Source organism: Symphalangus syndactylus, chromosome 5, assembly GCF_028878055.3.
Source record: "Symphalangus syndactylus isolate Jambi chromosome 5, NHGRI_mSymSyn1-v2.1_pri, whole genome shotgun sequence".
Classification (NCBI taxonomy): domain Eukaryota; kingdom Metazoa; phylum Chordata; class Mammalia; order Primates; family Hylobatidae; genus Symphalangus; species Symphalangus syndactylus.
In genome coordinates, this window is record NC_072427.2 from 133,399,307 (window position 1) to 133,471,395 (window position 72,089).

Sequence of the window (72,089 nt, forward strand, 5' to 3'; positions counted from 1 at the left end):
CTAAATCCAGAACTTACTCTAAAGCTACAGTAATCAATTGTGTGATACTGGCATAAGAATAGATATATAGAGCCGGGCGCGGTGGCTCACGCTTGTAATCCCAGCATTTTGGGAGGCCGAGGCGGGTGGATCACGAGGTCAGGAGATCGAGACCACGATGAAGCCCCGTCTCTACGAAAAATACAAAAAATTAGCCGGGCGTGGTGGCGGGCGCCTGTAGTCCCAGCTACTCGGAGAGGCTGAGACAGGAGAATGGCGTGAACCCGGGAGGCGGAGCTTGCAGTGAGCCGAGATTGTGCCACTGCACTCCAGCCTGGGCGACAGAGCGAGACTCCGTCTCAAAAAAAAAAAAAAAAAAAAAAAAAAAAAGAATAGAGAATAGATATATAGTTAAATGGTAGAGAACTGAAAATCCAAAAGTAAATCCTCATATTTATGGTCAACTGATTTTCAACAAAAGCACCAAGACTACTCAATGGGAAAAAAAATAGTCTTTTCAAATAATGGGACTGAGACTATGGGATATCTACATGCTAAAGAGTTAAATTGGATCCTTACCTCCCACCATACCCAAAAATTAACTCCATATAGATTACAAACCTAAAAGTAAGATCTAAAACTATAAAACTCTTAAAGATATATAGGGTTAAATCTTTGTAACATTGAATTGGTCAATGGTCTTTTAGATATAATACCAAAAGTTTTGAAATTATACCAATTTTCTAAAATTTCTTTCAGGATAGAAGGAGAGGAAATATTAGTAGTTCCTAACTCATTCTATGAAGCCAGAATTACTCTAATACCAAAACCAAGACAGTGCAGGAAAATAAGACTATAAAACAATATCTGTTATGAACATAGATACAAAAGTCTTCAACAAAACATTGGCAAATCAAATCCAACAATATATAAAACAAATTAAACACCACAACCAAGTTTTATTTATCCCAGGTATGCAAAATGTTTGACATTCAAAAATTAATGTAATCCATCGTATCAACAGGCTAAGAAAAAAACTCACATGATCTTATCAATAGATGCAGAAAAATCATTTGACAAAATCCAACACCCATTTATAATTAAAATTCTCAATAATTTAGAGATTAGAAGAAATGCCTCAACTTCAAAAAATCTACAGAAACCTACAACTAACATCATACTTAATGGTAAGAAATTTTCCCACTAAGATCAGAAGTAAGGCAAGGATGTCCCTGGTTACCACTTTATTTCAACATTTTACTGTAGTTCCTAACTAATGCAGCAAGACAGGAAAAAAAATAGAAGGCAGACAGATTGGGAAGGAAGAAATAAAACTTTGTTCACAGGTGACTTGATTACTATGTCGAAAATTTGAAAGAATTGACCCCCCCCACCAAAAAAAAAAAAAAAAACCCTGCTGGAACTAATAAGCAATTATAGCAAGATTGCAAGATACATGAAAAAATACAAAAGTCCATTGCTTTCCTAAATGCCAGCAATGAACAAGTAAATTTGAAATTAAAAGCACAATACTGTTTATGTCAGCACTTCCAAAAATGTAATATTTAGATATAAATCTAACAAAATATCTACAATATCGATGTAGGGAAAACTACAAAATTCTGATTAATGGAATTGAAGAACTAAGTAAATGGAGAGATGTTCTATGTTCATGGATAAGAAGATTCAATATTGTCAAGATATAAGTTCTTCCCAATTTGATCTATAGATTCAATAAAATCCTGATCAAAATCCCAGAAAGTTATTTTGTAGATATCAACAAATTGATTCTAAAGTTTGTATGGAGAATCAGAGAACTCAGAAAAGCCAACATAATACTAGAGAAGTACAAAGTCAGAGAATCAACACTACCTGAGTTCAAGACTTACTCTAAAGCTGCAGTAGTTAAGACAGTGTGGTACTAGTAAAGGAACAGACAAATAAATCAATGGAACAGAATAAAGAGTACAGAAAGAGGCCCACATAAATAAGGCCAACTGTTCTTTGACAAAGGAGAAAAGGCAATGAAATGGAAAAAAAAAAGTGATCTTTTCAACAAGTGATGCTGGAACAACTGGACATCCACATGCAAAGAAATGGATCTAGACAGAACTTACACCCTTCACAAAAATGAATCATGGACTTAAACGTAAAATTCAAAGCTATAAAACTCCTAGAAAGAAACGTAGGAGAAAACCTAGATGTCCTTGGGTATGGTGATGACTTTTTAGAAACAACACCAAAAGGCATAATCTATAAAAGAATTAATTGACAAGCTGGACTTCATGGAAATTAAATTTTCTGCTCTATGAAAGAAAATGTCTAGAGAACAAGACAAACCACGCAATGGGAGAAAATATTTGCAAAAGATACTTCTGACAAAGGACTGTTAACCAAAATATATGAGGAACTCTTAAAACTCAACAATAAGAAAACAAACAAACCACTTGAAAAATCGGACAAATGCCTTAACAGATACCTTAAGGGTACAGAGTTTCTTTTTGGAGTTCTCAAGTTAGATAATGTTAATAGTCGCACAACTTTATAAATACACTAAAAAATGTTGAATTGTACACTATGAAAATGTAAATTTATGGTATGTGAATTACACTTCAGTAAAGCCACTATTTTAAAAGATCCATTAGACAAAAAGGTATGGAACCTGGATTCTAACTAAGCAAGTGCTATCATATTTCTATAACATGACTTCAGACAAGTTTTTACACTTTCTGGCCTTGGTCTCCTCACCTGTACAATAAAAAGCCCTTTCATTTTGGAAATTTATGGTTATATACCTCTAGCACTTTCTTCATGAAACAGTCCTTTGCTGATCTGAAAGTGACCACTCCCTGCTTTGAACTCTAATGCCATTAACTGGCTTATATGACTATTACTTGTGCTTCACCTTATCTCCTCTCCTAGAAATGTGAGCCAGTTGAGGAAAGACATGAAACTGTCTTGTACATGATGGGGATTCAGTGAGTTTTTACATGACTAGATACATGAAATTATTTATATTTAGTACACATTATATGGAATTAAACAGAGAAATCAACAATTTTTAAAAATTTTCATTCCACCAATATAAATTTCCCTAAATTTGCCAAGATTTTATGTTAATTTTTGGCATAATAAAATTGTAAACTTTGTAGAGTTTGAACCACCATATTAACTCACGTTATACAGATGAGCTTCTAGGCTATTCCAAAATAAATTGTGTATTATGCCATGGCAGCTTCACTGATGTTGCTATTAAACATGATGAAAATAATCCAAAATGAAAAGAAATAAAATATTTGAACCAGTGTGACTTAATTGTAAATAATCAAGGTTTTAGTATTCTAGTAGGTGTCCTGAACTACATTGTTTTTAAGCAATAAAATCTTCCAAAAAGAGACCTCAGTAAAGTACACTATTATTAAATCTGCATTGAGAGTTTAGGCTACTGTTTTCCTGCAATTATTGAGTTTGCAAATTCCTTTTTTTTTTTTTTTTTTTTTTTTTTTTGAGACAGAGTCTTGCTCTGTCACCCAGGCTGGAGTGCAGTGGTGCGATCTCGGCTCACTGCAAGCTCCGCCTCCCGGGTACACGCCATTCTCCTGCCTCAGCCTCTCCGAGTAGCTGGGACTACAGGCGCCCGCCACCACGCCCGGCTAATTTTTTGTATTTTTGGTACAGACGGGGTTTCAATGTGACCTCGTGATCCGCCCGCCTCGGCCTCCCAAAGTGCTGGGATTACAAGCGTGAGCCACCGCGCCCGGCCTGCAAATTCTTAAAAAACAGAAAATTATACAGGCCTTGTTGCCATATATATAACTTTCCATAGTGTGTGTTTGACAAGCTGAAATTTTTAGACAAAGAAGAAAGTTGTGTATAAATGTAATCAACTGCTTTCTCTTTTTTCTTTAAATATAAAAGATAATTATCTGAAAACTAATCTTCAATTTTGAGTTCCTTCCTCCACTGATGAACTACATAATTTAACCAAAAACATTTATCTCTCATTAATAACAATACAAAGGGAAAAATTATGAAAAATTAGTCCTAACTTGCTATTATTCAACTATAACCTCATAATCCTACTACATTCCCGTTTATTGTGCATAATTACCAGTTCAGAACAAATGAATCAATTCCTAATTGTACAGTTTAGAAAAATTATTTGTAATTGATAACAAATTAAGGCAGCATCAAAATACTTAAGAAACTATGCAAATTAAATTCTGGGTAGGTAACTGGTAACATCTGAGAACATTTTTTATTCTACACTACATTTTGCACAGAATGTACTTGAAAATCATGTTTTACATTATTAGAGGTGCATTCAGTTAAGTACCTACATGTCTCAAGTGTATTGAGGTAAAGTTTCTATATAGAATTATTCTTCTTCATTTTGGACATGATGCCTTCTATATTGTGTTATTATAATTTTCAATTTAATGAATATTAACTATTCTGCTGGTGTAGATGATAACACACACACACAAATAAGATTTACTGAGTGCTTACTATAGCACTAAGCACTATACTAAATTCTTTATAGTCTTATCTTAACCTTGAGAGCAATTCTATGAAGTGGTAGTTTACTCCTTTACATGAGAATATTGGCCAGGCATTGTGGCTCATGCCTGTAATCCCAGCACTTTGAGAGGCCAAGGTTGGCAGATTACTTGAGGCTAAGAGTTCGAGACCAGCCTGGCCAACATGGCAAAACCCCGTCTCTACTAAAAATACAAAAATTAGCCAGGCATGGTGGTGTGCGCCTGTAATCCCAGCTACTTGGGAGGCTGAGGCACAAGAATCACTTGAACCCAGGAGGTGGAGGGTGCAGTGAGCCAAGATTGCACCACTGCACTCCAGCCTGGGCAACAGAGGGAGACTCTGTTTCAAAAAAAAAAAAAAAAGAGAAAAATTAAGACTTAATGACATGAAGTAATTTGCCTAAAATCACACAGTTAATAAGTGATTCATTTCCATAATAGACAGTTTGTAGTTATACAGATTTTTAAAAACACCCAGATATCCTCAAAGAACTTGCCATGTAGGGAAACTGTCAGAGAAGGACCGAGTAACAAACATGAACTATAAGTGAAGATTCACAGTTGAATACGGAACTAATTAAAGGCTGCAATTTAAAATATTAGTGTTACAGTATGGGCTGTGTATGAGAGTGTTCTCCAGAGAAACAAAATGAATAGAATGCATATATACATATTTGTTTATAGAGAGATTCATTTTAAGAATTGGCCCATACTACTACAGAGACCCAGGGAAGAATTGATTTAGTACAAGTCCGGAAGCCGTCTGCTGGCAGAATTCCTTCTTGCACAGAAGATGTTAGTCATGTAGTCTTGACTCTGTTATAGACCTTTAACTGATTGGATGAGGCCCACCCACATTATGAAGGACAACCTGCTTTACTCAAAGGTCACTGCTTTAAATATTAATCTTATCCAAAAACACCCTCACAGAAACTTCCAGAATAAGGTCTGACCAAATATCTGGCAATAGTGATCCAGCCAAGTTGACACATAAAATTAACCATAAGGGGGTGCTTTAAAAATATACAAAAACTCATATCCTAAACATCCTGCCCTGTGGTGGTAAGTCCTAGAGATTTGTCTTCCCCAACAGAGCTAACTCCCTTGAGTTGAGGACTGCATTATATTTAGGTTTTTTTTGCAGGGTCTGTCACAATGGGGCAGGGTTGGCAGGGGAATATAGAAAGTTTTCAGGAACTCTTGTTGAATGGAATTAAATAGGCTTGGCTTGAATTGAATTTAATTGAATCTAGTTTCTGGTCTTTTAAAATCTCTATAAAAAAGTACGTCCAGAATAATTTAATGCCATAGGTCCAGAGGTTTAGGAACTCATAACTCTTGTCGACTTCCTTGGTTGCTCAATTTGTGGCAAAAGTTATGTATTAATTTTACATTGCTACATAACAAATTATTACAAATTTAGCAGCTTATTATCTCACAGCTTCTGCAAATCAGGATTCCAAGTAGCAGTGTAGGGTGCTCTGCGTCAGTGTCTCTCACAAGCCTGGAATTTCAACAGAGGATTGACTGGAGAAGAATCTTCCTCTAAGTTCATGTAGCTTCTAGCAGATTCACTTCCCTGCAGGCTGTGAGACTAACAGCCTCAGCTCTTTCCTGGCCATTGGTCAGGGCTGCCTTTAGCTCCTTACCAGGTAGGTCTCTTCCCATGGTGGTTTTCTTTATGAAAGGTAGTAAGAGAAACTCAATATGGAAGCACTACTAGCAATATACATGTTACAATCTTATAGAATCATGGAAATGACATCACATCACCTTTGCCTTATTCTGTTGGTTAGCAGCAAGTCATACGTCCCACTGATAGCAACAGAAAACAGCCAAATGCCTGGGCAGATAGGGGCAGGTACCTGGTGAAACCCCACCTCCAAGCCAAAGACACTTTAAAGCCTGAAAACCAAATTACCAAGTTAAATACTTGGACTGGATTGAGAACTTGTCCTCCTGTTTGGCACAATTTTCTCTAATTGATCCCCACCCTTCACCTATTTTACACATATCTACCCTTTCCTAATTGGTTTTCTGCACCATCATGCCCAGCTTTGAGTGGTGTCGTCACTTTAACCTTTTTTGCATACTCACAAACCAATCAGCACACACTCCCCATCCTGTACCTATAAAGACCCCAGACTCAGTTGGTGGAGTAGGGGAGACAGCCTGACTTCGCGAGAGAGACAACCTAACTTCAGGGAAGACGACTTGCCCTTCCCATCCCCTTTCCAGTTCCCCTCTGTGCTAAGAGCCATTTTCATCACTCAGTACAGTTCTCTGCCTTCACCATCCTTCAATCGTCCACATGACCTTATGCTTCTTGGATGCTGGACAAGAGCTCGGGGCTCACCAAATGTAGGTACCCAGAAAAGGCTGTCACACTGACCCTTTGCCCTCGCCAACAGAGGGCAGCCACCCCACATGATAAGGCAAGGGGCCAACTGAGCTAACACACTGCTGTCCACTGGAGTGCAGGTAGCAGAACTGAAAGAGCACTATAACACCCCCTCTGGGGCTTCCGGGTCATAGGCACCCTGTGAGGCCTCAGGGTCACAGGCACCCTAGGGTCTGCTGCGTTCCCCTCAAGGCAACATGTCTGGTCTGGTCATGGGCCCCACACAGAGCTTGCTCCTGTGTCAATGCCTGGAGCAGCCGGCTGGATCCCGTACTCACTCGCTCACTCGCTCCCTCCTGCAAGAGGCTAAGCACGGTGGGCCAAGTAGATGGGGTGCCCCTGCCGTGAGTTCGGTGAATGGGGGCGAGAAAAATACTGCATCACCACTAACATTCAAAGGGAGAGGACTACACAACAGCATGAATACTAGGAGGTGGGAATAACTAGGGCTTTCTGGGAGTCTGTTCACCACAAGTCATTTCTCAGGATTAGACTTTGAGTTGGTTTTTCAGCAATCTCAGGGCTGTCACAAAAGGAGATTATGATTACTTCTTAGGGCAGACATAAAAGCTTTCAGATCCTTCAAGGGCACCTAAATGAATCACTTCCCAGAGGTTGTCAGTCCAGAGATGAGACCAGATGAGCAGGAGAAAAACAGAGCACAATCCAGCTACCTCATTCCTATTGTCAGGTGGAGTCCTGAGCTTTTCCCCACACTCAGACACCATCTGGCAAAGATAGATCAGCCTCAATCAAGAATTCAACACTCAATTTTCTGAAGATTTAATTGAAAGAAATTGTGTAAACTAGACAAAAATTATTTAGTTTAGCAAGTTAAAGGTTTGAGTGATCACTTAACATGTTTTTTTTTTATTTTTTATTTTTATTTTTTATTTTTTTTTTATTATTTTTTTTTTATTATACTTTAGGGTTTTAGGGTACATGTGCACAATGTGCAGGTTTGTTACATATGTATCCATGTGCCATGTTGATTTCCTGCACCCATTAACTCGTCATTTAGCATTAGGTGTATCTCCTAATGCTGTCCCTCCCCCCTACCCCCACCCCACAACAGTCCCCGGAGTGTGATGTTCCCCTTCCTGTGTCCATGAGTTCTCATTGTTCAATTCCCACCTATGAGTGAGAACATGCGGTGTTTGGTTTTTTGTCCTTGCGATAGTTTACTGAGAATGATGCTTTCCAGTTTCATCCATGTCCCTACAAAGGACACGAACTCATCATTTTTTATGGCTGCATAGTATTCCATGGTGTATATGTGCCACATTTTCTTAATCCAGTCTATCATTGTTGGACATTTGGGTTGGTTCCAACTCTTTGCTATTGTGAATAGTGCCGCAATAAACATACGTGTGCATGTGTCTTTATAGCAGCATGATTTATAGTCCTTTGGGTATATACCCAGTAATGGGATGGCTGGGTCAAATGGTATCTCTAGTTCGAGATCCCTGAGGAATCGCCACACTGACTTCCACAATGGTTGAACTAGTTTACAGTCCCACCAACAGTGTAAAAGTGTTCCTATTTCTCCACATCCTCTCCAGCACCTGTTGTTTCCTGATTTTTTAATGATGGCCATTCTAACTGGTGTGAGATGGTATCTCACTGTGGTTTTGATTTGCATTTCTCTGATGGCCAGTGATGACGAGCATTTCTTCATGTGTTTTTTGGCTGCATAAATGTCTTCTTTTGAGAAGTGTCTGTTCATGTCCTCTGCCCACTTTTTGATGGGGTTGTTTGTTTTTTTCTTGTAAATTTGTTTGAGTTCATTGTAGATTCTGGATATTAGCCCTTTGTCAGATGAGTAGGTTGCAAAAATTTTCTCCTATTCTGTAGGTTGCTTGTTCACTCTGATGGTAGTTTCTTTTGCTGTGCAGAAGCTCTTTAGTTTAATGAGATCCCATTTGTCGATTTTGGCTTTTGTTGCCATTGCTTTTGGTGTTTTAGACATGAAGTCCTTGCCCACGCCTATGTCCTGAATGGTATTGCCTAGGTTTTCTTGTAGGATTTTAATGGTTTTAGGTCTAACATATAAGTCTTTAATCCATCTTGAATTAATTTTTGTATAAGGTGTAAGGAAGGGATCCAGTTTCAGCTTTCTACATATGGCTAGCCAGTTTTCCCAGCACCATTTATTAAATAGGGAATCCTTTCCCCATTGCTTGTTTTTGTCAGGTTTGTCAAAGATCAGATAGTTGTAGATATGCGGCATCATTTCTGAGGGCTCTGTTCTGTTCCATTGATCTATGTCTCTGTTGTGGTACCCGTACCATGCTGTTTTGGTTACTGTAGCCTTGTAGCATAGTTTAAAGTCAGGTAGCATGATACCTCCAGCTTTGTTCTTTTGGCTTAGGATTGACTTGGCAATGCAGGCTCTTTTTTGGTTCCATATGAACTTTAAAGTAGTTTTTTTCAATTCTGTGAAGAAAGTCATTGGTAGCTTGATGGGGATGGCATTGAATCTATAAATTACCTTGGGCAGTATGGCCATTTTCACGGTATTGATTCTTCCAACCCATGAGCACGGAATGTTCTTCCATTTGTTTGTATCCTCTTTTATTTCATTGAGCAGTGGTTTGTAGTTCTCCTTGAAGAGGTCCTTCACATCCCTTGTAAGTTGGATTCCTAGGTATTTTATTCTCTTTGAAGCAATTGTGAATGGGAGTTCACTCATGATTTGGCTCTCTGTTTGTCTGTTATTGGTGTACAAGAATGCTTGTGATTTTTGTACATTAATTTTGTATCCTGAGACTTTGCTGAAGTTGCTAATCAGCTTAAGGAGATTTTGGGCTGAGACAATGGGGTTTTCTAGATATACAATCATGTCATCTGCAAACAGGGACAATTTGACCTCCTCTTTTCCTAATTGAATACCCTTTATTTCCTTCTCCTGCCTGATTGCTCTGGCCAGAACTTCCAGCACTATGTTGAATAGGAGCAGTAAGAGAGGGCATCCCTGTCTTGTGCCAGTTTTCAGAGGGAATGCTTCCAGTTTTTGCCCATTCAGTATGATATTGGCTGTGGGTTTGTCGTAGATAGCTCTTATTATTTTGAGATACGTCCCATCAATACCTAATTTATTGAGAGTTTTTAGCATGAAGGGTTGTTGAATTTTGTCAAAGGCCTTTTCTGCATCTATTGAGATAATCATGTGGTTTTTGTCTTTGGTTCTGTTTATATGCTGGATTACATTTATTGATTTGCGTATGTTGAACCAGCCTTGCATCCCAGGGATGAAGCCCACTTGATCATGGTGGATAAGCTTTTTGATGTGCTGCTGGATTCGGTTTGCCAGTATTTTATTGAGGATTTTTGCATCAATGTTCATCAAGGATATTGGTCTGAAATTCTCTTTTGATTATGTCTCTGCCAGGCTTTGGTATCAGGACGATGCTGGCTTCATAAAATGTGTTAGGGAGGATTCCCTCTTTTTCTATCGATTGGAATAGTTTCAGAAGGAGTGGTACCAGTTCCTCCTTGTACCTCTGGTAGAATTCAGCTGTGAATCCATCAGGTCCTGGACTCTTTTTGGTTGGTAGGCTATTGATTATTGCCACAATTTCAGAACCTGTTATTGGTCTATTCAGAGATTCAACTTCTTCCTGGTTTAGTCTTGGGAGGGTGTATTTGTCGAGGAATTTATCCATTTCTTCTAGATTTTCTAGTTTATTTGCATAGAGGTGTTTGTAGTATTCTCTGATGGTAGATTGTATTTCTGTGGGATCGGTGGTGATATCCCCTTTTTCGTTTTTTATTGCATCTATTTGATTCTTCTCTCTTTTCTTCTTTATTAGTCTTGCTAGTGGTCCATCAATTTTGTTGATCTTTTCAAAAAACCAGCTCCTGGATTCATTAATTTTTTGAAGGGTTTTTTGTGTCTCTATTTCCTTCAGTTCTGCTCTGATTTTAGTTATTTCTAGCCTTCTGCTAGCTTTTGAATGTGTTTGCTCTTGCTTTTCTAGTTCTTTTAATTGTGATGTTAAGGTGTCAGTTTTGGATCTTTCCTGCTTTCTCTTGTGGGCATTTAGTGCTATAAATTTCCCTCTACACACTGCTTTGAACGTGTCCCAGAGATTCTGGTATGTTGTGTCTTTGTTCTCATTGGTTTCAAAGAACATCTTTATTTCTGCCTTCATTTCATTATGTACCCAATAGTCATTCAGGAGCAGGTTGTTCAGTTTCCATGTAGTTGAGCGGTTTTGACTGAGTTTCTTAATCCTGAGTTCTAGTTTGATTGCACTGTGGTCTGAGAGACAGTTTGTTATAATTTCTGTTCTTTTACATTTGCTGAGGAGAGCTTTACTTCCAACTATGTGGTCAATTTTGGAATAGGTGTGGTGTGGTGCTGAAAAAAATGTATATTCTGTTGACTTGGGGTGGAGAGTTCTGTAGATGTCTATTAGGTCCACTTTATGTAGAACTGAGTTCAATTCCTGGATATCCTTGTTAACTTTCTGTCTCATTGATCTGTCTAATGTTGACAGTGGGGTGTTAAAATCTCCCATTATTATTGTGTGGGAGTTTAAGTCCCTTTGTAGGTCACTGAGGACTTGCTTTATGAATCTGGGTGCTCCTGTGTTGGGTGCATATATATTTAGGATAGTTAGCTCTTCTTGTTGAATTGATCCCTTTACCATTATGTAATGGCCTTCTTTGTCTCTTTTGATCTTTGTTGGTTTAAAGTCTATTTTATCAGAGACTAGGATTGCAACCCCTGCCTTTTTTTGTTTTCCAGTTGCTTGATAGATCTTCCTCCATCCCTTTATTTTGAGTCTATGTGTGTCTCTGCACGTGAGATGGGTTTCCTGAATACAGCACACTGATGGGTCCTGACTCCTTATCCAGTTTGCCAGTCTGTGTCTTTTGATTAGAGCATTTAGCCCATTTACATTTAACGTGAATATTGTTATGTGTGAATCTGATCCTGTCATTATGATGTTAGTTGGTTATTTTGCTCGTTAGTTGCTATAGTTTCTTCCTAGCCTCTATGGTCTTTACAATTTGGCATGTTTTTGCAGTGGCTGGTACCGGTTGTTCCTTTCCATGTTTAGTGCTTCCTTCAGGAGCTCTTTTAGGGCAGGCCTGGTGGTGACAAAATCACTCAGCGTTTGCTTGTCTGTAAAGTATTTTATTTCTCCTTCACTTATGAAGCTTAGTTTGGCGGGATAGGAAATTCTGGGTTGAAAATTCTTTTCTTTAAGAATGTTGAATATCGGCCCCCACTCTCTTCTGGCTTGTAGAGTTTCTGCTGAGAGATCAGCTGTTAGTGTGATGGGCTTCCCTTTGTGGGTAACCCGACCTTTCTCTCTGGCTGCCCTTAACATTTTTTCCTTCATTTCAACTTTGGTGAATCTGACAATTATGTGTCTTGGAGTTGCCCTTCTCGAGGAGTATCTTTGTGGCTTTCTCTGTATTTCCTGAATCTGAATGCTGGCCTGCCTTGCTAGATTGGGGAAGTTCTCCTGGATAATATCTTGCAGAGTGTTTTCCAACTTGGTTCCATTCTCCCCATCATTTTCAGGTACACCAATCAGACGTAGGTTTGGTCTTTTCACATAGTCCCAAATTTCTTGGAGGCTTTGTTCATTTCTTTTTATTCTTTTTTCTCTAAACTTCCCTTCTCTCTTCATTTCATTCATTTCATCTTCCATCAGCGATACCCTTTCTTCCAGTTGATCGCATCTGCTACTGAGGCTTCTGCAATCTTCGCGTAGTTCTTGGAACTTGGCTTTCAGCTCCATCATCTCCTTTAAGCCCTTCTCTCCATTGGTTATTCTAGTTATCCATTCTTCTAATTTTTTTTCAAAGTTTTTAACTTCTTTGCTATTGTTTTGAATTTCCTCTCGTAGCTCAGAGTAGTTTGATCGTCTGAAGCCTTCTTCTCTCAACTCATCAAAGTCATCCTCCATCCAGCTTTGTTCCGTTGCTGGTGAGGAACTGCATTCCTTTGGAGGAGGAGAGGTGCTCTGTTTTTTGGAGTTTCCAGTTTTTTTGCTCTGTTTTTTCCCCATCTTTGTGGTTTTGTCTACTTTTTGTCTTTGATGATGATGATGTACAGATGGGTTTTTGGTGTGGATGTCCTTTCTGTTTGTTAGTTTCCCTTCTATCAGACAGGACCCTCAGCTGCAGGTCTGTTGGAGTTTACTAGAGGTCCACTCCAGACCCTGTTTGGCTGGGTGTCAGCACCGGTGGCTGCAGAACAGCGGATTTTCGTGAGACCACAAATTCAGCTGTCTGATAGTTCCTCTGAAAGTTTTGTCTCAGAGGAGTACCCGGTTGAATGAGGTGTCAGTCTGTCCCTACTGGGGGGGTGCCTCCCAGTTAGGCTGCTCAGGGGTGAGGGACCCACTTTAGGAGGCAGTCTGTCCGTTCTCAGATCTCCAGCTGCGTGCTGGGAGAACCACTACTCTCTTCAAAGCTGTCAGTCAGACAGGGACATTTAAGTCTGTGGAGGTTCTTGCTGAGTTTTTGTTTGTCTGTGCCCTGCCCCCAGTGGTGGAGCCTACAGAGGCAGGCAGGCCTCCTTGAGCTGTGGTGGGCTCCACCCAGTTGGAGCTTCCTGGCTGCTTTGTTTACCTAAGCAAGCCTGGGCAATGGCGGGTGCCCCTCCCCCAGCCTCGCTGCCGCCTTGCAGCTTGATCTCAGACTGCTGTGCTAGCAATCAGCGAGACTCCGTGGGCATAGGACTCTCCGAGCCAGGTGCGGGACACAATCTCCTAGTGTGCCGTTTTCCAGGCCCGTTGGAAAAGCGCAGTATTAGGATGGGACTGACCCGATATTCCAGGTGCCGTCTGTTTCCCCTTTCTTTGACTAGGAAAGGGAACTCCCTGACCCCTTGTGCTTCCCGAGTGAGGCAATGCCTCGCCCTGCTTCGGCTCGCGCACAGTGCGCTTCACCGACTGTCCTGCACCCACTGTTAGGCACTCCCTAGTGAGATGAAACCGGTACCTCAAGCAGAAATGCAGAAATCACCTGTCTTCTGTGTCGCTGGGGCTGGGAGCTGGAGACCGGAGCTGTTCCTATTCGGCCATCTTGGCTCCACCCCCACTTAACATGTTTATGTGGCATATGTGTGCCACCTATGTGCATGCATTTCACTTACTACTCTGTTCCTCTTACTATGTTGGAAGTTACTCAGGAGGGGGATTAGCTTGGTTACAGGAAATAAAGACAGAGTGCAGTGTGAGTGAACGTTCAACTCTGGAAAATTAGAACAGTCTGTAACTCTAAATAATTAAGTAGTCACCTATACACCAGTAGACTGCCACTCTACAAAACTCCCAATCCATTTTTACATGGAAAGGCAGGCAAAAAGGATTATGATTATGTTTCTTAAAGACCAGCATTAAATGTCTGCATTACCTAGGAGTGGGCTGGGGATTTATCTCCCACAGGCATACAGTGCAGGATTAATAAAAATAATAGCTAGCATTTATTGGATACTTACGATACAAGGAAATGGACTTTGTTTTTTCCCAAATTTTAGTTTGAAATTTCTATAGAATGTTTCTATAGGATATAGAATATTTCTATAGAATGTTTCTATAGGATATAGAATGTTTCTATAGGATGTTTCTATAGGATATAGAATGTTTCTATAGGATGTTTCTATAGGATATAGAATGTTTCTATAGGATGTTTCTATAGGATATAGAATGTTTCTATAGGATGTTTCTATAGGATATAGAATGTTTCTATAGGATGTTTCTATAGGATATAGAATGTTTCTATAGGATGTTTCTATAGGATATAGAATGTTTCTATAGGATGTTTCTATAGGATATAGAATGTTTCTATAGGATGTTTCTATAGGATATAGAATGTTTCTATAGGATGTTTCTATAGGATATAGAATGTTTCTATAGGATGTTTCTATAGGATATAGAATGTTTCTATAGAATGTTTCTATAGAATGTTTCTATAGGATATAGAATGTTTCTATAGAATGTTTCTATAGAATGTTTCTATAGGATATAGAATGTTTCTATAGGATATAGAATGTTTCTATAGAATGTTTCTATAGGATGTAGAATGTTTCCATAGAATGTTTCTATAGGATATAGAATGTTTCTATAGGATATAGAATGTTTCTACAGAATATTTGAAAAAATGGCACAATGAACTTACAATGAACTTATATATACTGCTCACATTGATTTCCCAGTTATTAACATCCTACTGTATTTGTATTGTACATATGTGTGTGTGTGCATACAAAGTATGTATTTGTATTTAAAGTATATATGTATCTTAACATATGTATAATTGGTTGAACTATTTGAAAGTAAGTTTCAGACATTTTGAACTTTTTATATTTATTGCAATGAGTTGTCCAAGTTTTCAAAGCTGGCCAGTTAAAGTGCTGCGCCTGAAACCCTGACAGTCAAATTTGGAGTCTACAGTCTTCTGATTCAGTTAGTGGAAGGTGAGAGAAGTGCTGATAGTGGGTTAGATACGCACAGTCAGCATGAAAGCAGCACCAGAGAGCTAAGGGATGAGGGGTTGGGGGAGGGCAGAGGAATTAAAGATCATAAAGAAGGGAGTGGCAAGAGAGGAGAATTTTTATGAGGAGAGATGATTATCAAATGAGGAGTGCCACTAAGACAAAAATCTCCCACTTTGCCTTTTATCTGGGGTGAAAAATATTTATTTTGGACTTGATATCGTAGAGTATAAACCTCCAAAGGGCAGAGAGTAGGTTCTGTTTGCTTTGAGTCTAGCACTATATTGCATACAGTCAGATACTTAGACACTTAGTCACTGCTTCTGATGTTAATGGGCACAGATTTCTGAATTACTGAGTTCTCCAGTCATTAGAATTATCCTTAACGTTATATGAACACTATGCCAATCCTCATGAAAGCGTTTTAAATTTATCCCTTTAACTGTCATGAATATAGCCCTCGGGATCTGTAGTACAGGAACGATTACAGAGGATCCATTTTACAACATGAATATACATTAACCCTTGTTCATCATTGCTGAAAAAGCAGTCCCAAAGTGTTATTTAAAAATTATGATTCCTTAAAGATTATGTACACAAGATTATATCAAAGAGTTATTCATTATGTTTAAGATCAAGAAACTAACTCCATCACTGTAATCAACAGTTGACATAGCTATTGTATGTCTATAATGTGATTGGAGGACTCAAATCATTCTTGAAAAAAAAAAGTTGAGGGAAGAAAACAAAAGCAATCCTATGGGTTTGCCTAATAATTAACTAATAAAAACTAAATACAAATAAGTTAGGACTGCACATTCTATTTACCTACTTGCCTCTGAAGGCAAGTTTCAATTTTTTTGGGGGGAGTTCTTAGTTATTTATTTATTTTTACTTTAAGTTATGGGATACATGTGCAGAATGTGCAGGTTTGTTACATATGTATATGTGTGCCATGGTGGTTTGCTGCACCTGTCAACCCATCACCTAAGTTTTAAGCCCTGCATGTATTAGCAATTTATTCTGTTGCTCTCCCTCCCCTCGCCCCCTCTCTGATAGGCCCCTATGTGTGTTTTTCCCCTCCCTATGTCCATGTGTTCTCATTGTTCAACTCCCACTTGTGAGTGAGAACATGCAGTGTTTGGTTTTCTGTTCCTGTGTTAGTTTGCTGTGGATGATGGCTTCCAGCTTCAACCATGTCCCTGCATGATCCCATTCCTTTTTGTGGCTGCATAGTATTCGATGTGCCACATTTTCTTTATCCAGTCTATCACTGATGGGCATTTGGGTTGGTTCCATGTCTTTGCTATTGTGAATAGTGCTGTAATAAACATATGTGTGCATATATCTTTATAATAGAATGATTTATATTCCTTTGGATATATACCCAGTAATGGGATCGCTGGGTCAAATGGTAGGTCTGCTTCTAGATCCTTGGGGAATCGCCATACTGTCTTCCACAATGGTTGAACTAATTTACACTCCTACCAACAATGTAAAAGCATTCCTATCTCTCCACAGCCGCGCCAGCATCTGCTGTTTCTGACTGACATGAGGTGGTATCTCATTGTGGTTTTGATTTGCATTTCTCTAATGATCACTGATGAGCTTTTTTTCCATATGTTTGTTGGCTGCATAAAAGTTTCAATTCTTGGCCGGACGCGGTGGCTCACGCTTGTAATCCCAGCACTTTGGAAGGCCAAGGCAGTTGGATCACCTGAGGTCAGGAGTTCAAGACCAGCCTGACCAACATGGTGAAACCCTGCCTCTACTAAAAATATAAAAATTAGCCAGAGGTGGTGGCACACACCTATAATCCCAGTTACTCGGGAGGCTGAGGCAGGAGATTCACTTGAACCTAGGAGGTGGAGGTTGCAGTGAGCCCAGGTCGTGCCATTGCACTCCAGCCTGGGCAACAGTACAAGACTGCATCTCAAAAAAAAAAAAAAAAAAAACAATGTTCAACAGTTCACTATTTTATGGCAATTGCACACTGAAAAACATTGCAGTCTACGGGGGCACGAATAACTCCCCTTATCTTTAAAAATATTTTATTGTAGTATTCATAGTGCTGGAAGTTTTCATTATGGCACATCTCAGTTTCTTACCCTCTAGCTCAGAGAAAATGAGTTTGAGAAGTGTGACTCAACAACGTGAAGCTACACACAGGGCCATGTTGAAATATGGAAAAAAGAAATCCGAATTATGATTCTCCACTCATCCTTAGACCATTGGCACAGAAAAGATAGGCAATATAGCAAATACCACAAAAGCAACACCACTTGTTGCTTACACTTGTAAAGAACTACCTATGAGGGAGGATCCAAAAATGTCGGATAGGAGGCAAGACTAACTTGCAGCTCCCACTGGGAGAGACAAGGCAACATGTGGAGACCCACATTGTAAATTTCTGCTCCAAGAACTACTGCAGGAATATACCGGGAAAGTCGAGAGAACCCACAGACCCTTTGAAGGAGGTGGATTGCTGCTGCAGGACAGCCGAAGAACTGAGAGTCCTTTTGCTTTCTCAGTAGGGAGGTTTGTAGCTTAGGGCAAGTTCTCAGCCCCCCTTACTGACTGCCTGCAAATAAATTTGGTGCTGTTGTTGGGGTATGGTCAGAGTGACACTGGCCTTTCAACTGTGTGGAAGCTGGGTGAGGCCTGTGGCTGCCAGCTTTTTCCCACTTCCCTGGCCACCTGTGTGACTGCAGCAAAGGCAGCCATAATCCCCCTGGGAACATAACTCCATTGGCCTGGGAAACACATCCCCAACACCCACAGCAGCTGCAGCAAGACCCACCGATGGAGAGTCTGAGCTCAGACACACCTAACCCTGCCGCCACCTGGGGGTCTTTCTCTACCCCACACCCCAGCCGAAGACAAAGGACATAATCTCTTGGGAGCTCTATGGCCCTACCTACCACCTGACCCTGAGCAAGCTGGTATCCTCCCTCTACTACTGCAGCTGATGGGCTCTTGAGACCGCCACCTCCTGGCTGGAGGCCAACCAACATAGAACCAGCGCACTTAACAAAAACACAACCAAGGACCCTCTCAGAGTCCACTTCACTCCCCTGCTACCTCCACCAGAGGAGGTGCTGGTATCCATGGCCGAGAGACCTAAAGACTGATCACATAACAAGACTCTGCAGACACTCCCCAGTACCAGCCCAGAAACCAGTAGCTCTCATGAGCAGCTAGATTCAGAAGAGAAATAATAATCACTGCAGTTCAGCTCTCAGGAAGCCCCATCCCTAGGGGAAAGGAGAGAGTACCCAATCGAGAAAGCACCCTGTGAGACAAAAGAGTCTGAACAGCAGCTCTTGAGTCCCAGATCTTCCCTCTGACATAGTCTACCCAAATGAGAAGGAACCAGAAAAACTACCTATGGGGATTGAAATATTAATATATACTAAATATACTAATATTAATTCAAATACTTGTATTTACATTTAAATTAGTATTTAAACACTAGTATTTAAATTAAATTAGTATTAGTAATAATTAGTATTAGTATTTAAGTGAGTATTTAAAATACTAACTAGTATTTACATTTAAATACTAATACTAATTTAAATACTAAATATACTAATAAGAAAATATTACCTATTTCTATATTTGACTCAAATACCCTAACTAAGCAACATTAATTCTCTCAAATTTGAGATCAGAAATGTCTGTTCTCAGGAATAGGAAAAATATTTCCTTTTTACTTATAAATTTAGCCTACTTTCACTAGCAACAAGTTTCTATGATGACAGCCATTGTAGACGTCTGGAGACAAAGATCTGCAGAAAAATATAACCTGAGAACATGGTCCGAGGGAGGATAGCCTGACAATTGGAAAAATTTAATAATGAAAGATAAATAAAATTTTTTAATCCTGTTATTAAAAAGGCATTTTTATATGCCTATTCCCTGAATGTGTCAGTACTTTGAGATGGAAGTTTGGAACAATAGGAAGAAGTTTTTAGTGAGGTAAAGGTTTGAACTGACTCCTTAAGGTCATTTTGAGATTTTTTTTCTAAGAGTAGGGATTGTTAAAGTAAAACCAAAATAAAAATAGCAGTTCACATTGAAATAGTTCACAGCAGCTAAACCAAGAGATAAGTAGTGCATTGAATTGGGGTCAGATTAGATTACATAATGACTTTGTTCCTTTTCTAATAACAAGGACTTAAAAATAATCCTTGATAATTGACATGGTACATCAGTCAGTTGTTGTCAGTAAGCAAAACATACATGGAAGTAGCTCTTGGGGCCGGGCACAGTGGCTCACGCCTGTAATCCCAGCACTTTGGGAAGCCGAGGCCAGCAGATCATAAGGTCAGGAGATCGAGACCATCCTGGCTAACATGGTGAAACCCCGTCTCTACTAAAAATACAAAAAATTAGCCGGGCGTGGTGGCGGGCGCCTGTAGTCCCAGCTACTTGGAGGGGCTGAGGCAGGAGAATGGCGTGAACCCGGGAGGCGGAGCTTGCAGTGAGCTGAGATCGCGCCACTGCACTCCAGTCTGGGAGATACAGCGAGACTCCATCTCAAGAAAGAAGAAAAGACAAGACAAGACAAGACAAGACAAGAAGGAAGGAAGTAGCTCTTGTCTTTTGTATTCAAAGCTAAGAATGAATTTTGGCACTGGGTAGTACTGCGAGTCAGCTTTCTGAACAGCATTTTCGCCGGCTGAATCATAGAGTGGAATATGCATTTGCTCTTGAAAAGACAGTCCCATTAGTATTCCTACCCCAGAACACCTAACTTTGGGCTATAACTGCACAGGAGAAGGGTGTAGAGAAAGGAGGAGGAGGAGAGATAGGGCAAAAGTTTCAAAGAACCAGCCAGTGCCTTGACAAAGAACTTTGTACATGGTAAAATAAAAGACCAAATTTAATTGAGGACCTACTAAGAGAGTATAATAAGGAGAATTATTGCCCAAAAATTATTGCCAGCTTTTGTTTTCTGTTTTAAACACAACTATAAAACAAGATACTGAGTTGCCAAGCTTTCTCTCTCAGTATCCATATACAGAAATAATGAAAGAGAATGGGAATTCCAAAGGGTTGCCCTTCCCATGATTAAAATATATTTTTCCATTATTTCTCAATATCTGTGCTCCAATTAAGTTTGTATCAAGAAGGAAGGTCCTCCTAGAACCTTCCACTTAATCTCCAATTACCTGTTAGCTATAGATGTTTTACTTGTTAATGATGGTTTAGTATTTAAAGATGATGCTTTCTTGCATTAACTGAAGAGAGCTTAAAAGCATAGCAATACTATGAGAATTTCTCTAAAACCTAGGGGAGGGAAAAGGAGAAAAGCTACTACAGTCATCGTTCTCTCCAAATGTCTTGTCTATTGAAAGCAGTATGATAGAAGAAGTAGAGAAGAAAGGGGAAGGGGAAAGATAGGGCAAAAATTTCAAAGAACCAGCCAGTGCTCTGAGACAGAAGTTTTTTTTTGCTCATGGTTAAAAAAAACCACAACACTTCACTAATGAGCTGATAGGTTATTTTTTAGTTATTTTCTTTTGATCTAAATAACATTATTTTTCTTATTAGGATTTAATTGATTAAGCATGACGATATTAGCAAGTTACTTCTGTTTTAATTACATATTAAGCAGCTTGATCATTTTCAGAGTGACAAGCTGTAGTGTTCACTCATCCGTGAAAAAAAATTATATTACAGTGTTCAAACTACTTAAATGGGAGTGGTAAATATTATTTAAATATTTTGTGTAGAGGAAAAATATTTAACTACAACATAATAATCTGCTATTATATAAAGTTTAATCTCCTGTAATGGAATCACTTGTAATAGAATAGGCAAATAATTCTCCATGTCACCCCAGCTGAAGAAGAGGTGAAAATATGACCTAACCCATAGCAAAGACTTGGAACCAACCCAAATGTCCAACAACGATAGACTGGATTAAGAAAATGTGGCACATATACACCATGGAATACTATGCAGCCATAAAAAATGATGAGTTCATGTCCTTTTGTAGGGACATGGATGAAACTGGAAACCATCATTCTCAGTAAACTATCGCAAGGACAGAAAACGAAACACCGCATGTTCTCACTCATAGGTGGGAATTGAACAATGAGAACACATGGATACAGGAAGGGGAACATCACACTCTGGGGACTGTTGTGGGGTGGGAGGAGGGGGGAGGGACAGCATTAGGAGATATACCTAATGCTGAAGGACGAGTTAATGGGTGCAGCACACCAACATGGCACATGGATACATATGTAACTAACCTGCACATTGTGCACATGTACCCTAAAACTTAAAGTATAATAATAAAAAATTAAAAAAAAAAAAGAAAATATGACCTAACCCTGTCTAATGAGATGGCCTCTTCTGGGACTCTGATACTTGACCAAAAACAGAAGAAACCATTGGATATAATTCATTCATCTCAAAAGGGCATCAAGACCAGACTGTTCCTGAGGTTCTTACATCCTCGTACCTTTTAGGAGTTCATCCCCAAAAAAGATGTCAGGCCACCAGGAAGCTAAAGCCATTACTAGAGTAAACAGACATAGACTGTCCCTCAGAGAAAAACATGGTTTCGCTGAAGCCACAGGAGTCTGCTGCATTCCTGTATAGGAACATTTGGAAAATGCAGAGAAGGGAACATCCCCGTGGGAAACCCTCAGTAAAGAAGAACAGCCCCAAACTCCCATCCTTCAGTAAGACAATTCTGGGATGCATTCTGTTTGCTTCTCTGAAATGCTAGCCAGATAAAGCCACAAATGCCTACATCAGCAACCACAATATTACATCCTTACATTTGTTATTCCTCCTTCTCTGGCTCACTCTAACCATTCTCTCACTCTTGCCTCCTGGGAGCACCTCCATAACTAACTATCCTGTCTCAGACTCTGCTTTGAGTGAAAACCAAACTGAAATGTCTCTATATTTTGTTTAATTATCACAACAGTCTTGTGGGGTGGTATTATTTTCCACATTGTAGAGGCTGAGAGGTTAATTTGTCCATTCAATTAGTGAAATAGAGGGGGCTTGAACTCTAATCTTTCTGATTCTAAAACCCATGTTCTAACCATTATGCAAAACTATCCAAACACTACCAGATGAATGACAATAAGAGCTGGACATATTACTATATAAATGATATTTAATGTGTTTTGTTTACTACTTATACATGTTCCTTTGGGTGACGGCACAAAAAAAAAATTCACCAATCATTTCATTTCACTAAATGAAAGGACAAAGCCATGACTAAGAAGGAGGTTAATCAGATGCTCAGCTTTTACTCCTCTTTCAATTAAAATCTGTTTTCAAATTGCCTATGAAGACATATCATAGTGTTTTTTGTTGTTGTTATTGTGTATTACAGCAGACAATTGTTGTTTTTGTCTTTCCAGCTTCCATTCTACCTTCTTTTAGTGAATACACACAAATTTTCTTTGGAAAATTCTGTTCCATTTTCCATACATGAGCTTTAAGTGGCACGGATCCAAAGCCTGGCCAGTGACAGCTAACAGATTCAGTTTCGGAGGTTTGGGGTTTTGTTGTTGTTTTCTTTTCTTTTTTTTTTTTTTTAACCATTAGTAAAGACTGGAACAGCTGAGGGCCACAATGAAGGGCAGATCTGGGCAGATCTGACTGCAAATAAAATTAAGTATGAGGGAAAAGATGATGGAGATGGAGGTAAACTTTTTCAATTCTAGATTGAGATAAGCAACTTCATACTTTTTTTTCTAAATTCAGTTTAATTGGACTTTTGTTGCTTATAACTCTTTTCCATTTTATTCTCCATGACCAGTCTTCTAAAATCTCAGGCTAAATATGATTTTTAAAATCACCTGGTAAAGCCACCTAGGTAAAATTTGGATGCTCAGTTCTCATTCCAGTGTCTGCCTTCCAGTAACAAGGAGTTCACAACCTCTAAACAAAGATTATCCTTAAGGTGCTTGAGAGTTTTAAAAATCCTAGTGAAATCTTTGAGTGTCAAGCCATGAAAGGAACAAAAATAATATATACTAAATCTCTTAATTATAGAGTACATTAATACAGGTTGTTTTATACCATGTTGGCCAGGTGAGCCTTACTGGGAAGATGAGATTTAAAGGAAGACTTAAAAAAGGGCTAGGGAACTAGCCAGGAAGATACCTAGAGAATTGAGTTACTTCATACACAGAGAGCAGCTAGAGCAAATGCCTAAGTTGAGTATGTACCTGGCATGTTCTAGGAATTGCCAGGAGACCACCATGGCTGGAACTGAATGAACCAGGACGAGGAGTAGTAGGAGATGAGGCCCAAGAGCTAGAGGACGGCTGTATATTATGCAAATGTAAAAGTCATGTATTAATTAGCTATTGCCGTATAACAAATGATCCCACACTTTAGCAGCTTTCTTTTTTTAATATAATGTCAACTTTAGATTCAGGGGTACATGTGCAGATTTATTGCATGTGTAGATTTCACAATGCTGAGGCTTTGGGTGAGAATGATCTCATCACCCAGGTAGTGAGCATAGTACCCAATAGGTAGTTCTTCAGCCCTTGCCCCCTCCCCCTCTCCCCACTCTAGTGGCCCCCGGTGTCCATTGTTGCCATCTTTATGTCCATATGTCCCTAATGTTTAGCTCCCATTTATAAGTGAGAACATGCTGTATTTGGTTTTCTCTTCCATCTTCACTTAGGATGATGGCCTCCAGCTACATTCATATTACTGCAAAGGACATGATTTTATTCCTTTTTATGTCTTTTAGAAACCTTAAATAGTAGCAAGCATTTATTATCTCACACAATTCCTAAGGTTTCAGAATTTGGAAGGGGCTTACTGGTGGTTCTAGTTCAGGGTATCCCATGAGGATGCAGCTGTAATATTGACTGTGGGGGAAGTTATTTGGAGATTTGACTGGGGCTGGAGGATCTCCTTCTAGGATAATTCATTCACATGGTTCTTGTCAGAGGGCCTCAGTTCCTTGCTATTTGGACAGGTCCATGGGGCTGCTTGAGTATTCTCACAAAATGTACATGGTTTTCTCTGAAAAACTGATCCAAGAAAAAGAGGCCAATGATATAATGTACTTTGCAACCCAGCCTCAGAAGGCACACATTATCATTTCTTCAACATCCAATTATTTACACAGGTAAGGGCCATTCAGTGTGCAAGGAAATTACATATCAGGTTCCAGGGGTCTGGGATCACTGAAGACCATATTAGAAACTGGCTATCCCAGGTCATAATAGTTAGGAATATGGGTTTTACTATGAGAAAAATGGGGAGTTTTTACAAGGTTTTACATAGAACAGTGATGCAAACTTACTTTTATTTTAAAAGAATTACTCTGGCTGCTCTTTTTGTTTTGTTTTGTTTTATTTTGTTTTTGGAGCATAATTTTATTGCTTGTATTATTTTTAAGCAGTAGAATTGGACTATGTCAAAGAAACTGAAGCATGGAAATCACACAGTTCATTGCTTAGAAAGGTGTTGAACCAATACTGTCATTATCCCGCACAGATAAAGAAGAAAAAACCAGGAGGATAATCCTGCTTTCCAAGGCAATGGGAAATGGTCATTTCTAACATTTGGGTTGGGTTTTCCATAATGGCTACTCCTACTGAAATTAATTATTACAACTTATTGAGCATTTACTGAGTTTGTAGGTACTAGATTGAAAAGAAAAAAAAAATAAGATCCCTGTTCTTAAATATACATATACATATATATATATATACACATACATATATATGTGTATATATATGTATGTGTATATATATATACGTATGTGTGTGTGTGTGTGTGTGTATATATATATATATACACACACACACACACACACATACGTATATATATATATGGCTGGGGTCAGTGGCTCATACCTGCAATCTCAGCACTTTGGGAGGTTGAGGCAGGAGCATCACTTGAAGCCAGGAGTTCCAGACCAGTCTGGGCAACATGGTGAAACTCCGTCTCTACCAAAAATACAAAAAATTAGCCAGGTGTTGTGGTGCACACCCGTAGTCTTAGCTACTTGGGAAGCTGAGGTGGGAGGACTGCTTGAGCCTGGGAGGTTCAGGCTGCAGTGAGCTGAGACTGTGCCACTGCACTCCAGCCTGGGCTACAGAGTGAGACTCTGTCTAAAACAAAAACAAAACACATAAAATTATAATATATAACATAACTGTGTAACCAATATGCAAAATTAAACAAAGAAATGAAAACATAAGAAGGTGTTAAGTGATACAGTAAGTACAATTGAGGGAGGCAGTTGGAGGTGAGCGGCTGCATTGGGTTCAAAGTGTTCAATGGTATGGAATGAAGCTCTCAGCAGCCCTTGCTAGACCCAGACTTCTCCTCGCCACAGTCTTCTCTTGGGGCACTGCATCCTGGGTCCACATTTCTCCATCTACTAGGGTCCTGGATGCTATTTTGGGGGGCTAGCGTTTAGGAAACAGGGCAGTATCATGAGACATATTAGAAAGCCAACTAATCGAGGTAAATGATGATAGTAATCTGGTGGTAGCAGTAGAAAGAAGAGGTTAGATCATGGATATTTTTGAAGGTTGAGCACAGAATTTCATTTTATGTGGGGTCTGAAAGACTTAAAGGAATCAAAGACGAAGTTTTGATGAAGCAACAGGAAAGATGGAGCTGCCATCAGCTGAGAAGCAGTTAGTAAAGCACTTCGGTGGGGCAGGAGGAAGGCGAGTCAAGGAGTTCAGTCTTAGAAAACTGAATGTGATGTGTCTGATAGATGTTTGACCACAGTAGTCTAGAATTTGAGAGAGAGGTTTTTTCCACAGCACTATAAATACATGTGTATATAATATTTCAAGCCACGAGGCTGAATAAGATCACCAAGAGAGTGACTGTGGAACAAAAAGAAAGGAGGTCCAAGGGCTGAGACATGGGGCTCCCCAGCATGAAAACATGAAGGAGAAGAGAAAGAACCAAAACGGAAACCCAGAAAGAGCTTTCAGTAAAGTAGGAAGAAATCCAAGAAAGTGTGGTGCCTGGAATAGGGGTGAAGAAAATATATCAAGGAATATGGGTGATTCAAATGCCATTGATAGGCTAAGATTAAAGCAGAGGTTTGATCACGGTACATGGTGATCCAGGTGAGCTTCAGGAGAGCAGGTCTGCTGGAGCAATGTGGGCAAAGGCCTGATTGAAGTGGGTTAAAGAGAGAATACGGAGGGACAAATTGGAGATCTGACTATGGATAACTTTTTCAAGCAGTTTGCTGCAAATAGAAGCAACAAAATGGGGCAGCAAGCTGGTGGGAAAAGATAGATCAAGAGAAAGTTTTTTACTTTGAGAGAAGTAACATCATTTTTTGTGTGACGATACAGTGGAGAAGATGGATAACATAATATAGAAAGGGAGAATTTCTCAAGGAATCCAGTGAGAGAAGATGAGTTCTAGCACACAGCAGAGGGGTTGACTTGAGATAGGGACATGGATAGTCCACCCATTACCATGACCTCCTACTCAGCAGGAGGTCAAAGTGTGCAGGGGCAGGTGCAGCAGATGGATTGAAGTGGTGATGATAATCTCTGTAGATTCTCCTGTGAATGTTCCAATTTTCTTATTGGGATTTGAAAAGAGAAAAGTATTTTAAATACTTATCAAGGGCGTGGGAGAATGAATTTTTAAAAACATCTAGTATGATTGCCTTGCAGAATTAAGGGCCCACTTCTAATTTAAAGTCTGTGTGGCTGTGAGTTTTTCTCCAGACAGTTTTAGCTTCAGGGTTGCAGACATAGAGTAGGCAGAGAGTTGGATTTAACCAGGATTGTGGATCTGCCAAGTGAGTGAGACAATGAGGCAGAAGCATGGGAATGGAGGGTATTTTCAAGGGAGTGACTACAATGATTAACCATAAAATTTAATCTGGAAGAATGTGAGGTCAATAAAAGGAAGGTAAAATCAAAAGATCAGAGGTCCTATTAGGGCCAAGGGACTGTTGAGGCCCTAATACTAGAGAGAGTGGACTGAAAAGGTAAGACACAGCAGTCAGAGAGTAGAATGTTTGAAATATCGGTTATGAAGGGGTCCAGGGTATGACCACGAGATAGTACCTAATAAGGTGAAAGACAAGATCTTTGGAAGAGGGATAGTTAAGGAACCGAAGGCCAAAGTGTAGAAAGATCATATGTACGTCCGTTGAAATCTAGCATAAGTAAGGCAGGGATATTATTAGAGAGACTGAACTTGAGTCTTCTATCACCAAGAAATCAAAGGAAATATCCCAGGAATCCATAACTGATAGCAACGATGAGGGGAAGGGTTGACATCATGTGATAGCCTAAGATTCGTGGTTGGTTGTTTTTAGGAAGGAGGCAGAGAGAAAGGTCTGAAAGCAGCAATGAGGACACAGGACAACATCTACCCCACCTTCAGGTCTTTGGTATAGAGCTGGGAGGAAAAGCAGCCACCATTAGAGAGGCTGTTGGGAAAATGTGACCTTAGGGAGGAGTCAACTTCTCCTTAGAGCAAAAAGGTGAAAGAGGATGAGGCTATCAGGGATTTTGCCTTCAACAGACTCTGAATTCAGAGAGCACAGTGGATGAGTCTTAGGACTTGGGTAGGAGTGAACTAAATGAGGCAGTGGTTTTTCACTGGGACCACAAACATCAACATCACTTGGGAACATGTCAGAAAAAATTCACATCCTCAGGCCTGACTTCATGCCTACAGAATGAGAAACGAATTCCGGCCCAGCAACCTGTTTTTTAACAAACCCTTCAGGTGATTCCAATAAACACTAAAGCCTGAGAACCACTGAGCTAGGGACAGATGCTCTTGGGACTTAAAGGATAAGAGAGGAGGGTGATCTGGGAGGTTTTGTGGTAGCTGACATAATCATGGAGAGAGGACATATGAGATGATTCCTGGATTCCAGGCAGATAGTTGGGACAAGTCCATGAGTGTTGGGGAAAGGAAGAGAATAGGGAAGAATAGGTTTCTGGGAGTCTGTCTTCACCCTTGAAGGCCTAGAGAGTCATAGTCCTCCCCTCTTTTCTTAAAGGGTTTCTATTTGTGCATATTCTCACCATGCTGAGCTTACCCGCTCCAGTATCTCTCTCTTCCTTCTTTCCATTTTTCTTGATCAATGATTTTGTTGTTGTTGTTGATGTTGTTGTTAGAAGTAACAGCCATTGTAAGCGGCTTCAATGAATGAAGGAGATGTATGCTACGGGCATAAAGACCCTGAGGTAGAAAGCCCAGTGGTACCCATGTGTGCTTATGTGTGTGTGCATGTGGGCGTGTGTGTGTGCGCATGCATGGGTGCATGTGTGTGCATATGTGCATGTGTGTGTGCATGTGTATGTGTGTGCATGTGTGCGTGTGTGTGTGCATGTGTGTGTGTGAGACAGAGAGAAGGAGAGAGACTACACGGCTTCCACTACATACTCTTTTTTCTCTCTGGGCATCCTCACGCTGTGCTTTCCTATGCTCATGCTTGACTGATAACACTCTCGTGAGCTACTGAACATTCCTGCATCCGAGTTGCAGATTGCCAGGACAGCCTGGGTTAGGTAAGTACCTGATCAGCTACGGCTTGAGATGTGGTGTCAAAAAATGCAGACATGGCTGCCAGGGGCCACAGTGTGAGCAGGGTTAGGAGGGGTCATTTGCCAAAGGAGTGTGGCAGGCTGGGCAGCCACTCGAAACATGCTTACAACTGACACTTTTGTCTAAATTAAGGAGTTAACATAATTTAGGTGGATAAATACCTGGTAACTTTTTTTCAAATGGTAAGTGCGATAGCACTTCGGCTAAGCATTGCTTTTCTAATAGTTTTAAACACTGATTTAATAATTTGGGAGAGAAAAGTTCCTTTTTGTAAGATAAAAGGTACCATTTATCTGAAATTGTAACATACATATTTAATAGACTAAAGTATTTTCTCTCATTGACTTAAGCTAGGCTTATCATTCTGGGTATTTATAAGGCTGGTGTGTGTGCATGCATGCACAGGTATATATATTACATTGTTATATGTGTGCTTCACCAACTTTACCTGCATGTTATAGAACTTCTGCAAGGTAGATTACAGTGTATTTCATACTTCCAGCATTATCACACAGACACCTTTCCCAAGGAAATCCTCCAAAAATGAATTTTAATTAAGTAAGCCTTTCTTCTTCTCAGGCTCCCAAAATATTTAATTAAATCAAATTTTCTGAATTTCAGAAACACTTTTTATTCTTTTACCAATTATTTCTGAGTATATTTTACAAAAATTCCTTTACAAATATTTCTGAGACAAAAGAAAGGCACGGAGGCCCAGTATAGCTGAAGACAAATGATAAAGCAGACTCAAAACATGATATGAAAACTAAGCTTAGAAGAGAATCTCTATATGATCAATTGCCTACATCTATGTTTAAGATCTTTTTTCCTTCCTGGTCTCTCCTTCTCTGTGTTCTCACTGGGTCTGTCCAAATGCCATACTCCCTTTTTTTTTTTTTCCCTGATTCACTTTCATTACTTGTGATGATATTTCCTCTTTTATGTGTCTGGAAAATATTTGAACAGCATTTGTAATGTGAGGCATGCTCATGTTTTTCCAGGTGAAACGTCTGAGACAACAGTCCAATATGTTTATGCAGAACAGATATTGGATGTTCCACAGATTTTTTAAAATACAAATGTACTGCCCTCATTTTTTATCTTAACATCCTTTTCATGAGATATTTGAAGAAAATAAAAACAGAAATAAAAGCTTCAAAACAACAGTCTAGTCGTGTGGTGGATTTTTTTTTTCAAATTGATCATGTGTCATTGCCTTGATGAGGCTAGACAGAGTGAAGTGCATAGGTGTTTCTGATATTTTTATAATGTTCTGGATTTGGATAACATTTCTGTATCCTATTTATTAGGAAAATACTTGGCCTCAGGTTATTTAAGTTATTTTTTTGTGATAGTATTACTAAAGGGGGTAAAATTCCATGGGGAATTTCTTTATTCATGGTCATTTTCATTTTCAGTATATTTCCATTTTATTTGTTGTTCTCTCATAGAGGGGCAGTGAGGTGAAGAATTTATTCTGATTTGCAAAGACCTGAATTTTTCTATCATTTATGCAAATAGATGAGGTTGAGGGCAAGCCCTTTGGATCAATCATGCTTTACAAACACAAACTTTGAGAATCTAATGCTAAAACAAAGGCTTGCTATTTGAAAGTTTTAAGTGACTGTATTTCTTGGTAACCCTCTCTTCACACACCTACACACAAACTAACACAATGAGTTTCCTTTCAGACTTTGCCATCATCATAGATACATCACTTGTATTGTCTGTCCATTCTGGACATGGCAGATCTGATACTACATGAAGTCAAAATCAATTAAGGCTTATTGTGCTGTCAGTTGATATTTTCTTTATGCAAGATTTGTTTAAAACCACAATGCCAGGAATGAATGTTGAATTAAATGTGTATATTTTGCATAATCACACTATTTGCCACTAACATAAGCTCTTCATACAGAAAGAATTCACAGGATGTAAGTCTCCCATGCATTGAAATGTATCTATAGGAAGAGGGACAAATTTGCAAACAAGAGGAGAGAAAGAGAGAGAGAGAAAGAATAGGTATCAAGTTTTGAGGGTAAATATTTTACAGTAATGCTTTACATAGGATAAAGATATTATAAATCCAGGTAGTATCATTGTAGCAGAAAAACAAAAACAAAAAATGAAAAGCAGAAATAGGCAGAGATAGACAGAAACCCAGTGGATAGAATATTTCATTCCCTCAGAGGCTTAGGGAGAGGGGTAAGGGAGAAGTAGACATAAAGAAGTATGAAAGGGAGGATGTGAAAAAGAGAAGGAGCCTCCATTTCACGAATGGGAGGGAGGGGTTCTTCCCTGCCCTTCCAGATCTTCGGAAAATTGAGAAGAGAAAGGAAACCAGATGGCCCTTTCGCTCACTCTCCACATCCATCACCAAATCCCATCAGATCCATTGGAGAATACTGTTCATGGCTGCCCCCTTTGCCCCATCTTGTGCCCACAATGCCAGTCCTCCCTGGCCCGGGGTAGCTCTCCACCAACTCATCGCCTCCACCCTGGATTCCTGCAGGTACCTCCCAGCTAGGCTATCGGTCCTACCACCCCAGTCTGTTCAGCACCTAGAAGCACCACTCGTTTTCCAAAAACAACATCTAATCTTGCCATCTCCATCTTTTGTCTTCAGAGTAATATTCACACTCCTTATCCTAGCTTAGAAAACTCTTTCCATTTTTTCCATGCCCACCTCTCCAGCCTCCTTCTTCTGTTGCAGTGAGGGAAGGCAGGAAAGTTATATCTTTATCCATAGTTCTGATACTAGTTGCATCTCCTGGATCACACCACACTCTCCTCAAATTTCTGTACCTACCTAGTCACTGCTTCTACAGCCCAGCACAGTCTCCCTGACTTCCCCTCCACCTTCTACCCTGAGGTGTCACTTAGTTCAGACAACTCCCTGAAGTCCTAGTCCCCAGATGCACTTTAACTTGTCAGAGGAAGAAGAGGATCCACTGAAGAACTTCTTATGGGCAGACTAAAAATGGAAGTATGTTGAAGTCCGCCCCTACATGTAGACATTCTCCTTGTCTGGCTCACTCTTTTCCTCTTTTGAATCAATTGCATTTACAGAAGAAGGCATTTGAGTAGACCTCAACCCATGGGGGGGATAAGCATCCAGGTGGCTTTCTGCCATTGCCCCCACCAGACACCAGCCAGTTGCCCAGGGTTCAGTCAGCATTTCCTGATGACTTGGAGCAGTTTACCCCATGGAGCGTCTCAGGGACTAAGAGCACAGACCTCCACCCTCAGCCTGACAACCTGTCTCCGTGTTGAAAAACAGTTCAAGGTAGCACTTGAGACCAAACGTGTCATTTTCCTTGTCAAAATGAAAGCTGTAAATTTTAAACCTAATGCTTAATGTATCCAGATATTGAACACAGGGACTTTTATCCTCAGCTTAATGGTCTGTCTAAAAACATCAAAAAAGATTACTTAAAAACTCTGGGCCTCAGAGGTCCTATAAAATTACATGAAGCACTACCGCCCCCCACCACCGTCTCCTCCAAGTTTTAAAAAATGTATTGAAAAACACTTGTGCAATAGATGAACTCCTTTTTTCTTAGCCTCAGATATTAAGACGACGTACTTGATTGCTGGGGGGTGGTTAAGAAAAGCAATAGGATAAGATGAAATTTTATTAGATTACAATCTAAAATTTTAATAGCATTCATGCTCCTGGGAGAGATGGCTAACTTTATTCAGCATATTCTTGAACAGGAAAACGTAAACGTATGGCTTTCTCTCTCTAATATCATGCAACAATAAAGAAGAGCAGCATTTTTTAATTTTTTAAAAAATATCAGATATTCGTAGAGACCTGATTGGAATGGAAAAACAGAAGAAGGCACATGAAAGAAGTAGAAAGATAGATGCAATTATTTTCTCCAATAAAAGGAGACTCGAATTAAGAGGTAAAGGGGAATTGCAAGATTTTAGGGATGAGGAAGTTACAACACTGGACCCTCGGAGTCTTGTCAAAAACTCAACCAAAAGTACACATTAATCTGAGACCTTAAAAATCCACCCATAGCCAGAGTATCCATGGTCAGTTATGTGGCACAGTTTGCTTCCCAAGTCTTACTGACATCACTGCAAAAAATTTTTGTTGGCACAAACAGAAGCCTCATTGCCTCTGGGCTATAAAAAAAATAGTGGTGTTTAGTTTTGTTGTTTAGTTTTGCTTACAATCATTATTTTTCTATCCAGAGAAAATTGTGAATCCGGAAGTTTAGAGGATCAAGAGTCCTTTCAGCTGTGATATGAAATCTGTCTTGATTCTGTACATTGGTGCCTATTCTAGAGAACAGAGTTGCTAATTAGGGGGACACGATGTTTGGGAAAATGACAAGCTTCCAAGTGCCTCCTGAATTCAAAATTTCCAACATCTTTAAAGCACTATAGATTCACAGATGGTAATAGTATCATTTGCTTTACTCGCCTTAAGACTGCTCTCTGATGTATCTGTTTCTGACATAAAAACAACCCTATTATAGGCCCCACATTTAAGAGTCTTAATTTAGTGCCCCAACATTTTGGTGCATGTCTGGCTTACCTGCAGCAGCCTCATTAAGAAAGACTCCTGGGCGAACGCAGCATCTAATGGGTTAATGAGGCTGGGCAGCCTCAGCCTGTTAGCAGCTGCTTAAGCAGCAGGCTGGGGAAAGCTCTGTTGATTTTCATTCTTCACTGCTGAGTGATGAAGGGCAACCTATATGCGAGAAATCTAGTCAGGCCACAACCTGTACTCACATATAAAAAAAAAAAAAAATGCAATTTAATTCATGCCCCAGGTCAACAATTCCTCCGTGATCTCTGATAAAAGGGTAAGGTCAATGCATTTACAGTATATATGGGGCTAAAATCAGGAGATTTGGGAGGTGAGCCAGTATTTTGATTATCCTCTACTGTGGAAAATCAGGACTCTAGGAGCTGATCTAGAATCCAAATAGCTCTTTGAGCAGTGATGTATATCCCAATGAATGCTATTGACACCTTCAGCAATGATATTTCTTAGCTGATCATTTTGGATCTCTGAACTCATTTTGGGATACAGACTCCCAAATTCTATTCCTAACTAAATACAGTGCTCTACTGTCTAACAAAAATATATATTCAAAGATGAAGACATTTTAATGTTTCATATTGAATAAATTGAAGTATAAAATAAATTTGATATTTTAATTAAATAAATTGAAATGAGTCCTTCAAATAGTGTTCCTTTGTTCATTTGATACACCTGAAACACATCCTTTGGTTTGGCTTCACCGGGTAAAAGAATCTCCTGGAGAGCTTGTTAAAAACACAGATTCCTGGCCAGGTGCAATGGCTCACGCCTGTAATCCCAGCATTTGGGAGGCTGAGGCAGGAGGATCACTTGAGCCCAGGAGTTCAAAAACAGCCTGGGCAACATAGAGAGACCCCGTCTCTACAAATAAAAAATTAGCCAGGCATGGTAGTGCGTGCCTGTGGTCCCAGCTACTTAGGAGGCTGAGGTAGGAGGATCACTTGAGCCTGGGAAGTTGAGGCTGCAGTGAGCAATGATCGTGCCACTGCACTTCAGCCCAGGTGACAGAGAGAGACCCTGTCTCAAAAAACAAAACATAGATTCCTGAGATCCACCTCTAGAGTTTCTTATTTAGTGGGTTTGGGTGGGGTCTGAGTGCATTTCTAAAGAGCTCCCAGCCCCTACCTGCTACAGGTCCACAGACCACACTTTGAGAAGCACTGTTCTAGGCTCCCACTTTCTTAATGTTCTTCTTGCACTGTGTCCTTTGCTGGGTTTTCCTTTGCCTCCTGACATCTGACTTGGCATGCACTAATGCTCCACACCTCTTCTCCCTTTCCTCCCAAGTTATCTCACTCAGTCCCGTGACACTATGTGATATCGCTAAACTGATAAAACCTGATTTTGTCCCTAAATTCATAATTGTACATTTACAGTCATCCCTCCCTTGTCTGCAGACAATACCTTCCAAGACCCCCAGTGGATACCCGAAACCAGTGCCGAACCCTACACATACTACGCTTTTTCCTATACGTACAATACTGATGATAAAGTTTAATTTATAAATTAGGCACAATAAGAGATTAACGACAATAATTAATACAATAGAACAATTATAACAATATACTGTAAGAGAAGTTATGTGAATATGGTCTCTCTGTCTCTCAAAATATCTTATTGTACTGTGCTGTGGATAACTGGAAGCACAGAAAGTAAAACCGTGGATAATGGAGGACTACTGTACTTGCCCCTCAATATCTCCTGACTCTTCTTTAAACTCCCAAAACTGATCCTCTCCAGTGTTCCCCAACTCAGCAAATAGTACCAGCACTTAGGAAGTTGCTCAGGCCAAATCCTTATTCATCCTTAACTCCTCCTTTCTTCTCATCCCCCTCCAACCCATCAGCAAGTCTTGTTGGCTCTCCTTCAAAATATAGCCGGAATCTGGCCATGTCTCCCTAGCTACACTGGCAAAGCCACCATTATCTCTTGCCTGGATTATTGTAATCATTTCCCAGATGAGCTTCTGATTAGTTCCCTTATCTCCCACCTCGCTACCTCTACAGAGCAAACAGCAGTTCTTTAAGGTGTAAGTCAGTTCTCTTCACTTATCTCCGCTGAGCCCTCTCCAGATAACTAAGAACAAAAAGCTGGAGTTCTTACGCTGTCTCATAAAGGTCTACGTCATCTGACCACGTTCCCTCGTACTTTTTCCACCTCATATGGCAGAAGTTTCCCCTCACTCACATGCTCTAACCACACTCACCTCTCTGTTCCTCTTTTCACACACCAAGCCTGTCCCTGCCACAGGGCTTTACACATGCTGTTTTCTCTGCCTGAAATCCTCCTTCCCTGGTTAGCTACAGGGGCCAGCTTAATCCCTTTTTCCAGGTTTCTGCTCAGACGCCTACCAAAGGCGCTTCTCTCTAAATGAGCACACAACCCTAATCTGTATGCTTTTTTAGAGACAGCCCCTTACGGTAGACATCCGGGAACCCCATTCTCTAACCCTCGACCTGTTTCACGTTTGTTGCCTCAGCACATCTCACCCCTGATGACTTATTTTATATGTATTTGTTCATTGTCCGCCTCCCTTCACCAGAATGCATGCTCCAGGGAAGGAAGAAACTTTTTTCTCTCCACTTCTATATTCCCAGTGCGAGAAATAGAACCCGGCCTGTTGCAGGAGTTTGATATATATTCAGTGACTAAATAAATAAACTGATGGAAAAGTGAACATTTTAGTTCGTCAAAAGAATTATTTTTTTTCCTCTCTAGATTTGATCAGTTATTTTATTTAGCCTTAGTCACTTTTAGATGCAACATTTTTAGAATATTTACTTCAAGGGAATTATATGGATAATTTGCCTGAGTAAAAATTATCCAAAATACTAGTCACACAAGTTTTCAACAAAATTCTAAAAGACTATTTTATTCCATCCCCATTTCACCACACCCAATTTTTGCTTGAGCGCATGGTCCCCAGAAGCGTTAACCTGAGAAACAGTCTTTTCGAGTTACCGTCGGCACAGAAAAAGCTGCTGAGTCTGTGGATCAAATTGATTGGCCACAGGTGGTCACAATGTTGGACAAAGAATGTAAATTTTTAAACACTGGTAACTGCATTGAGTAATACTGCCTGTTTGAAATGCCACCGCAGCTGATTAATGCAGCTCAAGAGTTCTCACTGTTGATAAATAGGAGAGATGGTGAAAGTCTGAGAGTTAGGTAAAGGAACCAGTATTAAAATAGCTTTGGAAAAATACACTGCAATACACAGCTACCATTCATCCCTTGCAGTGAAAAACTGTATCAGCGCTCAAAATGACTCCTCTCACTAAATTTCCACCCCACTCATTTTAGTTTAACTGGATTTCGGTTTAAATGCTTTATACTCTGAATTCAACTGTCTTTGAGCTTTTTAAAGAGTAATGACATTGATAGTCGAACCTATGGACCATGTTGCATGTTTGCTCATGTTATTTGTTGGACTGAAGCTTGCAATGAAAAGCAACTATTAAAAAAATAAATGTGTGTAGAGATTAGAGTCCACATTTTGAAATGTCAGTAAATACAGTATTTATATGACAGATCATAATGACTTGTAAAAGGCAGCCATATGTGTATCAAGCTCTCAGTCTTCCTAATGTTTTTTTCTTAAAAAGAATATTTTATTTTTAAATCTGAAGAACACGACACTAAATGAAAACTATCTTCCAATTTTTTTGAGGAATTCAGAGTATGATCAGAGGTCCTCAGCCCATGGACTTATCCTTTTCAAAGAGAAACCAGGGAGACATGTCCAGTTTGTGCACTCCTGTCATATCACAACATTTAGAGCAATAGATTTAAAAAAAGGAAATCAGGGATAGAACATTAGAGTCAGCTCCTCAGTCTTTAATGTACTGTTTCACTACTTAACTGTGCCTAAAGGTAGTTTGCTGGTGTGCTTTTACAAATTGCACCATTAACAGAATTTTACATGCTTAGGTCACTTTACTTTGATCCCAAAGAAGTCTTAAAACATTGTACAAACAACAGACTGGAGGCTACATCCCTGAAAGCCACTTCTGGGGAGGAGAGGTGGTCCCTGACATAGCAACAGAACATGCGGGACAGTTTCAAACAAAGAACAAAAGCAAACGAGGGTCCTTCTGAAAACCGCCAAGGATGTTAAGTGTTTTCAGAGAGTGAAATCAAATGCAACAGCATTAAGGCCAGTGGAGAATTTTTCTAGGAGATAGAACCTCTGCTTAAAGTGATTAAGTACTTACTGGTCATCATAGACCTCCAAATTTCACGTTCCCATATACATAAACTGAATCTCCAAATGCACTGAAATTATATCTCAGGCATAAGCTTTCTTTTGTTCTCATGCCAGTTTGTAAGAGATCTTTACATGAACAAAAGCTTCTGTCTTTACAATAACCATCTTTCTTTAGAAAAGGCATGCAATATACTTTTGGGATGCCAAATCGCACAATAGAGAAAACCAAATAATTCCAGTGAGGTTTGATGAGCCCTCAGCAAATCCCACAACAATTCTAGTCACCTGTCAATCAGGAAGTAGCTCATAAAGAATTGTGTGGCATTGCTACGGTCTATTACCTGTGATATTCCTTTTGGTTCACTTGAGATTTTTTTAAAAATATATAATGAATGCATTCAATAATTGTTTGAATTGCTGCTGTGCATCTGTCATAAATGGTTTATGGATAACCATCAATTGGTTCTGCTCATCAGTCTAACAAGTTCAATGTACTACTCAGAGCAAAGGATGACTATTTATTTAACAGCTCTTGGCAGGAAAATTTGTTGCATGCCACAACTTTACAAAGAACATTAAAATCAATGACAATTTATAAACCAAAGGCTGGGAATTATGCTTTGGATTCCCATAATTCATCAGAATAAAGCTGTCAGATACCTTTTATTATAAATTAATAGCATGTTGTCTAAGAGCAGCATGGCACAGATGTTTTGCCAGTTCAGTACTGACATCTAGTGGACAATAAAAAATATTTCCCCATCTTTTCTCAGCTCGATTTTCCTTCTTTCCCAAAACATGTTTGTTGTTGCTTCATTAGTCAGATTTTTGTCGTGCAAGAAAATATATTTGAGTTGAAGTTTTGTGTATTTGTATTTGAGCTAACAAATATGTCACAAATTTGAACTTTTACTAATAAACATTGGCAACGTGTGCTTAACGTAATTCAAAAACTACTCAGCTGGCCACACCTTTAAAAAAAAAAAAAAATCTTCCTCTATATTTTAAATGTATTAGTACTTGTTATACTTGGGGACTTAATTATTTCCAATTCTTTACTACTAAAGCAACTATACTATATTAAAGTAACAAACTTGTAACTCTAATATTCTCATAAATAGAAACACAGATAATAAGATAAGCATTAACTTAGCCAGCATTCGATTAAAATCTAGGATCAATTTACGTTTTGTGAACTTGTATCTTCAGTTTGATGCAACTTATGAATAACCAATGTAGTGCAAAGAAATGACTTACTTCAATGCATCATTTGTGGATCTTGCTTTCTTAAACAGTACTTTCAGGCTGATCTACACAATAGCATTCCATGGTCATTAACACATTCAAAAGCTGAGAAACATCCTACTGTGCGCTGGCAACCTCTCAGGCACACGGTCTTGGCACGAGTCCCACCCTGGAACATGCTAGGATTTTTTTATGCTCCAAGTAACGGACAAACCCGAGGCTTTCCAAGCTTTCCAGGATATCACCTGATCTGAACTCATGCTGGATACGATTTTCCAGGGAGCTAAGGAGGCTAAGATGTGCATTCTCTTCAGAGTCTTTTGGTATTTAGAGTACCTGAAAGTGGAGCAAGGAGAAATGAAACTAGAGTTTATGATGTCCTTGCTTTTGTATCTGGCACTGTGATCGGCACTTTACATGAGAGATTAATAGAGTAAGGGTCAGGGATGAAAATTAGTGTTCCAATTTTATACGCTTTAAAAGGAACATGAATACATGCTCTAGTGCTGGCATCAAGCTGAAATTTCTAGAAGACAGAATGGTATCTCTTTATAACTTGATTGTTACTAGAAGACAACTGCTGAAACTCAACTAAAATCATAATCTGCACTATTCCACTCTACCAAACTATAAAATGGTGAGAATGGTGTTTGAAACCACCTTGTAAATTTTGTGAAATTCTATATAATATATTTTAGGCTGCTTTGAAAGCAGTGCATTACAATTATTTCAGAAGACCTATGTGATTATTATGAAGGTGAATAAATAGAACATAATATCCTCCCGTGATAAAGAGAAATCAACTCTTTATAGTTCTTTATATGAAAGGGGGGTGAACCTGCTCAAAGCATAAATCCACAATTTTTTATACAATAATATAAAAAGAACTGTTTCAAAGTTTTCATACGTAAGAAACTCTACAATCCTAGTCCCTACCTCCAAATTATTATTGGAACATCTTTCTAAATAAGCTTTTCCAAGTCATTAAAATAAAGACCATGCATTAATAAGGACAACTGAATAGCATTTTAACAACTAACATGGCTTCTCAATGGGTAGCTTTTTACATTACTAAAAGACAAATTAGGCTGCCTTCTGCTATCATAAATAACCAGTTCTTTTAATAAAAGAACTATTGTCATACTCAAATAGTCTTTGGCCAACATTTCCTTATTTTTAAAATAATTTTAACTCGCTAGTTATTCCAAATCCTATTTTCATCTTAGCTATTGACCTACTCAAACTATCTCTCAGAAACATTTGAAAGATCCTCACTGACAGAGAAATCCCTAAATGCTTAAGTACACCTGCCACAGTCAGACCTGGAGCCTAGAACATGAAAGCACTGGACCATGTATCAAATGCAGGTCGAGAAGCTCAGGGTGGATTTTTTAAGTGAAGAAGAAAAAGGTTAAGTTGAACTAAAGAAGAAAGAAAGAAAGAGAAGAAAGAAAGAAAGAAAGAAAGAAAGAAAGAAAGAAAGAAAGAAAGAAAGAAAGAAAAAGGAAGGAAGGAGAAAGAAAAAGAAAGAGAAAGAAAGAAAGAGAGGAAGGAAGGAAGGAAGGAAGGAAGGAAGGAAGGAAGGAAGGAAGGAAGGAAGGAAGGAAGGGAAAGAAAGAAAGAAAGAAAGAAAGAAAGAAAGAAAGAAAGAAAGAAAGAAAGAAGGAAAGAGAAAGAAAGAAAGAGAAAGAAAACCACTTATTTGGAAAACATAACAATAAAAAGGGACCCATAGGTGTTGAAGGAAAGATCATGAGCAGGAGACTCAAAGCTGAACCCTAATCCCAGGACAAGTCACTCACTGTCCTTTTCTATACCCCCTGCTGTTCAGGCAAGTCAGGACCAAAAACATAGCAGGAAAACCATAGACCCACATGGGCGCCTTCTCCTGATCCACACAGGATAATTTCTTAGTTATAACAAGTTTTGTTAAAGCCTTCTCCCCATTCCTATCATTTTAGGTTGTGATTGAAGTAGATAGAATCATCATTAGAATCATCATGCATTAGATCTGGAAGGGACCTCAAAGAACACTAGTCTAACCTCAGTCACAGACAAAAAAAAAAAGGAGCCTCAGAAAGACTAGGGGTGTTGGAGGCCAGTAACATGACAACTGAGTTCCATGATGCTGTGAGGTATGGGGCTACCAGGGTTGAGACCATAGGAAGCCATCAAGCCCAGAAGGACTCAGGCCAAAGGGATAAGTTAAGGCTAGGAATAAAGACTGGATGATAGCCACAGGAAGAGGGAAGGCCTGTCCCAGAAGTATGTGGTCAGGCAGAGGTGAGATTCCTGAATAAGGAAAGCATCCAGGAGCAAGGACTCATCCAGGCACCAAATTCCAGACCAGACTTTATTTCAGAATTCAAACAGCATGTGAGAAGTCAAGGTAGGCAGCACAAAAATAAGGACAGCAGAGCAAGGCAGATGGATAAGAACCCAGAGATCCACAAAAGGAAAAAATACACTCAAGCACACAATCAAAGCAAGACTTAGCCCCACTTTCTGCTACTTGAAAAGGACTTCTGAAAACAAAGGTTACTCCCACCCAGGCTGAGAGACTTTATAAAGTTCTATGGAAATAGGATTCAATCCCAGCCCAGCTGAATTGGCAGGTGTGGGTGGTAATTGGAGGACCTGGACAAGGTGATGAGTACGGTACATAGGCATTAAATGACTAGAATGTCATTTAATTCTAGTCAGGAGGGTAGATGCTAAGAGAACCCAGCTTAGTCTAATATACTATAAGTATTGGAAACCTCAAATTAATAAGGTGTGCAATTTATACATATGCACAAGTTTGTGTTTGCACACACATGCAAAAACTACAACTTGATAATCTGGGAACATTTCATGTTCAGTTCTTCTTATTTCCTCTCCCTTAAACTTTCAGTCATTTTATTGTTTGTTAATAGTCTTTCCACCACCAATCCCCAGTGCACTTTAAAATTATTTTCCTGGGTAAAATCACATCTCCTATTTATTTTTCAACTTTGTTTATAAAAATGTCTAATTTAAGATATCATTTGCTAAAGAGCCAGGGTACATATTTATTTAATAAACGTGCTTCTTTGAGTCTGTCTTAGTACTCTGTGTCCAACCAGGAGCTCCAGAAAAGCATTCAAATCAGTCTGTGATCCAGCTGAGAATTTTGAACCTAAAGATTGAAATTTCACCTGACCACGTCAGACACCATCTTTTTACTGAATATTAAAAAACTGAGTAAACTTCTAATTAAATGGGTTAGTTTAAATGATGAAAAACAAAATTAAACTTGTAGGGATTTTTAACTGAATGATTTCAGGTTAATTAGTGATTAGCAGCAGAAAGGAAACTGGGTGGTTTATTAAAAAAATGTATTTAATCAATGATTTATAGTTAATTAACTTCATTTAAATCTCTTCTTCAATCTGTCACAAAGATTTCTATCTTTGAATTTCTTAATTTAAAAAGCCAAACTATTATTTGGAGAAATGGGTGGAGGTGGGGAGCCAATTGAAAACTCCAACAGCTTTCTATGTATTCTTTTTGATATTTTATCAGCAAAGTTTTAATAGTTACAAAAGAACCACATGTTGATGTTATGTGATAGTCCCAAGCAGAGATATCAATTACTGTAACTGATGAAATAACTAAATATCAACAGTAAAAGAACCTCCAAGATGGCAAAAAAAGAACATCACAAAAGGGGGAAAATGAGTTGCTGGCCAAAATGTAAACAAGAATTTGATTCTGTTTATTTCTTCCTTCCTTCAGATATGTTGAAGAATTTCTTTGTGCCTTGTACCTCTCATGGTCCAATTTAATATCTTTCTGCTTTTTAGAAGGTGTTTTATGTAATCCATTGGAATATTTCCAGGAGAAGAATGAGAAGGAGACAGAAGAAAAGTGGGGAGAAAGAAGAGAATGAAAGAGAGAAAGAGACACACAGAGACAGAGACAGAGAGAAAGAAGAGAAAAAGATGGGGAAAGAAAGAGAGAGAGAGAGAGAGAAAGAAAAAAGGAAGGAAGGACAGAAGGGAGGAAGGAAGGGAGAAGAACGAAAAGAAAGAGGGAGGGAGGGAGGGAAGGAAGGAAGGAGAGAGAGGAAGAAAGAGAGAAAGAGTGAGAAAGAAAGAGAGATAGGACGGAAGGAAGGAAGGACGGAAGGAAGGAAGGAAGGAAGGAAGGAAGGAAGGAAGGAAGGAAGGAAATGATTCACAGGAATGTAAGGCTTAATATATAACAATGCCCTTGGCAAAAGTTTTGCAATGCTCCACTCCTGGCTTAACTTCTATTTATTTTTGTATTAGTAAATGTTATCAAAGTGGTGATCCTTGAGAAAGAAGATATATATTTTGCTCCAAGATCAGTATGTCAAAGATAGAACAGTAAAAATTTCCCTGAAGTCTTGTGTTTATTTTCATCCCTGACTTGATCTTTTTTCAGAGACTACAAAGCCAATCAAAAGAATTTCTGAAACTCAGTAACAAAAGGCTTATCGTTTTACAAATCGTCAAGGCCTCTCCTGTGGCGCACCACAGCAGAGGTGTTACTCAGGCCCATTTTCACAAACTGTGAAATAAAGGAAAATTATTGGGAAGATGAGAATTTGAGCCCCATATCTGGTTGTCACATGTTGCGTCAACCCAAAGAATCCGCCAATGATAGAAACAGGACACAGACGAACTCTAGGCAGACAGGGGCAGGTCCCTGGCAAAACCCCACCTTCAAGCTGAAAAGCCTGAAACCTGGTGGCCCAAAGTGAGGACTTCCATCCCTGTGTGCCTGCTCTCTCCTGATTGGTTCTTTCTGAATAGTGTCTTTACCAGTCAAATGTTGCCTTTTCCAAAACTACTTGCAGCCCACCCTGCCCACTATCCTGTGCCTATAAAGACCCCAGACTCAGCCAGTAGAGAGGAGAAGCATCTGGACATCAGGGAGAAGTGACTTGACTTCAGAGATGACGGCTGGACATCAGAATGAGGCAACTTGACTTTGAAAGAGAGGCAGAGAGGTGGCTTGACTTCAGGGGAGAGCAATCTACAATTCCCATCCCCTTTCCAGCTCCCTTCTCTGCTGAAAGCCACTTTGATCACTCAATAAAGTTCTCCACATTCACCATCCTTCAATTCATCTGCCTGACCTCATTCTTTTTGGACACCAGGCAAGAATTCAGGATGCACCAAGTATGGGTACCCAAAAAGGCTGTCACACTGGCCCTTTGCCCTTGCTGGTGGGAGGCAACTGCCCCACACAAGGAGGCAAAGAGCCCACTGAGCTGATAACACTCTACTGTCTGTGGACAGTGGAGCTAAGAGAGCATTGTAACACACCCTCTGGAGCCTTGGGGTCATAAGCACCCCGACCTGGACATTGCCACAGGGCCTGCATGGAGTTTGCTCCTGCTGGCACTAAAGCAGCTGGCTGGTTCCTGCACTTGCTCACTCCAGTTCCCACACTCATTTGTTCACACGCTGCCTCACGCGAGGGGTCGAACAGGGTGGGCTGGGTAAACAGGCCACCCCTGTCGCAAATCTCACAAAGGGGTCAAAAAAATATCCTGCATTACCAAGTCTCCTTCTGCTTTGAGGACAGAGAGAGCATCTCCCACTTCACTTGGCACTCAGTTATTACTACAGACCCTCACACAAGTAGCAACTCAAAATGAAGAAGCTTCCTCAGACTCTTGGGTTGCTTAGGAAGTGCTCTAACCTTTGCCCTTCACTCTATGAAATCTAAATGTGAAAATCTCCAGGCTATCCTTACATCTCACCTCTAAAATGTACCTACCGTCAGCAGTGTGCTGTGTTGATGCCTGTGTTTCTGGGTTAGTTTGTGTGATTTGCATGTACTTAACCTGGAGATGCCTGTCTACCTCAGCATTGCCAGGGTCATCTCAGAGAGCAGGAACTGGATCTTTATTCAGATATATCTTGTTTTTAAAAAAAAAAAATCTAGCATGTAAAATTTCCAACCAAGATAAATCTGTTCACCAGAAGACATCTTGGAGATCATTTTGTTTTAATTCCTAATTTTACAGATTCATTCATTCATTCATCTAACAAATACTTATTAATCTTAGAATTTCCCAAAGACTTTAACGATTTAGCCAGAAGAAATTAAACATGTTGCTCTGTGTAGCACAGAAATTTAAAGGGTGAAATTTTCCTAAATTATCATCCTGTTATTTAATTTCAATGTTGAGAAGTCATTATTGGTATTTCCAGGCGAATCAAAGTAAATGTTGGATATGTTCATTTTTAGTTCCCCAGTCTCACTCATTAAGAAGCCTCCCTCCATTATTTCTCCTTTTTTTCTAAGCTCATCAGAGTCCCTATTCCCAATCTTTTTTTTTTCTCGTTGAGGAGTCTCGCTCTTTCACCCAGGCTGGAGTGCAGTGGCGCGATCTCGGTTCACTGCAGGCTCTGCCCCCTGGGGTTCAAGCCATTCTCCTGCCTCAGCCTCCCGCGTAGCTGGGACTACAGGCACCTGCCACCTCGCCCGGCTAATTTTTTGTATTTTTAGTAGAGACGAGGTTTCACCATGTTAGCCAGGATGGTCTCGATCTCCTGACCTCGTGATCCACCCGCCTCGGCCTCCCAAAGTGCTGGGATTACAGGCGTGAGCCACCACGCCCGGCCCCCAATCTTTTTTATTTAGTGGCAAAATAAATATGGAACCAATCATATAAATCAAGAGCAGCAAACTTTTTCCTAAAGGGCCAAAAATTTTTGGCTTGCAGACAATATAATCTTCATCTCAACTCCTCAACTCTGACATTGAACTCAAAAGCAGCCATAGACAATAAGTTAATTAAGAGGCTATGATTGTGTTCCAATAAAACTTTACTTACAAAACTGGTTGAGGGTCAGATTTGGTCCATGGATTGTACTTCACTGGCTCCTGATACAGACTATTGCCTGGGAGTGATTACCAGCTAACTTACCATCTTTACCAGAAGATGAATTGCCTTTCCCCCTATTGTAATTCCCATCTCTTGATGAAATCTCTTAGGACAGTGCTCTTCAATAGAAATTTCTGCTGAGATAGAAATGTTCTATATCTCTCCTGTCCAGTATAATCACCACTAGCCCACGTGGCTACTGGACATTTGAAATGTGGCTAGTGTGAATGAAAAATGTTGATAAATTTTAAATTTTTAAATTTTTATTAAGTGGCCGCATGTAGTTAGTGGCTACCATGCTGAACAATGCACCCTTAAGGAGTAATGAAGTCCGTCAGGCACTATATTAGACAGATCCAAAATACTGGGAGGTTTATTGTCCCCTCAAATTACAACGTATAAGTAGGTATACCTATGACCAGCCCTGGTAATTTCAAATGCATTCTTCTTTTTACAAAATAACTCTTGTAGATAAGTTTCCCAGTACAAAAGTCTAATTCCATTTATTGATTTTTATTTATAAGCAATCTTTTGGGAGTCCATCAGTTGGATTAAATATGCAGCATTTTTATTTCTTTTTATATAGCATCATATTAAATTTGAGTTAATAAAAAATTGTACCTACAATTTTAAGATTTGAGGATATATCTTTCAGGGTGATCACTACCTGTCTGAAAATACAGATGCAAAAACAAATCAGTATACTACAATGTCATAGGTTCCCTAGTAAAGTATGTATTTCATTAATAGAACACAGAATAACTAAACTTCCTGAGGATGGCTGAATGGAAGAAGACTAAAAAGAGGAGGAGGTATTTGAGTTGGGTGTTGACCAGGAATAGGGAGGAAAAGCATTTCAGGAGAAGGGAATAGCATTAGCAAAGTCACATAAGTGGGTAATGTCTTCCAGTTTGGGGGAATGATGAGTAATCTGGTATGACCAAAACACAGGGAGGCAGGGCAGCAATGTCCAGAGATAAATTCAGAAAAATAGGTTAGATTCAAATTGAAAAGGTCATTGTGTGTGTGGAAAATCTCTTGCAGGCACTAAGGAATCATCATAGGTTTTAGAACTCGGGGAATGGGGGTGACAGTTAAGATCTTTGTTGTAATTCTGGCTGCTGTGTGGAAGACAGTTTGGAAAGACCAGATGCAGGAAGAGTGTGCAAATAAAAACTTTGTATTAATTTTTAATGCTGAAGATAAAAAAAGATTAAAAAGATCATATATCACTGGATTAATGGCCATGAATGTTACTCCAAAACTTGTTAAAGCATATATCAGGGGTCAAAGCTGTAGGTCATCAGACTAAATTTCATCCATAGACGTGTTCTCTTTGTCTTACAACTTTCTTTTAATATTTTGATTTGGCTGCCAATATTTATATGTAAGAGGATTTTACATGAAAATCCAGACTTCTCTTTAGAGTGTGCATTTCCTTTGAAAAATCATAAGATTGGATTACACTGGGCCTGCATTCTGTCCTGGCAACAATCAGCTGTTGCTGGGTAGCACCCATTGCACTCCTGAGAGAGCAGCAACCCTCGCTTTCCTTGGTTCCCACTACTTCCTATTATTTGACTTCTAGTCAGTTTCACTCATTTGTGACAACTGACTGGCCCTGAAGGCATTTGGGTTTTTTACCCCAATTCAAGACAGCAGGTCTAAAATTTCATTCAGTTTTATAAACGTCCTCTATAAATAGTATCTTCAACAATGCCCACTATATTTTTATTCTAACAACAATAGGACTTTAAAGTGTTGCTTTCTTGAAAATAGTCAACATTTTCAACCTTTTTGTTAACTTAGGCATACCCATCCTTCTTGAATAGCTTCATCTCAAAAATTTAGAAGAAAGAAACAATAAAATGAAGAACCAGCAAATCACTATTAGACCTGAGCCTGAAGCAGTTCTGTTGTTTCTTCTATTGGAGCTTGTGCAGTCAGCATGTCTTAGGCCAACTGGTTTTCCCAAGATGATTTGTCCTACATATCTATGTGTGCCACCTTCCCTGTGCTAGCTGGAAAGGCCTCTAACTATTTTAAACGTCTGATCAACTCATCATTTTGAGATAACACCTCTAGCTGGAAATTAGAGGTTTTTATCTGCTTGTCATCAATAAGGATGTGAATAATTAGCAACATTGGTGTAGGTTAAATTGGAGTTAATTTTAACCTAGAGAAATTGTATTACACCAAGCCCTTGACTGTGTAGATGCTGTAGCTTTGTCAGCCTGCTACATGCCAAATAATATGTTCATATATGATAGTCAATGGCTGGTGACATTTTCTTCTTGGTTTGTAAAACTGTGAGTGTTCCTGTGTGTTTTTTGCACTATTACTATTATACAAAATATTAGGTGAGTGAAATGTGTTTCTTCTGTGTTTGTATAAAGCCTCTAGGACCTTACACAGAACAATATAAAACCACACTTGCTTTATAGGAAGTGCATATTCATCTTAATTTTCATAAAATGGGAAGGAGATGAAGCTGTAAAACCATGAGCAATTTTTATTGTGATTATATTACCACAGGGACAAGACGGCAAGGATGGTTTATAAGGAACCATTTTCTCCTGTCTTTTACTAAGTGTTTAGAATGTCCCACTCTCCTAGTATTAAGTGGTGGTGGGGGCGGGGGCGGGGGTGGTATAAATTGTCTTATTGTATGGATTCCTTGCCTGGAACCACAAGAGGTCACAACACTTAAATGCTAGATCTTACCCTTAGGCCAAATTTTGTGAGAGATGAGTCTCTCCAGCCCCTCAGTTCTATCAATACCTTCACAATGCACTTAAGAAACCCCCACAGAGCTGCTGAGTCCAGGAGGCCCAGCGTTAAGAGAGTTGCCTCCACTCTAGGCTCAAAACTGTGATCCCCTGTGGCTCTCTCTGAGCTGCTGAGACTCAGCAGACCTGAGGAAGAAGTTCATCTTTCTAGCCGGTAGTAAAAATTAACCCTTCATCAGCTTGACTAGCTAAGCTAGGATACCAAATCATATGCTAAGGCTAAAATTCTTGCCAAGGCAAGTAGCCAAAGAGGAAAAAAAAAACAAATGTCAGGATGCTAAAAGGTCAGGGCTGCATCCCTGAGCCTAATCCCACAGGCCTAATCCTACCTAGGAGCCTTAGAAGTTTCTAGGGCAACTGTCACATCTACATTGCCAAAGGCACATGCCTTCCATGTGTGATAAGTTATTTTTCACTCCAAAGTGGGGAAAAAACAGCCAGGCACAAGGGCTAATACCTGTAATCCAAGGTACTTAGAAGGGTGAGGCAGAAGGATCACTTGAGCCGAGGAGTTCAAAACTAGCTTGGGAAAAATAGCAAGATTCCCACCTTGAAAAGAAAGAAGAAGAAGAAAGAGGAAGAAAAGAAGAAGAGGAAGAGGAAGAAGGAGAAGGAGGAGGAGGAGGAGGAGGAGGAGGAGGAGGAGAAGAAGAAGAAGAAGAAGAAGAAGAAGAAGAAGAAGAAGAAGAAGAAGAAGAAGAAGAAGAAGAAGAAGAAGAAGAAGAAGAAGAAGAGGAGGAGGAGGAGGAGGAATAGGAGGAGGAGGAAGAGGAGGAGGAAGAAGAAGAAGGAGAAGGAGAAGGAGAAGAAGAAGAAGAAGGCCGGGCGCGGTGGCTCACGCTTGTAATCCCAGCACTTTGGGAGGCCGAGGCGGGCGGATCACGAGGTCAGGAGATGGAGACCACAGTGAAACCCCGTCTCTACTAAAAAAAAGACAAAAAATTAGCCGGGCGTGGTGGCGGGCGCCTGTAGTCCCAGCTACTCGGAGAGGCTGAGGCAGGAGAATGGCGTGAACCCGGGAGGCGGAGCTTGCAGTGAGCCGAGATTGCACCACTGCACTCCAGCCTGGGCGACAGAGCGAGACTCCGTCTCAAAAAAAAAAAAAAAAAAGAAGAAGAAGAAGAGGAATAAGAAGAAGAAGGTGAAGGTGGTAGTGGTGGCAGTGGAAAAAGAGGAAGAAGAAAGAGGAGGAGGAGGAGGAATAGGAGAAGGAGGAGAAGGAGGGGGAGGAGAAGGAAAGAAGGAAGGGAGGGAGGGAGGGAGATCCTGAAGAAGAAGAGGAAGAGGAAAGAAGGAAGAAGGAAGGAGAAAGTAGAAGATCCTCCCACTGTCCACATATCTATGCTTAAGAACCTCAGTGTTGCCTAAGCAAAGTCACTCTCTCTGTTCACAGGGAGCCCACAGCAGACATTGCTTTGGGACTATTTTCATGAATCAGGACAATTTCACGTCCCATTTTGACTCAAGAGACATTTGAGTATAGTATCTTACATTGGCCGTGTTGAAGTATATCATAAAAAAGTACCTAAACATAGCTCTTGCTCCTGTTCAATATACATTGCTTCCTCTGTCCCCAACCCATCTATTATGGAAGACTTTTTACTTTGTTCATTTCAGTGTTATATGGATTTTAGGAGGGCATATAGTATAAACTCCCCTAGCCAATGTCCACTCAGCAAACTTGCCAAATGAATGAATATTCTCCATACCCTTTCTAAACCTTCCTGTCTGATGCCCACAGCATCCAAATGCTCAGATCAGTAGGCTTTCCACATGCTTACCAAAAGTTCACTGCATTTGTCTCCCCACCTGTTATGTCAATTGTACTTATCTTAATTAATAAGTTAATAAAACATTTAAATACAAGCATGAAGAGAAAGAGGGCTATTTCTATGAAACTAAGTTGAATATTTGGAAAGATTTCATAAAGGCAAGTTAAAAAAAAATTAGCTAAATTAGGTGAAATGAGATCATAAAAATTTAGAAGGTTTCCATATTGCTTCATGAAAAATTTTAATTTCTTCCTCCACTTTAGATGCAATGAAACTGCATTTTGGAATTATGAGTATCCTTTAGGAAAGAAACACCAAACAGAACTCCAATCAGTAAATTCACACTCAATGAAAAGCCTTGCTTTTGTATCAAAAGATTGATGAATGAATGTACATTTGTGTATTTTAAGTTAAAAAGTTTAAGATATGTATATTATCACTTTTATGATCCTGGCTTTCACCACATTTTTCAATTTATCAACCAACCTCAAGTCTCAGCTACACTAGATAAGAGGACTTCTAACATATTATATTCATAAAAATTTTATTTTAAATATAGATTTTAGAAGTTCTTTAAAAATATGTTAGCCTTTCAGAGGATATCAATCCCCTTACCCATAATCATCCTTGTGAAAGAGTTTCATTATATCAAATATAACATACATTACTAGGAGTGCTAAAAACAAAGTGTTGAAAACTTGAGAGAGACTTCCTTGGGTTATTAGGAACTAAGAAAAAATTATCACACAATGGCTCCAAAATTATATATTCAACATCCTAAACTTTCAAAGGTTAATCTGAGAATTTGAAGTATAGATCACTCAAGATACAAGTTAATTCTCTTAAACTATCAGGCATTTGGCTTATAGGGATGGCTGGCCCTTCCTGAAATGCACTTTACATGCATTTTAAATGCCCTGCGATGCTGAGGACTTGGCCTATTTCCCGCTACATTCCTTGTCCTTCACCTTCATCATATTCTCACCCCACACTTCAGAGAGAGACTCAAGAATAAGGTTGCCTCCTTATATGTTACTCAGTAACTTTTTTCTTTATCATTTTAATCATTTGTAAGTATATAATTCAGTGTTATTCACAATATTGTATAACCAGTACCATCTAGTTCCAGAATTGTCATCCCAAACAGAAACATTGTACCCACTAAAAATAACTCCCCCTCTTTCCATTTCACCCAGCTCCTTGTAACCACCATTCAACTTTTTGTCTCTGTGAATGTTCCTATTCTAAGTACATTCATGGACTCATACAATATTTATCCTTTTATGTCTGCCTTATTTCACTTAGTATAATGTTTTCAAGGTTCACTCATGTTGTAACACAAGCTAGGACACCATTCCTTTTTATGGCTGACTAATATTCCATTGTACGCATATGCCACATTTTGTTTATCCATTCATCTATTGATGGATAGTTGGGTTGTTGTTTCATCACATTTTAAGAGTTGAAAGTTTTATAGTTTGTTGTATCTTGGGGCAAAGTCAAATTGTCATCAAAATGTTCATACTAAAAAAAAAAAGAAAAAATCCCAGGTAGGAGTGGCTGAGTCAAAGCAGTCAGAGCCAGAGCCACAGATATAGACCCAGTGATGCATGGTGCGTTATAAGCTGCGTTGCTCTCCCCTAAGTTTATATGTTGAACTCATAACCCCCAGTATCTCAGAATGTAACTATATTTGGATATAGTGTTTTTAAATAGATAACTAAGTTAAACTGATGTCATTAGGGTGAGCCCTAACCTAATATGACTAGTTTCCTTATAAGAAGAGATTATGGCACAGAGATGGACAGAGGAAAGACCATGTGAGGACATAGTGAAAAGCTGGCCATTTACAAGGCAAGAGGAGAGACCTCACCTCAGAAGAAACCAATCCCACCAACACCTTGAACGCAGACTTCCAGCCTCCAGAATTGTGAGAAAATAAATTTCTATTGTTTAAGCCACCCAGTCTGTGATAAATTGTGGCAGCTCTAGCAAATTAATGCACCATGTCTCCCAAATTTTACCAGTATGACTCTGCACCACCAAGACTTTGAAGGCTATTGGCAGTGAAATGTTGTTTCTCCATGAGGCCATTCCAGATCCCTTCCATCAGGAAGACTTTCTCTTCCTTCCTTCATTCTGCAGTGCCAGACACACATAACAATCTCTGAGCTCAGCAAGTTTACATTCCAGACAAGAATAGTAAATGGGTGGTGGAGACAGATGAAAAACACTAAGCACAATAGCTAAGTATATTATATTATATGTTAGAAGATGATGAGTGTCATGGGAAAATTAGAAGAGAATAAGGGGGACTGTTAATGTGGAATGCAGAACAATTATACTTTTAAATAGAGAAGCCAGGGTAAGTTTGAGAAAATGGCATTGGAGCAAAAACATCAAAGAGATGAGGAAGTTACCAATAAAGATATTTGGAAGACTAGAAATCCAGGTAGAAAGAGCAACAAATGGAAAGGCCTGAAAGCAGAGCATGCCATAAAATATTCAAGGAACTGGAGGAAGCTTGGTGGCTTGAACAGCATGAGCCATTAGAATAGCGGAAAGAGGCTGGGCATGGTGGCTCCTGACTGTAAGCCCAGTACCTTGGGAGGCCTAGGTGGGAGGATTGCTTGAAGCCAGGAGTTCCAGAGTTCCAGCTACTCAGGAGGCTGAGGTGGGAGGATTGCTTGAGTCCCGGAGTTGGAGACTACAGTGAGCTATGATGGTGGCACTGCACTCCATCCTGGATAATAGTGACAGGGAAAGACCTTGTCTCTTCAAAAAAAAAAAAGGGGGGGGGGGAGGAGCCAAGATGGCCGAATAGGAACAGCTCCCATCTACAGCTCCCAGCGTGAGAGACACAGGAGACAGGTGATTTCTGCATTTCCAACTGAGGTACCAGGTTCATCTCACTGGGGAGTGCCAGATAATAGGTGCAGGACAGTGGGTGCAGCGCACCGTGACGAGCCGAAGCAGGGCAAGGCATCGCCTCACTCGGGAAGCACAAGGGGTCAGGGAATTCCCTTTCCTAGTCAAAGAAAGGGGTGACAGACGGCACGTGGAAAATCGGGTCACTCCCACCCTAATACTGCACTTTTCCAAAGGGCTTAAAAAACGGCACACCAGGAGATTATATCCCGCACCTGGCTCGGAGGGTCCTACGCCCACGGAGTCTCGCTCACTGCTAGCAGAGCAGTCCGAGATCAAACTGCAAGGCGGCAGCAAGGCTGGGGGAGGGGTGCCCGCCATTGCCAAGTTAGTTGTTTGATTAGGTAAACAAAGCAGCCAGGAAGCTCGAACTGGGTGGAACCCATCACAGCTCAAGGAGGCCTGCCTGCCTCTGTAGGCTTCACCTCTAGGGACAGGGCACAGACAAGCAAAAAAACAGCAGTAACCTCTGCAGACATAAATGTCCCTCTCTGACAGCTTTGAACAGAGTGTTGGCTCTCTGAGCATGCAGCTTGAGATCTGAGAATGGGCAGACTGCCTCCTCAAGTGGGTCCCTGACCCCTGAGTAGCCTAACTGGGAGGCACCCCCCAGTAGGGGCGGACTGACACCTCACAGGGCCGGGTACTCCTCTGAGACAAAACTCCCAGATGAACGATCAGGCAGCAGCATTTGTGGTTCACCAATATCCGCTGTTCTGCAGCCTCTGCTGCTGATACCCAGGCAAACAGGGTCTGGAGTGGACCTCTAGCAAACTCCAACAGACCTGCAGCTGAGGGTCCTGTCTGTTAAAAGGAAAACTAACAAACAGAAAGGACGTCCACACCAAAAACCCATCTGTATGTCACCATCATCAAAGACCAAAGGTAGATAAAACCACAAAGATGGGAAAAAAACAGAGCAGAAAAAACTGGAAACTCTAAAAATCAGAGTGCCTCTCATCCTCCAAAGGAATGCAGCTCCTCACCAGCAATGGAACAAAGCTGGACAGAGAATGACTTTGACGAGATGAGGAAAGAAGGCTTCAGATGATCAAACTACTCCGAGCTACAGGAGGAAATTCAAACCAATGGCAAAGAAGTTAAAAACTTAGAAAAAAAATTAGACAAATGGATAACTAGAATAACCAATGCAGAGAAGTCCTTAAAGGACCTGATGGAGCTGAAAACCAAGGCACGAGAACTATGTGAAGAATGCAGAAGCCTCAGTAGCCAATGCGATCAACTGGAAGAGAGGGTATCAGTGATGGAAGATGAAATGAATGAAATGAAGAAAGAAGAGAAGTTTAGAGAAAAAAAGAATAAAAAGAAACTAACAAAGCCTCCAAGAAATATGGGACTATGTGAAAAGACCAAATCTATGTCTGATTGGTGTACCTGAAAGTGACGGGGAGAATGGAACCAAGTTGGAAAACACTCTGCAGGATATTTTCCAGAACTTCCCCAATCCAGCAAGGCAGGCCAACATTCAAATTCAGGAAATACAGAGAACACCACAAAGATACTCCTTGAGAAGAGCAACTCCAAGACACACAATTGTCAGATTCACCAAAGTTGAAACGAAGGAAAAATGTTAAGGGCGGCCAGAGAGAAAGGTCGGGTTACCCACAAAGGGAAGCCCATCAGAGTAACAGAGAATCTCTCCGCAGAAACTCTACAAGCCAGAAGAGAGTGGGGGCCGATATTCAACATTCTTAAAGAAAAGAATTTTCAACCCAGAATTTCGTATCCAGCCAAACTAAGCTTCATAAGTGAAGGAGAAATAAAATACTTTACAGACAAGCAAATGCTGAGAGATTTTGTCACCACCAGGCCTGCCCTAAAAGAGCTCCTGAAGGAAGCACTAAACATGGAAATGAACAACCGGTACAAGCCACTGCAAAAACATGCCAAATTCTAAAGACCATCAAGGCTAGGAAGAAACTGCAACTAATGAGCAAAATAACCAGCTAACGTCATAATGACATGATCAAATTCACACATAACAATATTAACTTTAAATGTAAATGGGCTAAATGCTCCAATTAAAAGACACAGACTGGCAAATTGGATAAAGAGTCAAGACCCATCAGTGTGCTGTATTCAGGAGACCCATCTCACGTGCAGAGACACACATAGGCTCAAAATAAAGGGATGGAGGAAGATCTACCAAGCAAATGGAAAACCAAAAAAGGCAGGGGTTGCAATCCTAGTCTCTGATAAAACAGACTTTAAACCAACAAAGATCAAAAGAGACAAAGAAGGCCATTACATAATGGTAAAGGGATCAATTCAACAAGAAGAGCTAACTATCCTAAATATATATGCGCCCAATACAGGAGCACCCAGATTCATAAAGCAAGTCCTGAGTGACCTACAAAGAGACTTAGACTCCCACACAATAATAATGGGAGACCTTAACACCTCACTGTCAACATTAGACAGATCAACAAGACAGAAAGTAAACAAGGATACCCAAGAATTGAACTCAGCTCTGCACCAAGCAGACCTAATAGACATCTACAGAACTCTCCACCCTAAATCAACAGAATATACATTCTTTTCAGCACCACACCACATCTACTCCAAAATTGACCACATAGTTGGAAGTAAAGCACTCCTCAGCAAATGTAAAAGAACAGAAATTATAACAAACTGTCTCTCAGACCACAGTGCAATCAAACTACAACTCAGGATTAAGAAACTCACTCAAAAACGCTCAACTACATGGAAACGGAACAACCTGCTCCTGAATGACTACTGAGTACATAATGAAATGAAGGCAGAAATAAATATGTTCTTTGAAACCAACGAGAACAAAGACACAACATACCAGAATCTCCGGGACACATTCAAAGCAGTGTGTAGAGTGAAATTTATAGCACTAAATGCCCACAAGAGAAAGCAGGGAAGATCTAAAATTGACACCCTAACATCACAATTAAAAGTACTAGAAGAGCAAGAGCAAACACATTCAAAAGCTAGCAGAAGGCAAGAAATAACTAAGATCAGAGCAGAACTGAAAGAAATAGAGACACAAAAACCCTTCAAAAAATTAATGAATCCAGGAGCTGGTTTTTTGAAACTATCAACAAAATTGATAGACCGCTAGCAAGACTAATAAAGAAGAAAAGAGAGAAGAATCAAATAGATTCAATAAAAAATGATAAAGGGGATATCACCACCGATTCCACAGAAATACAAACTACCGTCAGAGAATACTACAAACAGCTCTACGCAAATAAACTAGAAAATCTAGAAGAAATGGATAAATTCCTCGACACATACATCCTCCCAAGACTAAACCAGGAAGAAGTTGAATCTCTGAATAGACCAATCACAGGCTCTGAAATTGAGGCAATAATCAATAGCTTACCAACCAAAAAGAGTCCAGGACCAGATGGATTCACAGCCGAATTCTACCAGAGGTACAAAGAGGAGCTGGTACCATTCCTTCTGAAACTATTCCAATCAATAGAAAAAGAGGGAATCCTCTTTTTCTATAAAATCCTCATTTTATGAGGCCAGCATCATCCTGATACCAAAACCTGGCAGAGACACAACCAAAAAAGAGAATTTTAGACCAATATCCTCGATGAACATCGATGCAAAAATCCTCAATAAAATACTGGCAAACCGAATCCAGCAGCACATCAAAAAACTTATCCACCATGATCAAGTGGTCTTCATCCCTGGGATGCAAGGCTGGTTCAACATATGCAAATCAATAAACGTAATCCAGCATATAAACAGAACCAAAGACAAAAACCACATGATTATCTCAATAGATGCAGAAAAGGCCTTTAACAAAATTCAACAACCCTTCATGCTAAAAAGTCTCAATAAATTAGCTATTGATGGGACATATCTCAAAATAATAAGAGCTATCTATGACAAACCCACAGCCAATATCATACTGAATGGGCAAAAACTGGAAGCATTCCCTTTGAAAATGGGCACAAGACAGGGATGCCCTCTCTCACCACTCCTATTCAACATACTGTTGGAAGTTCTGGCCAGGGCAATCAAGGCAGGAGAAGGAAATAAAGGGTATTCAATTAGGAAAAGAGGAAGTCAAATTGTCCCTGTTTGCAGATGACATGATTGTGTATCTAGAAAACCCCATTCTCTCAGCCCAAAATCTCCTCAAGCTGATAAGCAACTTCAGCAAAGTCTCAGGATACAAAATCAATGTACAAGAATCACAAGCATTCTTGTACACCAATAACAGACAAACAGAGAGCCAAATCATGAGTGAACTCCATTCACAATTGCTTCAAAGAGAATAAAATACCTAGGAATCCAACTTATAACGGACATGAAGGACCTCTTCAAGGAGAACTACAAACCACTGCTCAATGAAATAAAAGAGGATACAAACAAATGGAAGAACATTCCATGCTCACGGGTAGGAAGAATCAATATCGTGAAAATGGCCATACTGCCCAAGGTAATGTATAGATTCAATGCCATCCCCATCAAGCTACCAATGACTTTCTTCACAGAACTGGAAAAAACTACTTTAAAGTTCATATGGAGCCAAAAAAGAGCCTGCATTGCCAAGTCAATCCTAAGCCAAAAGAACAAAGCTGGAGGCATCATGCTACCTGACTTCAAACTATACTACAAGGCTACAGTAACCAAAACAGCATGGTACTGGTGCCAAAACAGAGATGTAGACCAATGGAACAGAACAGAGCCCTCAGAAATAATGTCGCATATCTACAACTATCTGATCTTTGACAAACCTGACAAAAACAAGAAATGGGATTATTAAAAAGGATTCCCTATTTAATAAATGGTGCTGGGAAAACTGGCTAGCCATATGTAGAAAGCTGAAACTGGATCCCTTCCTTACACCTTATACAAAAATTAATTCAAGATGGATTAAAGACTTAAATGTTAGACCTAAAATCATAAAAACCCTAGAAGAAAACCTAGGCAATACCATTCAGGACCTAGGCATGGGCAAGGACTTCATGTCTAAAACACCAAAAGCAATGGCAACAAAAGCCAAAATTGATAAATGGGATCTAATTAAACTAAAGAGCTTCTGCACAGCAAAAGAAACCACCATCAGAGTGAACAAGCAACCTACAGAATGGGAGAACATTTTTGCAACCTACTCACCTGACAAAGGGCTAATATCCAGAATCTACAATCAACTCAAACAAATTTACAAGAGAAAAACAAACAACCCCATCCAAAAGTGGGAGAAGGATATGAACAGACACTTCTAAAAAGAAGACATTCATGAAGCCAAAAAAAAACACATGAAAAAATGCTCACCATCACTGGCCATCAGAGAAATGCAAATCAAAACCACAATGAGATACCATCTCACACCAGTTAGAATGGTGATCATTAAAAAGTCAGGAAACAACAGGTGCTGGAGAGGATGTGGAGAAATAGGAACACTTTTACACTGTTGGTGGGACTGTAAACTAGTTCAACCATTGTGGAAGTCAGTGTGGTGATTCCTCAGGGATCTAGAACTAGAAATACCTTTTGACCCAGCCGTCCCATTACTGGGTATATACCCAAAGGATTATAAATCATGCTGCTATAAAGACACATGCACATGCATGTTTATAGCGGCACTATTCACAATAGCAAAGACTTGGAACCAACCTAAATGTCCAACAACGATAGACTGGATTAAGAAAATGTGGCACATATATACCATGGAATACTATGCAGCCATAAAAAATGATGAGTTCATGTCCTTTGTAGGGACATGGATGAAACTGGAAACCATCATTCTCAGCAAACTATCGCAAGGACAAAAACCAAACACTGCATGTTCTCACTCATAGGTGGGAATTGAACAATGAGAACTCATGGACACAGGAAAGGGAACATCACACTCTGGGGACTGTTGTGGGGTGGGGGGAGTGGGGAGGGATAGCATTAGGAGATATACCTAATGCTAAATGACGAGTTAATTGGTGCAGCACACCAACATCGCACATGTCTACACATGTAACAAATCTGCACATTGTGCACATGTACCCTAAAACTTAAAGTATAATAATAATAAAACAAAACAAAATAAAATAAAAAAGAAATTGGTTTAAAAAAAAAAGGAAAGAAGGAGAAGGAGGAGGAAGAGGAAAAGGAGAAGGAGGAGGAGGAGGGAAAAACAGAAGGAGTAGGAGAAGAAAGGAGGAGGAGGAGGAGAAAACAAAGAGGAAACAGGACTGTGTAGAGCATTTTAATGACTTTGGCTTTTATTGTGAGTAAAATGGGAAGCTATTGCAAGGTTTTGGGCAAGAGTGACATGATCTGATGAAGAGTTTTAAATGGATCACCCTAGATGCTATGTTGTAAGGTGGGTGGGCAAGAAAATAAACGAGGAGATCAGCTGAAAGGCTACTACAGTAACCTGGGCAAGAACTGTTGGTGGCCAGGCGCAGTGGCTCATGTCTGTAATCCCAGAACTTTGGGAGGCCAAGGCAGGTGGATCAGCTGAGGTCAAGAGGTCAAGGCCAGCCTGGCCAACATGGTGAAACCCCGTCTCTACTAAAAATAAAAAAATTAGCCAGGCGTGGTGGTACATGCCTGTAATCCCAGCTACTCAAGAGGCTGAGGCAGGAGAATCGCTTGAACCCAGGAGGTAGAGGTTGCAGTGGGCCAAGATAGTGCCACAGCACTCCAGCCTGGGTGACAGAGCAAGACTCTGTCTCAAAAAGAAAGAAATGTTGGTGTTAGGGTGGTTTACAAGGGCAGTAGCAGCAATGGTGAAAAGAGGTGTAATTCTATATATAACTTGAAGGGAGACCCAATAGAATTTAATGATTTGATGTAGAATGTAAGAAAATTGAGAGTAGTCAAGAATGTCTCCAAGGTTTTGAACTGAGTATATCAAAGGACTGAGGTGGCCATTACTTGCGTTAGGCAAGAGTGCAGGTGGTACAGGTTTAGAGGATGTGGCGTGGGAGTGGAGCTATTAGGAGTTCAATTGTACAAGTTAAAATGTCTATTAAACATCCAAGTGGAAATGTTAAATAGGCCACTGGATACAGTGATCTTGATTTCGGGAGAGGGAATAGAAGAATTACTATGTCAGTCTTTAGCTTAAGATAATATTTAAAGTCATGGGACCAGAGGAAAACACCAAGTAAATGGGTCCAGAGAGAGAATGGAAAACCTCCAAGGGCTAATCCCTGAGGTGCTCCAATTTTAAGACACTGTCTTTGCCCTTTTCTCTTGCTTGATCCCATTTATAATTATCTCTAATAAATTGTGCATTTACCACAATCTGTCTTACATGAATAGTTGTCTATACTATACCTTCCCTACTAGATTATAAACTCTCAGAGTTCAGAGACATCTAAATATCTTCTTGTGCTTAGAATAGCAACATTACATAGAATAGGTGCCAAATAAATATTTGCTGAATTTAGCTCTCTTTTATTTTGCTCTCCCTCTCACAACACACACATACACGTGTGTATACACACACACACACACAAGAAGATGCAACACTCCCCGACTATGCAACTTTGGACAGCTTATTTAACCATTTTGTTCTATTTTCTTCTTTTGTTCAACACATGTCATGAAGATTAAATGAGATAATAAATATGAATACACGGTAGCTAGTGAGTAAAATATAAACTTCTTCTCCTGTTTCAGCTCCTATTTGGAGCTGACTTTAATTTCATTAATACATTTTTAAAAAAAAATCTATGGGCAAAAAAAGGGAAGAAATCAGCAAAGAAGCAGTGTTTTCCAAGGTGTGCACCTCTCTTTCAAAAGCTCCTGGTCAAATGTTTTGGAAATGCTGAACACCATACTGGCCTCAATAAAATTCATAGTGCTTGTTAGGATAAAACCTCCCAGTCATTAGAGAAGAAATTGTTCATCCCAGGATATTTCAAACCATTCGGGCACATAATATCTATCAACATTCTGAGAACATTTTGATCAGAGTAGCCTTAAGGAATCCTCTAGGCTTGATGATCCTCTTGTACATAAAGCAAGTTGTTCCTCAGTGTCTGTGGAGGCTTGGTAGTGGGACTCCCCCTCCCCTCATGGTTACCAAAATCCATGATGCTCAAGTCCCTAATATAAAATGGCATAATACTTACATATAAGCTACACATATTGTCCCATATACTTTAAATCATCCCTATATTACTTATGAAATTGAATACAATGTAAATGCTATGTAAATACATACGATACAGTATTGTTCGGGGAATAATGACAAAAAAAATCTGTACATGTTCAGCACAGGCATAATCATCCTTTTTGAAAATATTTTCTAACCGCAGTTGGTTAAATCCACATATGTGGAACCCAAGGATACAGAGAGCCAACTCTTTTTGTTTTGGAGATGGAGTTTCACTCTTGTTGCCCAGGCTGGAGTGCAATGGCGCGACAAAGAGCCAACTCTTATCTCTTCCTGTGTCTTCTCCTATTTCTGTCAGGGATGGTGTCAAAGATGACATGGGGTGGGGATGCCCCCAGGTGATGACTCAGAGATGATGCTTCCTATGTTATCTAAGGTGGTCCTGATTTTATAATCTGAACCTTGATCAGACTTCGTGTGAGACCATAAGTTTCAAAAACATGGTCATTGTAACACATATATCTCAAAAAATAAAGCAGGTGCAAAACACACCTAATCTGAAAAGAATTTATGAGTAAATGGTAGCAATTTTTGCAGCTACTGACTGTTGTTTCTGGTTATGATTGTTGCATGCATACTTAGCTTCCTTTCACTAAGCTTTATTTGTCTTCAGCTAGAAAACAGGACTTCAGAGTCCTATTTAATCCCTTCATACCTTTTACTCTCTGAATACATTCTCTAAGAAGGTCTAATATTCATAAGGTTATAAAAACACATAAACTTTGGAGTGTTTTATTAAAAAGCACACTATTTCTGTTAGCACAGTTTTTTTGTTTTGTTTTGTTTTGTTTTTGAGACAGAGTCCACTCTGTCGCCCAGGCTGAAGTGCAGTGGCACGATCTCGGCTCACTGCAAGCTCCACCTCCTGGGTTCATGCCATTCTCCTGCCTCAACCTCCCGAGTAGCTAGGACTACAGGTGCCCGCCACCACGCCCGGCTAATTTTTAGTATTTTTTAGTAGAGACAGGGTTTCACCATGTTAGCCAGAATGGTCTCAATCTCCTGACCTGGTGATCCGCCCACCTCGGCCTCCCAAAGTGCTGGGATTACAGGCATGAGCCACCGCGCCCGGCCACCACAGTATTTTCTATAGCTGAATAAGTGGGAAGTTTTCGGCAGTAAAAACCACAACAATCTTTCCACAATCCATTAGTTAAAAAGCTAGTTCTTTCCTGATTACAGTGAGCTATGATCGCACCATTGCACTTCAGCCTGGGCAACAGAACAAGGCCCTGTCTCAATAAATAAATAAATAAACAAGAGATTTAAAAAAAGAAAGTTATCCTCATCTCTTCCCATTTACAGAAGACGAGACTTAGCAGAGAAGAATGGTAGAAGGTCAACAGAACGGTTTGCTAAATCCCAGAAAAAACAGTTGTAAAAAGATAGGTACTTTTTTGTGGGTGATAGAGTATCTCTGAAATAGGGGGCAAGATGAGGAACACTACTGAAATTCTTGAATTAAAATAATAACAGAAAATCTTAGAGCTATAAGGGACTTTACAGATAAGCTCACTCCATCTCCTCACTCTGTAATAAGTGTAAATTGAGGACAATGAGGTAAGTGTAAAAAGGTCAGAAGTTCGAGAACAGCTTGAGCGACATGGTGAAACCCCACCTCTACCAAAAAACACAAAAATTAGCCAGGCACGGTGGCACATGCCTGTAGTCCCAGCTACTCGGGAGGCTGTGGCAGGAGAACCGCTTGAACCAGGGAGGTGGAGGTTGCAGTGAGCTGACATGGCACCACTGCACTCCAGCCTGGGTGATAGAGTGAGACCCTGTCTCAAAAAAAAAACTGTTTTTAAGACATCTAGTTAGAAATATTCTGGATTATCTTTTTGTCAACCCAATGTCACCTTTTTATCAACCCAGGCTATCTACCAATGCAGGGCTATCTTTTCTAGTATAAGTCAGTACAGAAAGATAATTTGCCACTCTGGTTTAAAGGCAATTTTTAAGAGAGAGAGAGAGAGAGTGTGTGTGTGTGTGTGTGTGTACACATTAGACCCGTTAAAGCATGAGTATATCTGGGAAGAACAATGTATTTTTAAAGGCATTATTTGACATTAAGACAGTATATACATTTATCTTGATTAATTATTAAGAGTGGACTTGGGTATATTAGGTATATCATCTTCTTGATTAATTTGAACTGGACATGGCCTAAATACCTAAAAATCTAAATAATTCAGGGAGATACCTAGGGATATTTCCCCTGTTAAGGACAGAGACTGATTGGAATAACACCACTTCAACATGACAAGTACTCTGCCCAAAGGAAGGGGCTAGAGACTTGGTCCAGTTGTGAATCGGTCTTTTCCGTTCTATAAACTATAAAAACAAACACACGAATGGGAACGATTTGGATTTAGATAAAAGAATTTACTCTATAACACTAAACTCCCCAGGGCACAGTAGCATAAAAGTTAAGAGCAAGAGTTGGAATTAGACCAACATGGATTTGAATCTTGACTCTGATACCTAGCGGAAACCTTAGAAAATCTACTGACTGGCTCTAAACTTCATTTACCTCCACTGTGGAACAGGGATTATAATCTCTACTTTTAAGGGTCCTTTTGAGAATTAAGACAATGAATACAAAGTGCTAATCACAAGACCAGGCAGATAACAAGTACTTAGTAAGTGGGAGCTACAGGACTAGCAAGGGGCTTGTATCAGTCAGGGCCCACTGCACAAACCACCAGTATATATAATCTCCTACTGGTTGTTTCTCCAGTGGACTCTGATGTGTATGTGTGTGTATAAAAGATTTATTGCAAGGACTTTACTCACATCCACAAAATACCCTCCCTGAAACTCTTAGATTAACATTTGATTGAATAAAACTGAATACTATCACCCAGCCATGTTGACACATAAAACTGCGTATCACAAGGTTAAATGAAAATGAACAATCCACTGATATCAAAAACGGTAAGTTATCTATTCCAGAACCTTATTTATGGGACATTTACTGAACCCTACTGAAGAACAGGCACTGTGGCAGCTAAAGGTTACAAAAATGAATCACCCTCCCCCAAATAAGCACAGTTTAGTTGGAGAGACAAATATATAAACTCTTCTAATAAACTATGGCAAGCTCGGCATGGTGGTGCATGCCTGCAGTCCCAGCTACTCAGGAGGCTGAAGTGGGAGGATTGCTTGAGCCTAGGAGTTCCAGGTTGCGAGCTATGATCACACCCCTGCACTCCAGCCTGGGTGACAGAATGAGACCTCACCTCAAAAAAATTGTTTTTAATTAGTACATTTTTATGTTTATAACCAATTTGTTTCTTGTTTTGTAAATTGCCTATCTTTGTTTATAAGGTTGATTGCATACACCTATCAGCTGATTGTGAAAGCAGGATCTTTGATAATATTTACTTATTTAAAAGTTGCATTAAGGTATCTCAATCAATAGCTAACATCTCATTAAACACACTTAAGAAATAGTTGATTGTTAATGATAGTGGATGTAAATTAATAGTTTAAATAGTCTTCTACATACTTTCAAATGTATTAAGCTAACTTTTGTCAATTCTGATTACACCATTTTTCTTACCTGAAGAAGAATTTGAACTATGAGTGGAAGTTTTAAACTATACCATTTTCTAGTTGCTCATTTGTATTTGCATTATTTACATCACCTTCAATTTATGGTTTCTTTGTACAAATCTTTTGAAAGCACTCGTCCATTTTGTGAGGAGTGATCAACATAACCAGGCACATATAAGCTGTGATGCTTCACAATATGCTTACAGAAAACAAACGAGTAAGTCCATGCCAATCAACCGTTTATGTTTGGAATTTCCTTTCTTTCTTCGAGGCACCACTGTCTAATCATCTGCTGTATTTCACCTAATTTAAGAAAAATAGCTGTCTGACACGCAGACTGGGTCAAGGCACCACTGTCCAATCATCTGCTGTATTTCACCTAATTTAAGAAGCCATTTACCACAGTATATTTATGCATGACTAAGAAATGAAGAATAATGCCAATTTAATTGTAGAACAATGGATTCTTAGCACTTAGAATTTCTGTCTTACGTTGATTGAAAGATCTGTTACACATATATAAGAAGGAAAATACAAAGAAAATAAATAAGCAATCCAGAAACATTCAGCTTCTGACCCTTTGGAATAACTTTTAGACCTAGTGTCATCAGTGTTCATGTTTTTCTATACAATATCCTGCTCCATTCCATCATGAGTGTTGGTCATACAGCAGATCTTGAGAGAGTGCTTCTGAGTACTCTTCCAAGCTGCATACCATCATTCTGTAAGTTTCTATGTGCATGTGCAGGTAGCAACAACTTTGTCAGAAATACTGCCTGGCCAACAATAATCATAAGACGTAGACCAATTATAGAAACCTTGGAAGAAAAGAAAAGAAAACAAGCACATCACAAAAAGTTTAGTAAAGTGTAATATTATTCTTATTTTTTATTTAAAAAATGAATGTAAGTAGAAGTTTTCATCTTTTCTGTCTATTTGGCTCATTTTGGAGACAATGGATTTATAAAATAAGTTCAAACCTTTTGGCAATCTGACCTTAATCTGACTTTCGAAATTCATTTCCCTGTATCCTCCACCTACCCTATGTTTTCATTACACCAAATAACTCCTTGTTCTTTAAACAGACTGAACATTTTCTACTTTTGTGCTTCTCCACATAAATGGCATTCTTCTTTTTAATTACCCATGTTCTTCTCCTGATAAACTTTTTTTTTTTTTTTTTTTTTTTTTTGAAACGGAGTCTTGCTCTGTCACCCAGGCTGGAGTACAGTGGCACAATCTGGTCTCACTGCAAGCTCTGCCTCCCATGTTCACGCCATTCTCCTGCCTCAGCCTCCCAAGTAGCTGGGACTACAGATGCCCACCACCACGCCCGACTAATTTTTTTTATATTTTTAGTAGAGACGGGGTTTCACCATGTTAGCCAGGATGGTCTCGATCCCCTGACCTTGTGATCTGCCTGCCTCGGCCTCTCAAAGTGCTGGGATTACAGGTGTGAGCCACTGCGCCCGGCCCTTCTCCTGATAACCTTACTCATCCTTCCAAGTTCTGCCCTCTAAAAGTATTCCAATGCCTCTTACTCTTAGGTAGAATTAGTCACTCTTTTGTCATTGGGCCCATATAACTTTTTACATATCTCAATGCCATAACTTTTCCTTCTGTTTCATAGTAATTTTTTGCACCTATCTTTTTCAAAGCTAGGCAATGGACTCCTTGGAATTTCATTGCCAAGTTAGGCAATGAAGAGGAGGAAACATGTGAACCCCATTTGTATCCCCAATAGCAAAAAGACAGTACATTGCAGATGCTCAACAAATGATCATTGTCACAGCTAAATTATTTAATTAATTTTGTTAAGAAATAACATGGGTCCCCAGTAGATTAAAAAGCATCCAACATCATTTTCCTGAAATTCAAAAACCATTATTTTTCATCTATAGCCTTAGAATGTTCAGAACTATTACTACCAGTAACAGATGGATGGAAAACTGGATAAGAATGTCTCAATATCTTGCTGAGTTCAGTAATTAATTCAACTCACATTTATTGAAAACTTACTTTGTGCCATTCACAGAGGTAAGTAAAATAGTATCAAACCAGAAAGAGCCCATTTTTTGGCAGAAAAGAGATTATAAATGGATTTAAGATAAAACTCATAAATTTTTGTAAATATATTTGTCTTAGTCCATCTGGGCTATAACAAAATACCTTTGGGTAATTTATAAACAGCATATATTTATTGCTTACAGTTCTGGAGACAGGGAAATGCAAGATCAAGGTGCTGGCAGATTTGGTGTCTGGCAAGGGCTCCTTTTCTGCATCGTAGATAGGGCCTTATTGCTGTATCCTGACATGGCAGAGGGGCAAAAGGGCTCCCTCAAGCCTCTTTTTTTTTTCTTTTTTTTCTTTTTTTTTTTTGAGACGGAGTCTAGCTCTGTCCCTCAGGCTGGAGTGCAGTTGTGCGATCTTGGCTCACTGCAACCTCCGCCTCCTGGGTTCAAGCTATTCTCCTGCCTCAGCCTCCTGAGTAGCTGGGACTATAGGTGCCCGCCACCATGCTTGGCTAATTTTTGTATTTTTAGTAGAGATGGGGTTTCACCATATTGGCCAGGCTGGTCTCGAACTCCTGACCTGGTGATCTGCCCGCCTCAGCCTCTCAAAGTGCTGGGATTATAGGCAAGAGCCACCATGCCCGGCCAAGCCTCTTTTATAAGGGCACTAATCCCATATATGGAGGTGGAGCCCTCATGACGTCATCACCTCCCAAAAGCCCTATCTCTTAATACCATCACCTTGGGGGTTAGTTTTCAATATATGCATTTTGCAGAGGACACAAACATTCAAACCACAAGAATATTTAAAATACATATTGTATAAAAACCCAATCCTTATCTCGTAATATTTTGCATCACTTACTCTGCTTAATCACACTAGTTCTGGCTGTTCACTTCACAAAACAAACATCCACCTCAAACTCTCACACCAGAGCCTTTAAGCTTTCAGCTTACCCTGCCTGGGATGCTCTATTCTCAGATTCTCACATGCCTGATTCCCTCACTTTATTCAAAAAGAATGTCCCCCATCATTTTGCATCCCTTTACTCTGCTTCATTTTTCTTCATAGCACTTATTCCTACCAGCCATAAAATTAGATATTTATTTGCTTATTGTTTTCATTGACTATATTTCCAACTAGTATGTAAAGTCAATATGGACAGGAACATTGCTTTGCTTGCTGCCATGTTACCAGCACCTAAAACTGTAGATGCTCAACAAATAAACAAACATGTGTCTCTTTAGCTCCAAATGGAAGAGAGGTTTTAAGCCAGTAATTCATAAATTAGGCTTTTGAAAAAGATGTGAAGAAAATTTGCCTGATCCTCCCACTGATTGGCTGAATTTATTATTTCCAAGGTGAATATAACACAATTCTGACACCTCTTCCCATACTAGTTAGTAATATAATATTCATTAAATACCATGAAGTCCAATGATTAATAAAGCAGAAGAATTTTAATGAACTAACACTTGGTATTCAGGTATTTAATTTATTTCCAGAAGGTGATTACTTTAACAGTTCTGTACATCAGTGTGTATTGGGAGAACAGAGATAGGTATCCACTTTAATCTATCCATCTTAAGCAATTCTGCAGTCTTTTCAAAGTGATACTCATTTAAATTTCAACTAATAAGACACTAGGTCTGTTTAAATGAGCCCCTTGAAAAAGATCGGCCCCCAAATATGGCTTATTTGACATATCTACCTTGATTCTAAGGATGACTTCCAGTTTCAAATTAAAGTCATGAGGCACAGTTAGGCAGAGAAGGGGGCAATAAATTTCAAGTCAGAATAACTGGGAAACTTCCTTTGATTCCCAACATAACCTTGGGCAAATCATCTAATTACTTATTCTCAGTTTTTCGGTTCATCAATGTGAATAACAATACATACTGCCAGCATAGTTGTAGAAATTAGAAGAAATAGTGCATTTAAAAAAATTAAAAAACATGCGAAGCACAATGGCTCACATCTATAATCCCAGCACTTTGGGAGGCTGAGGTGGGTGAATTTCTTGAGCCCAACAGTTTGAGACAAGCCTGGGCAACATGGAGAAACCCCATCTCTACAAAATATAGAAAACATACAAAAATCAGCCGGGTATAACGCATGCACTTGTGGTCCCAGCTACTTGGGGAGCTGAAGTGGGAGGATCGCTTGAGCCCAGGAGATGGAGGCTGCAGTGAGCTGAGATGACACCACTGCACTCCAGCCTGGATGATAGAGCAAGACCCTGTCTCAAAAATACAAACAAACAACAACAACAAAAAACACTTTGAAATCTATAGAGTGCAAATAAACACTAGGATGATATCAGTATAATACTAGTGATAGAGGCAAGAGACAGCCAAATGCCTAGGCAAATAGGGAAAGGCCCCCCAGGGAATCTCTGACTTGCTCCACAAGTATATATACCAGATGTCTTTGTACAGATAAGGGAACCTTCACAGGGTCTTGCCCGGGCATGCCCACAATGGACTGGAGACCCACGTGCACTGGAGGAATGGGGTGGAGCCACCAGGAACTCACAGCTTATGCAGGGAAGGAGTCTGGCCTCTTCTGCTGATGTGTGGTTTTCGATTTGTGAGGAGGAAACCTGCATGCAGTATACCTCTTTTTGTTGAGAGCTTTCCTTTCACTAGATAAATTCCATCCTCCTCACCTTTCAATGTGTCTGCATGCCGAATTTTTCTTGGTTGTGAGACAAGGACCTGAAAATCCTGCGTCACTAACAATAATAATAATAGTTTTTTCCTCTCTCCAGTATTGATTGAGAATTCAAATCTGTATTAGTCTGTTCTCATGCTGCTAAGACACACCCGAGACTGAGTAATTTATAAAGAAAAGAGGTTTAATTGACTCACAGTTCCACATGGGTGGGGAGGCCTCACAATCATGGTGGAAGGCAAAGGGGAAGCAAGACATGTCTTACATGGCAGCAGGCAAAAGAGAGCTTATGCAGGGAACTCCCACTTATAAAACTATCAGATCTCATGAGACTTACTACCATAAGAACAGTATGGGGGAAGACTCACCCCCACAATTCAGTTACCTCTCACCAGGTCCCTCCCACATGTGGGAATGATAAGAGCTACAATTCAAGATGAGATTTGGATGGGGACACAGTCAAACAATATCATTCCATGCCTGGCCCCTCCCAAATCTCATGTCCTCACATTTCAAACCCAATCATGTCTTCCCAACAGTCTCCCAAAGACTTAATTCATTTCAGCATTAACTCAAAAGTCCATGGTCTAAAATCTCATCTGAGACAAGGCAATTCCCTTCTGCCTATGAGTCTGTAAAATCAAAAGCAAGTTAGTTACTCTCTAGATACAATGGAGGTATAGGCATTGGGTAAATACAACCATTGCAAATGGGACAAATTGTCCGAAACAAAGGGGCTACAGGCCCCATGCAAGTCCAAATCCAATATAAGCCACCAAGGCTTGTGGCTTGCACCCTCTGAAGCAACAGCCTGAGCTGTACTTTGCCCATTTTAGCTATGGCTGGAGCTGAAATAGCTGGGATGCAGGGCACCATATTTGGAGGCTGCATAAAGCAGGGGAGTCCTAGGCCCAGCCCACAAAACCATTTTTCCCTCTTAGGCCTACGGGCCTGTGATGGGAGGGACTGCCATGAAGGTCTCCGACATGTCCCTAGAGACATTTTCCCCATTGTCTTGGCGATTTACATTTGGCTCCTCATTACTTACACAAATTTCTGCAGCCAGCTTAAATTTCTCCCCAGAAAATGGGTTTTTATTTTCTACTGCATTGTCAGGCTGCAAATTTTCCGAAGTTTTATGCTCTGTCACCTCTTGAATGTTTTGCTGCTTAGAAATTTCTTCCACCAGATACCCCAAATCATCTCTCTCAAGTTCAAGGTTCCACAGATCTCTAGGGCAGGGGCAAAATTCTGCCAGTCTCTTTGCATAGCAAGAGTGACCTTTACTCCAATTCCCAACAAGTTCCTCGTCTCCATCTGAGACCACCTCAGCCTGGATTTTATTGTCCATATCACTGTCAGCATTTTAGTCAAAGGCATTCAACAAGTCTCTAGAAAGTTCCAAACTTTCCCACATCTTCCTGTCTTCTGAGCCTTCCAAGTCTCTATGAAGTTCCAAACTTCCCCACATTTTCCTATCTTCTTCTGATCCCTCTAACTCTTCCAACCTCTGCCTGTTACCCAGTTCCAAAGTCACTTCCACATTTTCGCATATCTTTACAGCAGCACCCCACTACCTGGTACGAATTTACTGTATTAGTCCATTCTCACACTGCTAATAAAGATATACCTGAGACTGGGTAATTTATAAAGGAAAGAGGTTTAATGGACTCACAGGTCCACATGGCTGGAGAGGCCTCACAATCATGGTGCAAGGTGAAGGGGAAGCAAGCCACATCTTACATGGCAGCAGGCAAGAGAGAGCTTGTGCAGGGGAACTCCCATTTATAAAACCATCAGCTCTCATGAGGCTTATTCACTACCATGAGAACAGCATGGGGGAAGACCCACCTCCATGATTCAATTACCTCCCACCATGTCCCTCACATGACAAGTGGGAATTATTGGAGCTACCATTCAAGATGAGATTTGGGTGGGGACACAGCCAAACCATATCAAAATCCTAATGGTTTGTTGGATATTCTCCATTCAACAAGTGAGAACATGCTTTGCTTTAGAAAAAAAATACATATATTTTAAAATAACTCACAAAAATAAGTAGACAAAAATCTCCTATGCTGCTTCCAAACCACTTTTGAAAGTAACTACAATCTTGTGCTGCTTAACAATAGTGACATCTTCTGAGAAATGTGTTGTGTCACTGTGCAAACATTATAGAGTGTACTTACCCAAACCTAGTCATTTCACTAGTATGGTGGCAATTTTAGTGGTATAGCCTACTGCACACCTAGGCTTTCTGGTATAGCCCATTACTCTGATCACTGTAGTACATATGGTCTGTCATTGACTGAAACGTCATTATGTAGCACATGACTGCACTAAAACTGCCACCAGACTACTGAAATGACTAATCTGGA